This window comes from Salmo salar, chromosome 27 (genome assembly GCF_965601325.2).
Source record: "Salmo salar chromosome 27, fSalSal1, whole genome shotgun sequence".
In the NCBI taxonomy this organism is placed as follows: Eukaryota; Metazoa; Chordata; class Actinopteri; order Salmoniformes; family Salmonidae; genus Salmo; species Salmo salar.
The window spans coordinates 6,728,267-6,800,355 of NC_138317.1; the positions used below are offsets into that span (position 1 = coordinate 6,728,267).

The 72,089-nt window shown below is 42.0% G+C and overlaps 1 long non-coding RNA gene across 1 annotated transcript; it reads right to left on the reverse strand.

Annotated features, from left to right (window-relative positions):
* Window positions 1-9,588: 9,588 nt before the first annotated feature.
* On the reverse strand, window positions 9,589-56,054 carry LOC106588246 (uncharacterized). The gene is made up of 3 exons (XR_001324611.3): window positions 55,203-56,054; window positions 25,867-25,955; window positions 9,589-13,051 (listed from the first exon to the last, which is right to left on the reverse strand). It is a non-coding gene; the product is annotated as an uncharacterized LOC106588246 (long non-coding RNA).
* Between the last annotated feature and the right edge of the window lie 16,035 nt (window positions 56,055-72,089).

The following is a 72,089-nucleotide window of genomic DNA, read 5'->3' on the forward strand; positions in this document are numbered from 1 at the left end:
TGAGCAGTGTATATTTATTTTAAAGATAGGGGTCAAAATTATTGTCATCCCTGTTTTCAATACCTCACCTTGGGAGGATAACGACACTGAGCCTTTTTCTAAAATGTGGTATGAGTTGGAGAACACATCGGGAGGAATCTTAGATCATTCCTCCATTCAGAATCTTTCCAGATCATTGATATCCTCTGTCTGCTCTTATGGACTGCCCTCTTCAATTCAAACCAGAGGTTTTCAATGGGGTTCAACTCCGGAGACTGAGATGGCCAATGCAAAATATTGGTTTTGTGGTCAATTAACCATTTATTTGTAGATTATGATGAGTTCTTGGGGTTAGTGTCTTGCTGGAAGAGCCACTTGCAGCAAAGTTTCAGCCTCCTGGCAGAGGCAACCAGAGCTGGTTCGAATACCCATACTAACAAACGTATACTGTACACTTAATGAGTATATACTACATAGTTCATTTTAGTATACTGTAAACGAACTGTATGCTTTCAGTTGAGCGTACTAGCTCTTCGCTTGTCTACCGTAAGTTGATGCTGTTGCTATGCAACCTCTTGCGAGCTAGTTAGCATAACAAATTACTAGTTAGACATTTTACAACTTCGGGTGTGTTCTTAAATTCAATGTGGAGTGCCAGAGTGCGCTTGTAAATTCAGAACGTAGTCAGATTGTCTGCTTGTAAATTCAGAGCTTTCTGGACACTCCAGCCGAGGCACACTGGACACTCCAGTCGAGGAGTAGGGTTGATTTGAGCTTTCTGACCTTACGGCAGTCTAGCACCCAAGCTAACGTTGGCTAGCTTGCTAGCTACTTCCAGACACAAATGAGACCACTCTGACCATTTTACTCGCCCTAACAGAGCTGGTTAGGCAGTTTTCCAGAGCGCTGGTGACTGTAACTGTGCTGCTGGCAACAATTTAATGATGCTTTTTTGCCGAAGTTTACTGACACCGGCCATATTCAATGGGTGTTGAGCGCTCATAAATTCATTACTCTCAGAGGAGAGTGCTCTGAAATCAGAGTACTGTAGATAGCCAGAGAGAAATTACGAAAGGACCCGAATGTCCATTGAGAATGCACAACGACTATACCATTTAGCTAAGCTAAAAATGACGAGAATAATCAAGTCAATAAACGTTGGGTAGAGTCGGGGAACTCGGCCGACGTCAGTATTACTTATGGCTAGGATGCGGGGCTCGGGCCGATTCCGGTGTGAGTTATCTGGCCCAAATGTATTACTTTGGGCTCGGCAGATTGGGGCTACTCTCTGGCAGATGATTACAAGGGCTGCTTTAAATAATTAACATTTCATTATTTATTTTTCCATATTTTGTAATTGTGTCTGTGATCAAAAAATACAATTAACATTTAAATGAAATTCTTTAAGACTCCTGTGTAGTATTTTAGAATTTTGATACTTTGTGCAAGGCAATTGATAAGCATTAAAAACTTAGTGGATGGAGCCTCCCTGTAACGTCTGCTTCCAACTCACTCTCAAACACATAGATCCCCTGAACGCAGCCCACTTTCCAGATCCCAATCACCTGAATTCTGATCACCTGTTCACACACCTGTATGTCATTATCACACATTATTTAGTTCAGTTCTTTGCATCCCCGTCATTGTGAGGTATTGTTTGTTTTGTGACACACTTCTATTTGGAGCTCTTTTTTCCCCGTAATTTAATCCTCGCGTGTATGATAGTTTCTGCCTGCCTCACTAACGATGCCTATTCCCTGCCTGTACTGTTGCCTTTTTGGACCCCCTGTGTATGACCTTCTGCCTGCCCCTGGAACCAGTTACCTGCCTCCTCCTGTGGTCCTTTACCAATAAACACCTGCTGCGCCCTGCGCTTGAAACCAGCTCTCTGTCTCCCTTTGTGTTCATTACACTCCCGAGTGGCGCAGCAGTCTAAGACACTCCATTGCAGTACAAACTGCGTTGCTACAGATGCTGTCTTGAGTCCCGTGCTTGCCGCGACCTGGAGACCCATGAGGCGATGCACAATTGACCCAGCATTGTCCAAGTTAGTGGAGGTCCTTGTCCCATCGCTCTGTAGCGTCTCCTGTGGCGGGCCAGGTGCATGCACGCTGACACAGTCACCAAATGTATGGTGTTTCCTCAGTTTTTTTGTGGATGGGAATACTTTGTATGTATAATAGTAATATTTAAAATGACTAAATTGGGTAATTTTGTATACATTTATTTAAATTTGCATTTGGCCGCTTCTAGGGAGATTCTGGTAAGATGTCGGCTGAATTCTGGTAGACGGAAACGGCCCGATGTACTTGGGCTGATTCTGGGCAGTCATTCATTTTGATTCCGGACCGAGTACGACACCCGATTCTGGCCCAATTCAATCAGTTCCGGCCCCCCAGAAGAGGGACGCTTCTGGGCCGATTCCTCATTGCTAGCTGGGATTCTGCTGTAACGATATGCTATGTGGTTCGTAATGACAGCGTAGCTAACAAATTGTCAGCCAACATAACGTGTAAGGTAACTTATTTGAAAAGTCATTTTGATTTCATTGTTCAATTTTCTTAACATTTGTCATAATTAGTTAAAACAATGAATTTGTATCCACTCTCGTTGTGCTTCGGCTGCATATTTTCCGCCAATTTCTTCAAATTTGAAAACGATGTGAAGCCACGCCCATTTCTTGAAGAATTGCATTATGGGTCCTAAAGTACAGAAATAGTGTCCTCTGCGTGTGTACTTCATAATTTGGCGAATTTAGTACGACATCCGGAAACTTTTGGCATACCAACTATATGCATACTATGACTAATAAGCGTACTAAATACTCAATTCATGTCACAAATAGTACGGTTAGTGCGGTTAGTATGAGTATTCGAACACAGTTCAGGTTTTCTGCTAAAATGCCCTGGTACTGGGTAAAGTTCGTGATGCCATTGACCTTAACAATGGCCCCAGGACCAGTGGAAACAAAATAACCCCAAAACATCAAAGAGCCTCAACATACAGTGCATTCTGAAAGGTTTCAGACCCCTTCCCTTTATCCACATTTTCTTATGTTACAGCCTTATTCTAAATTGTATTAAATACGTTTTTTCCTCAATCTACACACAACAACCCATAATATCAAAGCGAAAATAGATTTTTGTTCTCCATTTATTAAAAATAAAAACCAGAAATGAAATACCTTATTTACATAACTATTCAAACCCTTTGCTATGAGACTCGAAATTGAGCCCAGGTGCATCCTGTTTCCATTGATCATCCTTGAGATGTTTCTACAGGGTGACACGCTCATGGGGATGGGCGATCGTGCACCTTCCACCTCCGTGTAGAAAAGACAGAGAGGCTGTCTCGCTTCTAGTCCTTAGGAAACTTTGCAGTATTTAGTTTTTTTTTCTTTTTTTTTTCTTACATTGTTAGCCCAGAAAATCTTAAGTGTTATTACATACAGCTGGGAAGAACTATTGGATATCAGAGTAATGTCAACTTACCAGCACAACAACCAGGAATACGACTTCCCGAAGCGGATCCTTTGTCCGCACCACCCAGGGCATTTGAACAAATTCCAGAGGCCAACCCAAAGCAATGCCGCCGGAGAACAGAAAGACGGAGCGGTCTTCTGGTCAGACTTCAGAGGCGCACACACCACCCACTGCTCCCGGATATATTACTCGCTAATGTCCAGTCCCTAGATAACAAGGTCGACAAAATCAGGGCAAGGGTTGCTTTCCAGAGAGACATCAGGGATTGTAACATACTCCGTATCACGGAAACATCATGGACACCAACGTCTTGTTACCAGACAAACTAAACACCTTCTTTGCCCTCTTTGAGGATAATACAGTGCCACCGACGCAGCCCACTGCCAAGGCCTGTGGGCTCTCATTCTCCGTGGTCGACGTGAGTAAGACATTTAAACGTGTTAACCCTGGCAGGCTGCCGGCCCAGACGGCATCCCTAGACGCTTCCTCAGAGCATGGACAGACCAGCTGGCTGGTGTGGTTACGGACATATTCAATCTCTCCCTATCCCAGTCTGCTGTCCCCACATGCTTCAAGATGGCCACCATTGTTGCTGTACCCAAGAATGCAAAGGTAACGGAACTAAATGACTATTGCCCCGTAGCACTCACTTCTGTCATCATGAAGTGCTTTGAAAGACTAGTCAAGGATCATATCACCTCCACCTTACCTGTCACCCTAGACCCACTTCAATTTGCTTACTGCCCCAATAGGTCCACAGACGATGCAATCGCCATCACACTGCACACTGCCCTGTCCCATCTGGACAAAAGGAACACCTATGTAAGAATGCTGTTCATTGACTATAGCTCAGCATTCAACACCATAGTACCCTCAAAGCTCATCATTAAGTTTGAGGCCCTGGGTCTCAACCCCGCCCTGTGCAATTGGATCCTGGACTTTCTGACAGGCCGCCCCCAGGTGGTGAAGGTAGGAAAAAACATCTCCACTTTGCTGATGCTCAACACTGGGGTCCCACAAGGGTGCGTGCTCAGCCCCCTCCTGTACTCCCTGTTCAACCATGACTGCGTGGCCATACACGCCTCCAACTCAATCATCAAGTTTGCAGGCGACACAACAGTAGTAGGCTTGATTACCAAGAACGACGAGACAGCCTACAGGGAGGAGGTGAAGGCTCTCGGAATGTGGTGTCAGGAAAATAACATCTCACACAACGTCAACAACACAAAGGAGAAGATCGTGGACTTCTGGAAACAGCAGAGGGAGCACCCTCTATCCACATCCATGGGACAGTAGTGAAGAAGGTGGAAAGTTAAGTTCCTCGGCGTACACATTACTGACAAACTGAAATTGTCTACCCACACAGACAGTGTGGTGAAGAAGTCGCAACAGTGCCTCTTCAACCTCAGGAGGCTGAAGAAATTTGTCTTGTCACCTAAAAACCTAATCTTTTACAGATGCACAATTGAGAGCATCTTGTTGGGCTGTATCACTCCTTGGTACTGCAACTGCACCGGCCACAACCGCTGGGCTCTCCAGAAGTCTCTGAATGTCCTTGAGTGGCCCAGCCAGAGCCCGGACTTGCACCCCATCGAACATCTCTGGAGAGACCTGAATATAGCTGTGCAGCGACGCTCCCCATCGAACCTGACAGAGCTTGACAGGATCTGCAGAGAAGAATGGGAGAAACTCCCCAAATACAGATGTGCCAAGCTTGTAGCATCCTACCTAGGAAGACTCAAAGCTGTAATCGCTGCTAAAGGTGCTTCAACAAAGTACTGAATAAAGGGTCTGAATACTTATGTGAATGTGATATTTCAGTTTTGTATTTTTTAAATATTTTTTTAGCAAAAAATCAAAAAACATGTTTTTGCTTTGTCATTATGGGGTATTGTGTGTAGATTGATGAGGTAAAAAAACAATTAAATATAGAAAAAGGCTGTGACGTAACAAAATGTGGAAAAAGTAAAGGGGTCTGAGTACTTTCCGAATGCACTGTATGTCACCATATAGCTCAGCATTTGTATTATTTATTTTATAGTATTTTTTCCTTATCTTTATCAAGAGTTCCAATCATTTTGGACCTGACTGTATATCTTTTCAGTTATTGCAGTTATTGTAAAATATATGCATAATGTACATTGATGATTTACATAATTAAGTGACACTGAATATTACAGTTTCCTTTACCAGTAAAATAATTGGAACAACCAAATGAACAGCATTTTATAGATGTTACTTTATTGAAATGAAACATGTTTATAACAACCCATCCCACTGTTTTGTTTTTATTGATTTGCAACACACAATGAACACTAACACAAAATGACTATCAAAGCTCTCTCTGTCTCTAAAATGACTTTTATTATCATGTAAGTCTTCAGCAGCTGGGCGGTTATCTTGAACGTCCCAGGTGAAACATATACGGGGGTCATGACCCTTTACCTTCTTCTCATTGGACCATATTAGTGGTCCGGGCACAAAGCCGGCCAATAGGAAATGTCCCTCCTGTGGTCTCAATGGTAATTGGTTGCTCATGGCATCTAGAAGATGCGAAGATACAAGTCTGACACTGAGATTATGGTTCATGTATAATTTATCCAAGACAATTATTTTTTTAAATCTTTTTTTAAGGAGGTAGATCAGCTTTGAAATTAGCAGATAGAATCAATGTCTATCAAATAACATTACTTACATCATTTCTAATCTCCCTTTATATATATATATATATATATATACACATATATACAGTGCATTCAGAAAGTATTCAGACCCCTTTACTTTTTCCACATTTTGTTACGTTACGGCCTTATTCTAACATTTCCCCCCATAAATCTACACACAATACCCCATAATGACAAGGCATTAACAGGTTTTTGCAATTTCTTAAAATAATTTATATAAAAAAATGTAAAATGTATGTAAGTATTCAGACCCTTTACTAAGTACCTTCTGGAAGCACATTTGGCAGTGATTAAAGCATTGAGTCTTGGGTATGACGCTACAAGCTTGGCACACCTGTATTTGGGGAGTTTCTCCCATTCTTCTCTGCAGATCCTCTCAAGCTCTGTCAGGATGGATGGGGAGCTTTGCTACACAGCTATTTTCAGGTCTCTCCAGAGATGTTCGATCGGGTTCAAGTCTGGGCTCTGGCTGGGCCACTCAAGGACATTCAGAAACTTGTCCCAAAGCCACTCCTGAGTTGTCTTGGCTCTGTGCTTAGGGTCATTGTCCTGTTAGAAGGTGAACCTTCGCCTCAGTATGTGGTCCAGAGCGCTCTGGAGCAGGTTTTCATCAAGAATCTCTCTGTACTTTGCTCCGTTCATCTTTTCCTCAATCCTGATTGGTCTTCCAGTCTCTGCCGCTGAAAAACATCCCCAAAGCATGATGCTGCCACCACCATGCTTCACCGTAGGGATGGTGAAAGGTTTCCTCCAGACGTGACGCTTGGCATTCAGGCACAAGAGTTCAATCTTGGTTTCATCAGACTAGAGAATCTTGTTTCTCATTGTCTGAGAGTCTTTTAGCAAACTCCAAGCAGGCTGTCATGTGCCTTTTACGGAGGAGTGGCTTCCGTCTGGCCACTCTACCATAAAGGCCTAATTGGTGGAGTGCTGCAGAGATGGTTGTCCTTCTGGAATGTTCTCCCATCTCCACAGAGGAACTTTAGAGCTCGATTGCTCAGTTTGGATGAGCGGCCACCTCGAGGAAAAGTCTTGGTGGTTCCAAATGTATTCCATTTCAGAATGATGGAAGCCACTGTGTTCTTGGGGACCTGCAGTTCTGCAGAAATGTTTTGGTACCCTTCACCAGATCATGGCTTGGGTTTTGCTCTGACATGCACTTTCAACTGTGGGACCTTATATAGACAGGTGTGTGCCTTTCCAAATCATGTCCAATCTACTGAATTTACCACAGTTGGACTCCAATAAAGTTGTAGAAACATCTCAAGGATGATCAATGGAAAAAGGATGCAACTGAGCTCAATTCCGAGTCAAATAGCAAAGGGTCTGAATACTTATGTAAATAAGGTGTTTCAGTTTTATTTTGAATACATTTGAAGAAAATTACTAAAAACCTGTTTTTGCTTTGTCATTATGGGGTATTGTGTGTAGATTGCTGAGTTGTAATAAAAAAAAAAAATCAATTTTAGAATAAAGCTGTAACACAACAAAATGTGGAAAAATTCAAGGGGTCTGATTACCTTCCGAAGGCACTGTACATGTATATACAGTACCAGTCAAACGTTTGGACACACCTACTCATTTAAGGGTTTTTCTTTATTTTTTTACAATTTTCTACATTGTAGAATAATAGTGATGATATCAAAACTATGAACTAACACATATGGAATCATGTAGTAAACAAAACAAGTGTTAAACAAATCAAAATATATTTTTGTCACCCTTTGCTTTGATGACAGCTTTGCACACTCTTAGCAACCAGCTTCCCCTGGAATGCATTTCCAACAGTCTTGAAGGCGTTCCCACATATGTTGAGCACTTCTTGGTTGCTTTTCCTTCACTCTGTGGTCCAACTCATCCCAAACCATCCCAATTGGGTTGAGATCGGGTGATTGTGGAGGCCAGGTCATCTGATGCAGCACTCCATCACTCTCCTTCTTGGTCAAATAGCCCTTACACAGCCTGGAGGTGTGATTTGGGTCATTGTTCTGTTGAAAAACAAATGATAGTCCCACTAAGTGCAAAAAAGATGGGATGGCGTATCGCTGCAGAATGCTGTGGTAGCCATGCTGGTTCAGTGTGCCTTGAATTCAAAATAAATCTCCGAAAGTGTCACCAGCAAAGCACCATCACACCTCCTCCTCCATGCTTCACAGTGGGAACCACACATGCGGAGATCATCCGTTCACCTACTCTGCGTCTCACAAAGACACGGCGGTTGGAACCAAAAATCTCAAATTTGGACTCATCAGACCAAAGGACAGATTTCCACTTGTCTCAAGTCTCTTCTTCTTATTGGTGTCCTTTAGTAGTGGTTTCTTTGCAGCAATTCGACCATGAAGGCCTGATTCACACAATCTCCTCTGAACAGTTGATGTTGAGATGTGTCTGTTACTTGAACTGTTACTGTGAAGCATTTATTTGGACTGCAATTTCTGAGGCTGGTAACTCTAATAAACTTATCCTCTGCAGCAGAAGTAACTCTGGGTTTTCCTTTCCTATGACGGTCCTCATGAGAGCCCGTTTCATCATATCGCTTGATGGCTTTTGCGACTGCACTTGAAGAAACTTTCAAAGTTCTTACAATTTTTCGGATTGACTGACCTTTATGTCTTTAAGTAATGATAGACTGTCATTTCTCTGTGCTTATTTGATCTGTTTTTGCCATGATATGGACTTGGTCTTTTACCAAATAGGAGAGCTATCTTCTGTATACGACCCCTACCTTGTCACACAACTGATTGGCTCAAATGCATTAAGAAGGAAAGAAATTCCACAAATGAACTTTTAACAAGGCACACATTTACATTTACATTTACATTTAAGTCATTTAGCAGATGCTCTTATCCAGAGCGACTTACAAATTGGTGCATTCACCTTATGATATCCAGTGGAACAACCACTTTACAATAGTGCATCTAAATCTTTTAAGGGGGGGGGGGGGGTTAGAAGGATTACTTTATCCTATCCTAGGTATTCCTTAAAGAGGTGGGGTTTCAGGTGTCTCCGGAAGGTGGTGATTGACTCCGCTGTCCTGGCGTTGTGAGGGAGCCTGTTCCACCATTGGGGTGCCAGAGCAGCGAACAGTTCTGACTGTTAAATGAAATGCATTCCAGGTGACTACCTCATGAAGCTGGTTGAGAGAATGCCAAGAGTGTTCAAACTGTCATCAAGGCGAAGGGTGACTAAAATATATTTTGATTTGTTTAACATTTGTTTAACACTTTTTACTATGTGTTATTTCATAGTTTTGATGTCTTCACTATTATTCTACAATGTAATTTTTTAAAAAAAAATTAAGAAAAACCCTTGAATGAGTAGGTTTGTCCAAACGTTTGACTGGTACTATATATATATATATATATATATATATATATATATATATATATATATATATATATATATATATATATATATATATATATATACATAAATTACTATGCCCCTACCCCCTTCTCCCCTGTTTAGAAAACTTGGTGGAAAACATTAAAATTGAATATATACTGTACAGTTGAAGTCAGAAGTTTACATACCCCTTAGCCAAATACATTTAAACTCAGTTTTTCACAATTCCTGACGTTTAATCCTCGTAACAATTCCCTGTCTTAGGTCAGTTAGGATCCCCACTTTATTTTAACAATGTGAAATGTCAGAATAATGGTAGAGAGAATGATTTGTTTCAGCTTTTATTTTTTACATCACATTCCCAATGGGTCAGAAGTTTACATACACTCAATTAGTATTTGGTAGCATTGCCTTTAAATTGTTTAACTTGGGTCAAACGTTTCGGGTAGCCTTCCACAACCTTCCCACAATAAGTAGGGTGAATTTTGGCCCATTCCTCCTGACAGAGCTGGTGTAACTGAGTCAGGTTTTGTAGGCCTCCTTGCTCGCACACACTTTCAGCTTGCAAGCTTCCCCCTTTTTCCTCCAAACATAACGATGCTCATTATGGCCAAACAGTTCTATTTTTGTTTCATCAGACTAGAGGACATTTCTCCAAAAAGTACGATCTTTGTCCCCATGTGCAATTGCAAACCGTAGTCTGTCTTTTTTTATGGCGGTTTTGGAGCAGTGGCTTCTTCCTTGCTGAGCAGCCTTTCAGGTTATGTCGATATAGGACTCGTTTTACTGTGGATATAGATACTTTTGTATCTGTTTCCTCCAGCATCTTCACAAGGTCCTTTGCTGTTGTTCTGTGATTGATTTGCACTTTTCACACCAAAGTACATTCATCTCTAGGAGACAGAACGCGTCTCCTTCCTGAGCGGTATTACGTCTGCGTGGTCCCATGGTGTTTATACTTGCGTACTATTGTTTGTACAGATGAACGTGGTACCTTCAGGCATTTGAAAATTGCTCCCAAGGATGAACCAGAATTGTGGAGGTCTACAATTTTTTTTCTGAGGTCTTGGCTGATTTCTTTTGATTTTCCCATGATGCCCTTCACGACTGGACTAATGACGTAATCTGCTCGAGGGGGTACTCAACTGGCCCCTACGTCGCGACGTCCCCTGAATGCCCATTTGCTAGCCTGCTAGCCGCGGCCCGCTAGCTGCTAGCACTGGCCCGCTAGCTGTCTAGAGCATATTGGACTGTTAGCTGAATAGATCTATCGGCCAATTTCTTGGGCCACTATACCTATTTTGCCAATTGGACTTGGACCCCTCTGCTACTCGGAACCCTACTAATCCATCATGACTGGTCTATCGACCTCACCACACGCGGAGGCTAAAACAGACTTTCCTCTGTCGCGACGTCCCTCTAAGTACCTTCTGCTAGCTTGCTAGCCCCGGCCTGCTAGCTGTCTGAATCGCCGTGTCTCAAGCCATCCCAACCACTCACTGGACCCCTATGATCACTCAGCTACGCATGCCCCTCCCTAATATCAATTTGCCTTGTCCATTACTTTCCTGGTTAGTGATTATTGTCTTATTTCACTGTAGAGCCTCTAGCCCTGCTCAATATGCCTTAACCAACCATTTAGTTCCACCTCCCACATATGCGGTGACATCACCTGGTTTAAATGTCTCTAGAGACAATATCTCTCTCATCATTACTCAATGCCTAGGTTTACCTCCAATGTACTCACATCCTACCATACCTTTGTCTGTACATTATGCCTTGAATCTATTCTATCGCGCCCAGAAACCTGCTCCTTTTACTCTCTGTTTTGAACGCACTAGACGACCAGTTCTGATAGCCTTTAGCCGTACCCTTATACTACTCCTCCTCTGATCCTCTGGTGATGTAGAGGTTAATCCATGCCCTGCAATGCCTAGCTCCACTCCTACTCCCCAGGTGCTCTCATTTGTTGACTTCTGTAACCGTAAAAGCCTTGGTTTCATGCATGTTAACATTAGAAGCCTCCTCCCTAAGTTTGTTTTATTCACTGCTTTAGCAGACTCTGCCAACCTGGATGCCCTAGCCGTGTCTGAATCCTGGCTTAGGAAGACCACCAAAACCCCTGAAATTTCCATCCCTAACTATAACATTTTCCGACAAGGTAGAACTGCCAAAGGGGGCGGTGTTGCAATCTACTGCAGAGATAGCCTGCAGAGTTCTGTCTTACTATCCATGTCTGTACCCAAACAATTTGAGCAACTTAATATTAGGAAGGTGTTACTCATGTTTTGTACATTTGTAAATCAGTTCATAAACCCGATGCCATGGTATTGGGAGATTAAAAAATCTGTTCCCAACTATCTAGAATTATATGCGGCGTAGTTATCAAACCTCTCAACCTTAAGTGAAACTGATACATTTTACGATTTATACTAGTCATTTTAAGGCATGCATGGTTTTTCATTGGAGGCAGACAAACCCATTCATTCCTTTCTCTTTTGAGTAATTGCCTCTTCCATTTTCGTGGCCGAGCTGCGATGAGTTCGTTATACTCCATACATGAGTTCGTTATACTCCATACACCTTTGTTAATTGCTTGTGTGACATAATTTTAGTGTCCTTATTTACAATGTCAATGTCATCCGTTATACATTTTTTCCAAGAAAATGTGTATTTCCTTTATCAATACATTGGAGTTTAGCCTTAACATTTGCTAATAATAATAATAATAATATTATTATTCTTTTAAAGACACTTTTGTGAGGGTCCCCTACCAGAATTGTACATGCTAAAAACGTATGAATATACATTCATTTCACAATAATACAATTTATTGTAACACAAATCAAATTGTAACATAAAAAATTATTTCATAAACACCTTAAAGGTTGTTTGGAGTGCCTTTGTAGTTCCAAAACACATTACAAATGCATAGGAAACAGGTAATCAAGTAATTTCACATGAAATGGAACATGTTAGAATTGCAAACAGAATGTGTTTATTTTTTTGTCAAATTTCCAGTAGGGTAACGGATGCTTTAGGTGGTGATATTTCCATATTTTCTTGACAGTTCATCCGATGACATCTTCTTGATCCCGATTACATCATTCTACCTAATAGTTTTTTTTATTCACCCAAATTCTGATGAACTTGCATGCAGCCTTGTTCCCAAGGACCTCACCTGTGATCTTGAAGTAATCACAGGTTAAGGGTCTCAGGGACAACAAAACATGCTTAGATATAAGTCAAGTCTCTAAATATACTGATGTGAATCTATTTGAGGATAAAAGTACAACACAACAAAGACAATAGAGTATATCATATTATCATGTCACAATCAGTCATCATTTGAATGATGGTGGGAGGTGTATAAAGGCTTTTATAGCGAAACGGCGAACAGCACTTAATGGGAAACTTACTTATGACGATCCCTGAAAGAAAGAGTCAATCTGCCACTACTTTGGATACCATATAATTGTGTTGTGTGTTGGGTTGGGTTGGTGAACGGCTCCACCTCATAATGGCTCATCACTAAACCTCCAAACTTGCCAGAGATGTTACCTGAAAGATGAAAAGAAGACAGGGGTAAGAAATCATTGGATGGTATTGATGCGCTGTACTATTCTTGTCTTTACATTTGAATCTTTCAAGACATGAAGATATTGTATATGCATTTCATTCCTCTAGTTACCCCCTAGTGGTAGACAGACAGAGAAAAAGTTACTGTTGAAACAGACTGACATACTATTGTCTAAACCAGGGATGGGCAACTTTGATGGGGAGGGGGCCACAAAACATTTTTACTCATGAGGGGCCGCAGTGGTTTGTGAGTCTGCGTACCCACACACATATTCTAATTTAAATATATATATTGTAGAAATATCATTGATTTACAGACACATTTCTACACTAGTCTATATTAGACAAACAGTGAAACATAACTAAACATATGCTTTCTTGAAAAGTTAAAAAAGGCTTGAAACTACTGAGATACTACCAATGCGCTAAGTTTGCTGCATGCATGTTAAAGACAGATGGGGAAGATGGCCTTCACAAGCAGCAAGAACACATCTCAGAGCTCATGCAACGAAATACATACATGTAATGCAAATAAATCCAACACAACGAAGGTGCATGTAGCATGTACTGTCTTAAATTAGACCCCTTCAATTTCCTCTTGTCCCTCTGGTTTCCCTGTCCCAGATTTACGAGCTCCTCCTTTCTCTCCAAAGCATGAGAGCACAAGAGGAAGGTGGATGAAGAAAACCAGAGAGAGAGGGAGTAGAAACACCACGCAAAATGAAACAGGATGAACGCGAAAAAAGAAATGGAAAGAGAATAACGGCGGCTAGCCGAAGAGGTCAGATAGATAGCTTCTCTCTTTTCGTTTGCCTTTTCGCTCAAGTGTATCCACTCCCCATTTCGGCTTTAGCTGGTGTAGAATTTGTGTTCCTTGTGTAAACACACACTCACACACATGACTGTGTGCACATACATACACACAAATGGATGCACATACTGTACATGCATACACAAGAGCATGCACACACACACATGCAAACATGCACAGTAGCACACACAGACACACACACTCTCGATTAGTTATTGATCTATTACCCCACTGAGAAAAAGGACAATTATTCCATCGGTAAAGGAAATAAAGCACAATAAACCCTATCTTGCTCCTTCTTCACTGTCTTCCTTTTTTTCAGGGCTGTAGCCTAGACAGTAACATGAAAAAGGTGCCCGTTCTACTCCCCCAGCTGTCTCTCTCTCCTTCTCCTATCCCTCTCACAGGCTCTGTCCCTGGCTCTGTTAATGGCTGTCTCCATGTGCCAAGTCAGATCCCTAATTCTCCGGGCGATTAGAGTCCAAGCAGCCATTGTGTGAGACAGGTACACACAGACAATTGCATTGATGCCATTACTGCTGTACTTACAGCCATACTTCCACAACCCCCTTCCACAAACACCAGCCAGCGCCTCCATCTCTGACCTCCTCCCCTCATAAATCTGTGTCACCTATATACATCGCACACACACAAACACACACACAAAACACATATGCAAGCTTACAGTCCATCTTTCTCTCTCGCCTGCTGACATTCTCACCGCTCTGTCCCCGCCTCCCCTGCTCTGTCTCTCACCCCCTTTCCCCTCATCTCCATCTATTCCCTTTTCCGCCTCCCCCCTCTCACTTTCTCTCTCTCTTTCTCGCTCATACTCTCACCCTTGTGTTTTTTTCAGGCGTGACGACTTGTCTCGCCCATCTTGCAGTCTGTGTGCGCGCATGTGTGTCTTTACGTGTGTGTGTCTATCTGTACATATGTGCGTGTGCACACATGCATGTGTGGTGTGTGTGCTCGTACACTGCTGTGCTCGTGCATCTAGGAAAGAGAGTAAATGTGTGTGAGAGCTGGAGGGAGAGAGGGAGTGGGGGAAGGTGGCAGGAGCAGACAGAGAATGAGGCTGTGGTATTCACACAGCATGAGGATCAAAGCCACATCGAGGCCAAAGGTGATTCACCTCACATTCTGTTGGACCGCCACCCTCCTCACTATTATACACTGGGAATCTAAACAACATACATCTATCATCATCTCTACATCTAAACAACACATATGTCCCTAAGAATCTGCCTCTTATAAATATCTCTTAATATAAATATTTTACAGTTAGAATCCCAATTATAATATGCATATAACTGCCATCTCTTCATTGATCATTTCTACTTGGCACAGACACGTTTATCACACATGAACAGATTCACTGTAATTGTCATGTTACGTGATTCACTTATTCCGCGTCACAGTTGTGTAGCACGTTTAAACCAACACAAGTTGTATGTGAATATAACACAATCAAGATAAAGTCATATGAGACAATTGGTTATATCAAGAATGAAACATCAATGGTTGATGGCAGAAAGGAATGTCAGAAAGTCAAAAATAATAAAGTGCCCCCACAAACCTATAAATGGCACAAAATTCCAAAATAGCAGACAATAGTTGGCACTAGTGACATGCTGGGTATATTTATCCTGTTGGAGGAGAGATCAAGGAAGTATTTCTTTGAGTGCTTAAAGAAAAAACAGCGGCAGGCACAGATTAATGATATATGTTATTTTCCCCCCCTTACTCGAGCACTGTAACGCAATGCGGATAGTGACTGTCTGAGCCACTAGCCAGACACACTGGGGGGACTTAGGGGGAGTGGAGGGGGGTTGTAAGGTGAGGAGGAGGAGAGGGGGAAGGCAGTATGGTGGGGGAGCTCAAACACAAGCTCCCATGCTTTCGGACATATTGATACTAATAGCTGTACTTCCTGCAACCACACAGAACAGCAGACTCTTGTGAAGATGGCGAATTTATGAGATCACAGTAGAAACCTGTCACCTGTCCATTTTATTCAAAGGCTATATAATCCAGGGCGTGTGCCAATTTTTTTATTTATTTAACTTTTATTTAGTCAGGGGATACTCTTTGAGACCAGGGTTTCATTTTGAAAGGTGCCCTGAGCACAGCAATACAACAATACAACACTACAAAAATGATCATTCTAACAAAACAAAAAGAAAACTTCATTACAACTTTCAACATTACAACCTAAACAATCTCTAAATTCAATCAAAACAACTGCAACTTTCATTCAACACATCTAATACTAGAATCTTAAAATGCCCTGGCAGCACCAGGGAATGAAGATGCAAGGAGTTCTGCAGGCTAGTCGAAGATTGGGGGCATTAAAACTGAAAGCAGATCTACCTAGATTGGTGCAGACTGGTGGAACCTCAAGAGTTAACTATTCCTGTGAATGGGTTTGGTGTTTTAATACATTAGATCTTTATCAATCCAAACGCACAGATATTTAAAACCTCTTAGGGTTAGGGGGCAGTGTTCGGAAGTTCAGATGAATGACGTGCCCAAAGTAAACTGCCTGTTACTCAGGCCCAGAAGCTAGGATATGCATATAATTGCATTGGATAGAAAACACTCTGAAGTTTCTAAAACTGTTAAAATAATGTCTGTGAGTATAACAGAACTGATATGGCAGGCGAAACCCCGAGGACAAACCATCCGAAAAAAAAGAAAATGCAGCCTACCACTGTTTCCAATGGCTTTCATGTTTATTATGAGGCAAAGTCCTCCCAGATTGCAGTTCCTAGGGCTTCCACTAGATGTCAACAGTCTTTAGAAAGAGTTTCAGGCTGGTTTTTCGAAAAATGAGATAGAAGTTGTAGTTTTTCTAAGTGGTTCCCATTTGGCAGTTTTTGTGGTTCCCATTTTGGCTGTAGTGTTTCCATACGCGTGGATGAAAGCGCGTTCTTTGTTATTTATCTCCGGTAATGAACATACTATTCTCCATCTTAAATTTGATCATTTATTTACTGATTAGGGTACCTGAGGTTTGATTATAAACGTTGTTTGACTTGTTTGGATAAGTTTATTGGTAACGTTTGGGATTCATTTTGTATGCATTTTGAAGGAGGGAAACCGGTGGATTATTGAATGAAGCGCGCCAGCTAAACTGAGTTTTTATGGATATAAAGAAGGACTTTATCGAACCAAAGGACCATTTGTGATGTAACTGGGACCTTTTGGAGTGCCAACAGAAGAAGATCTTCAAAGGTAAGGCATTTATTATATCGCTTTTTCTGACTTTCGTGACGCACTTGCCTGGTTGAAATTTTTTTCATGCTTTTGTATGCGGGGCACTGTCCTCAGATAATCGCATGGTGTGCTTTTGCTGTAAAGCCTTTTTGAAATCTGATACAGCAGCTGGATTAACAAGAAGTTAAGCTTTATTTTGATGTATAATACTTGAATTTTCATGAATGTTAAATATTTATATTTCTGTCATTTGAATTTCGCGCTCTGCAATTTCACCGGATGTTGGCCAGGTGGGACACTACCGTCCCACCTGCCCATAAGAAGTTATACTCTGTCAATTAGGTTAGTATTGTGGAGTAACTACAATGTTGTTGATCCGTTCTCCAGTTTTCTCCTATCACAGCCATTAAACTCTGTAAGTGTTTTATCACCATTAATCTCATGGTGAAATCCCTGAGCGGAAACTGAGTTAGGAAGGACGCCAGTATCTTTGTAGTGACTGGGTGTATTGATACACCATCCAAAGTGTAATTAATAACTTCACCATGCTCAACGGGAAATTCAATGTCTGCTTTTGTGGAAAAAGTAAAGGGGTGTGAATACTTTCTGAAGGCACTGTGTTTAGTCCATCTGAGAATTTTCTTTACGTGAATTAGAGAACAACATATATTTAATTTTGCTCGCATTACTGTAAGTTCAAGTTTTAAATCAACAAGGGAGTTGGTCAGGGATTCTAATATCTTGGCTAGGCAAGATAACTATCGCCCAATATCCGTTATCTAAGTCAGAAGGACCTCCTCCCTTCTGTATGGGGAGGACACGTGCCATTTTCCAGAACTTAGGGATAACACCAGTAGCAATTGTCAAGTAAAAAATACCGGTTAATGATTCAACAATGAGTCGGGCAGAGAGCTGTAGTAAGCCCATGGGGATTTTTTCCCATCGATCTTTAGCAAGGTACTAAATATATCAGACATAAAATACTTGAAATGAAAAAAAAATAAGATTGTCTGTACAGTCTGTTTCAAGTTAAATCAATTCCCTATCGAGAAATTAGAGGAATTCTCAGAAACTATTCTTTCAAAAAGATGGCCAGCTGAGACGAAATGGTTAAAAGCACCACAAATTTCCATTTGCTCTATATTACGGGACAAGAGGCTGTCATAAACTGTAATGGCAATGGGGGAGTGCAACAATAAAAGGGCAATACACTGTGTAATCTGTGACCATGAACAAACCATGATAATGGTGTTTAGGTAATGTTATTGTATGTTATTGAAATTCAAATCAAATTTTCTAAGTCTAAGTAATGTGCCTTAATCGGCCTCTTATGCCCCTTATTCAATCGCACACATAGATTGCATTCCTATGGGCACTGTTCAAATGTACAGCACTATACATAAAATCAAAATCAAATCAAATTTTATTGGTCACACGTGTTTGGCAGATGTTATTGCGGGTGTAACGAAATGCTTGTGTTTCTAGCTCCAACAGTGCAGTAAAATATAACAAGTAATATCTAACAATTTCACAACAGTATACACAATACACACAAATCTAAGTAAGGAATGGGTTAAGAATATATACATATGAGATTATCAATGTCAGAGCGGCATAGACTAAGATAGAGTAGAATATAATATAATACAGTATATCCTGTTAGGGCTAGGGGGCAGTATTGACACGGCTGGATAAAAAACATACCCGATTTAATCTGGTTACCACTCCTACCCAGTAACTAGAATATGCATATACTTATTACATATGGATAGAAAACACCCTAAAGTTTCTAAAACTGTTTGAATGGTGTCTGTGAGTATAACAGAACTCAAATGGCAGGTCAAAACCTGAGAGATTCCTTTACAGGAAGTGGCCTGCCTGACCATTTCTGGAACTTCTTTGCCATCTCTATCGTTTACTAAGGATCTCTGCTCTAACGTGACACTTCCTACGTCGTCCATAGGCGCTCAGAGCCCGGGAAAAACCTGAATGTCGTCATCCCAGCCCCAGGCTGAAACACATTATCGCCTTTCTCAAGTGGCCGATCAAGGGACTCTGGGCTTAGGCGCGTGACCTGACCGCCCCCGCCTTTGTGATTTTTTCCTCTGTTTGCCGAAAAGGAGATTCCCGGTCGGAATATTATCGCTTTTCTATGAGAAAAATGGCATAAAAATTGATTTTAAACAGCGGTTGACATGCTTCGAAGTACGGTAATGGAATATTTAGATTTTTTTTGTCATGAATTGCGCCGTGCGCGCGACACTTCTTTACCATTTCGGATAGTGTCTGGAACGCACGAACAAAACGCCGCTATTCGGATATAATGATGGATTATTTTGGACCAAACCAACATTTGTTATTGAAGTAGCAGTCCTGGGAGTGCATTCTGACGAAGACAACAAAGGTAATCAAACTTTTATAATAGTAAATATGATTATGGTGAGTGCTAAACTTGCCGGGTGTCTAAATAGCTAGCCCGTGATGCCTGGGCTATGTACTTAGAATATTGCAAAATGTGCTTTCACCAAAAAGCTATTTTAAAATCGGACATATCGAGTGCATAGAGGAGGTCTGTATCTATAATTCTTAAAATAATTGTTATGCTTTTTGTGAACGTTTATCGTGAGTAATTTAGTAAAATGTTAGCGAATTCCCCGGAAGTATGCTAGTTCTGAACGTCACATGCTAATGTAAAAAGCTGGTTTTTGATATAAATATGAACTTGATTGAACAAAACATGCATGTATTGTATAACATAATGTCCTAGGGTTGTCATCTGATGAAGATCATCAAAGGTTAGTGCTGCATTTAGCTGTCTTCTGGGTTTTTGTGACATTATATGCTAGCTTGAAAAATGGGTGTCTGATTATTTCTGGCTTGGTACTCTGCTGACATAATCTAATGTTTTGCTTTCGTTGTAAAGCCTTTTTGAAATCGGACAGTGTGGTTAGATTAACGAGAGTCTTGTCTTTAAATAGCTGTAAAATAGTCATATGTTTGAGAAATTGAAGTAATAGGATTTTTAAGGTTTTGAAAATCGCGCCACAGGCTTCAAGTGGCTGTTACGTAGGTGGGACGAATTCGTCCCGCCTAGCCAAGAGAGGATATACATATGAGATGAGTAATGCAAGATATGTAAACATTATTAAAGTGACTAGTGTTCCATTTATTAAAGTGGCCAGTGATTTCAAGGCTATGTATATTGGCGGCAGCCTCTAATGTGCTAGTGATGGCTGTTTAACATTCTGATGGCTTGAGATAGAAGCTGTTTTTCAGTTTCTCGGTCCCAGCTTTGATGCACCTGGACTGACCTCGCCTTCTGGATGGTAGCAGGTTGAACAGGCAGTGGCCCGGATGGTTGTTGTCGTTGGTTATCTTTTTGGCCTTCCTGTGACATCGGGTGCTGTAGGTGTCCTAGAGGGCAGGCAGTTTTCCCCCGGTGATGCGTTGTGTAGACCTCACTACCCTCTGGAGAGCCCTGCAGTTGTGGGCGGTGTAGTTGCCGTACCAGGCAGTGATACAGCCCGACAGGATGCTCTCAATTGTGCATCTGTAAAAGTTTGTGAGGGTTTTAGGTGCCAAGCCAAATTTCTTCAGCCTCCTGAGGTTGAAGAGGCACTGCTGCGCCTTCTTCATCACACTGCCTGTGTGGGTGGACCATTTCAGGTTGTCCGTGATTTGTACACCGAGGATCTTGAAGCTTTCCACCTTCTCTACTGCGGTCCTGTCGATGTGGATAAGAGGGTGCTCCCTCTGCTGTTTCCTGAAGTCCACGATCAGCTACTATGTTTTGTTGATGTTGGGTGAGAGGTTATTTCCTGGCACCACACTCCCAGAGCCCTTACCTCCTCCATGTAGGCTGTCTCGTCATTATTGGTAATCAAGCCTACTACTGTTGTCTCATCTGCAAACTTGATGATTGAGTTGGATGTGAACAGGGAGTACAGGAGGGGGCTGAGCACGCACCCTTGTGGGGCCCAAGTGTTGAGGATCAGCAAAGTGGAGGTGTTGTTTCCTACCTTTATCACCTGGGGGCTGCCATCCAGGACACAGCCCTATTTCACATTTCTTACTCAGTGGTATTACACATTATTATACATTATCCATTATAAATTGACAGAACAATGCATAGTAAAGGTATTTTTAGGGGCGGTTTCCTGGACACAGATTAAACCTAGTCCTGGACTAACAAGCAAGATTAATGGAGCATCGCAGCGTAGAGCTGACACTTTCTAAATGGCCCACTCTGTCTAAATGTCCAGAACTGTTGTGGGGTATTTAGTCGACTCTTCATACTTACCACAGGGGAGTTGAGAGAAGGGGTCCATTGGATGATGTATTGGTGACACCGCAGGGAAAGCTAGAAGGTTGTACAGTTATCTCCAGGCTGTTAATTATGCGAAACAATACAACCAACTACCTCACACTGCAGAGCCCTCTTAGAGCAGGGTCACTACTGGAGTTTCCTGACAGAATGACTGTGCATCTCTCTTTAATGTTCTGTCCTTTCAGTAGTTTTACTCTAAATACAGTATGTTTTTCACCCAATTGATCATATAATTCAATATTGGTTCGAAAGTCATCCTGAATAAAAAAAAAATATATAATTCTAGAAAGGTTTGTTAACTTATATCCTAACATTGTACAGGGTATCATGATGGAATGTACAGATTCCAAAGTGATAAAAAAATGCGTGTGGGTTAAGAAATGCATCCACCCAATGCATTTCTGTGGTATTGTCTCCCTCTTGTGGTACGTGATTGAACCTTCAAGACATCCCCTCCCCATTCAACTCACTTATGGCAAGACCTTGGTTAGAACCCAAATGCCACTTTATTCCCTTTATAGTGCACTACTTTTGACCAGATCTGGCACTATAAAGGGAATAGGGGGCCATTTGGGACGCATTCCTTCACTGTCTCACAGCACAAAGCCAGGCACTCTACCTGCAGTCTGTCTGACGTACTTAAACAATAATGTGGTGCATCCAAAATCTTCACCCCCTTGAATACTGAGAATACTTCATTGTTCTAAAACAGTCTAGAAATGCTGGGTTCAGTCTCATCCTTTTTCTCTCACTTTGTCTTTCTTCTCCCACAAAAAGAACATCAGAATGTAAGTATTGTCTCTCTGTGAATTGATAATCATCACTTTACTCAGGTAAAAAGGTCTGTAGGCTCACTCTTCACTAGACTATCAACTGATGGCAATAAGATTGATCAAGACATAGAGTGTAGTGATTTGGAAATGATGACGCTAGATATCTTCTTTTAGCAGACTCTTTCAATCACCACAACATTAATTATTGTATCAGTAGACATTCTGTCTTAATAATCATATGGGAGTGCCTAAAGCAGGGAGTACATAATATGTACTACTATATTATACTCCCTTCTCTCAATCTGATCAATGAAGCAACACTTGCCCTGATGGTAGATCCAAGTTTTATTTTTTGTTGTAAAATATGAGTAATCATGGGTTACAGATCTACAGCTCAATATTAATTACAACATTTGTGAGCGCCATTAGGTCAATCTATCTCACTGCACAACATAGGGAGCTGATTTTGATAGGCACGTACAGACTTATGACTGCAGAGTGAGGTACAGATCTTTTCCTCTCCGATAAAAGCAGTAAATTGGCTGTTGTTGGAAGTCAATTGTGGTGTTTTGACACTCTTCCTTTGTGCCTGAAGGACTCACTGATTACTTGATAGCTACACAGCTTTGCTAGGCTCCCCATTCAGCTTGGTTAATGCGCCAAAAAAACATCCTTCACTTCTGAGTTGGCTAGCTAAAGCTTTACTGAATTTCTGTTGACCAAAAGGTTGAGGAGTGGGATCAAGGTTTCATGTCAACTGATGCATATTGACTGGGAAATTCATATTGCGACAATTACGTCAGTGGCTTTTTGTCTAGGACTATGTATGAGCATAAATGCCATCACCAGAGCCAGTGCACCAGCTATCTTGCTAAGTGATTCTACCCTTCGTTTGATATATTATACAGATATATCAGGTGGGAAAGACCAACTATTATGCCCTTCAATAGATTTAGTGCCAATTTCAAACAGTATCCTACTATGAAAGTATGATCAGTGGAGACATTACAGATCGTAATCTTTTTTTTTTTTTACTCATGTTGGATGGCATTCAACTGCAAACCCCAATCGCCACTTCTTTCTTTCTTTCTTTCTTCTTTCTTTCTTTCTTTCTTTCTTTCTTTCTTTCTTTCTTTCTTTCTTTCTTTCTTTCTTTCTTTCTTTCTTTCTTTCTTTCTTTCTTTCTTTCTTTCTTTCTTTCTCCTTCAGTCTACCCCACAAAGCCGACCGTCTGTCTACCCTTCATTCGCGCTTTCATTGGCTGGCTTCCCCGGTCTCTAAGTGCCTCTCAGTTGCCCTTCATTGCCAAACATTTGTCTGAGAAATCTTTTCCAGCTCTTTTTGTTTTTGTTGGACAATCTCTCTTTTCATACAGGTCTCTCTTCTTCATCCCCTTGATTCCGCTCCTCCCCTTTCAATCTCTCTCACTGTCTCATCCGTAGTCGAATCACGCGTGTATGCAGCATGGTTGTGCCAATGCCATTTCTCTGCCAGTCTGTTTGTGTGTGTGTTTGTGTGCCAATGTAAGTCTGATGGAAAGCCCTTGTGTTGGATGGCAGTCTATGGTTTATGAACCCCAGTTGGTTTGGGGTTATGTGAAGCTATTGTAGATTACTATTCAAACAACTTGATTGGGAGGGTCGGAGGATCATAGCATAGAGCTCCACCGTCAAGAAAAATATTGATGAAGAATATTTAGATATAATAAAGAATTATAAATTCCTCTCTGTATATTCAAAAAGTGACAGTACATGCACTTATTAGGCTCTGTCTGGGAATCTGTGACTTTGCACCAGACACCAGAGTTGGGCTTGTTAAGGTGAGAGAGGGAAGCACATCCGTCGACAGAATCCAAATTTGGCACTGCACAGTTGACTGATGGATGGTCAAACTTTCCAGCTGTTTCACAGTGGGTGGCTCCCTCCCAGCCCGTCTCTGTAACTAACAGTGTCTACGTCCCAAATGACACCGTTTTCCCAATATAGTGCACTGCCATTGACCAGGGCCGAGAGTAGTGCACTATATAGGGAATAGGGTGCCTTTTGGGACTCAAACAGTGTCCCACTGGATATTCACTGAAGATAGAAGGACATTGGCCCCCCTTCTGAGTAACCAGCAGTTAAAAAAATGTTTTATCCATTAAGGACATAAGGAAGAGAATGAAAAAAAAGTAACCAAAGCTTGTTTGTTTGTTAAAAGAATAAACTTAACATCTGTTCTTGTAGTCAAAAGTTGAGAGATTGACAAAGTCTTAAATTAAATTTGAGGAAGATAATACATTTAAAACACAGTTTGACTTAACAGGGAGGGAACGCAAAACAAAAGCTTTTGAATTTATATGCTTCTGACTTGACTGGATAGAGACACTAGAGCGACGTGACAGCTGCATTGGTATCAAACATGCCTGTCTGATCTTTGTCAATCACTGAGGTAATTCTCTGGATACAAAGCTAAAAATAATGAGCTCAGGTGACAGATACACCTTTGACACACTTAAAAAATGACACATCTTAAGACTTAACGTGTCTCCGCTGTGATTTGAGTGACAGACAACTAAGCCACTGTGTGTGGCAAAACCCAGACAGCCAGAGAGCAGAGTCCATGAAGTCTGCATGGCAACAAATGCATTGTTGAGTGCAGAGTCTTAACTCAATCTATCATTGTCTCCTCTTCTAACTGGAAAAGCAGATTGAGATGGATGGCAAGTCGACGTGACACGCATTACCTCACCAGAGCTGAGGCAGGTGGGAGTATAAACTGTGTATACTGTGTGGATATGTGGTAATTATTTTCACTTTTATTTCCAGAACGTTTATGAGAGTGTGTTTATTTGACCGTTAGACGTTGGGGAGGATGCTGGAATGTGTTATACTCCTCTCCGGAGTCATATTCAGTCCCTTGTCCTCTTTAGAGTTTGGGTCTGGTTCCCTGTATGGGAGAGCAAGGGTCAGACCACCCCGCAGACAAACTTTCCCTCTTCAGCCAGATGACAACTTGATTCAAGGCCAGGGTAAGTATCTGCTACTCCCAGACCATAAATGATTAGCTTTCTCAAGATGATACGAGATGCTGTAGTAGTCCCAACCCCTCTATTCTCTTCCCCCATTTCTCTCTCCCATATTTACAAAGGCAGCATAAGATGTTACCATGGGAACACTGACACTGCCTGGCAACCTCAATGGCTTGGCAAGATGCCCAATAGTTACTATGGCGCAGTTTTCAGTTGCTATGGGTATTGTGCCATTCCTGTGAGTGTGTGTGCACGTGTGGAACATGTGTTTTTGTAGCCTATGTAAGTCAATGTACTTGTACCTAATTCTAATAAAGCCCATTGAAAGAGTTGATATAGCTCGTTATTTTATGTTTTATGTAAATTAGATATTTTACCATCTGTTTGAAATAGCTATTAGTGGGAGTGTTTGTGAGTGGAATGAGATTTGAAGTTGCCAGAACATTCACATATGTGTGTATATGTGCGTGTTTCTGTGTCTCTCTCTCTCTCTCTGTGTGTGTGTGTGTGTGTGTGTGTGTGTGTGTGTGTGTGTGTGTGTCAGAGAGAGAGAGAGAGAGAGAGAGAGAGAGAGAGAGAGAGAGAGAGAGAGAGAGAGAGTGAAAAGAACGGTGAGTGAGAGAGAGAGAGAGAGAGAAAGATTGGAGGCAGCTTTACCTTACTGAGGCTGGATTGAAATTCTTTCCATTGTTCCTCCTTAGTGGGAAGTTTCCACGGACTCAAGACAAGAGTAGACCACAGCATTCCTGAAAGCAACAGAGAATATGCTGTTTATTATTATCTATTAATAAATCAATTCATATGTCCACAGTTCAGACCTGACCTTGTCCAGTGCTATTTCCGATGGAAACATAGAGCATTGGATAATGTAATCTTTGAACAATAAATAACAATAGTAGAGTAAACGCATTGAACCAAAAAGATATTAGCTCATAGTCTTAAAGATACACTATGCAGAAATCATTACAATTCTAATAGTTTGCCTAATTTCAGTTTTTGACAAAACAAGCATTGTGTAGAGAATCATTGTACCATCTAAACTGCTGTGAAATATATATTCCAGAACCAAAATTATTGTATATTTAGCTGTTTGAAGCTGGTGTACAAAACCAAAGAAAAAGAGCAAAAACGAAATTTCAGAACGGGAAGAATAGAAATAGCACACATAGAACATATCTACAGCTTATTAGACTTGCCTTCAATGGGAATGAAAGATCTATAACACAAATTTCTATGCGAATTTGGTCAGGTTGACCAAAAAGTTACATATTGTAGTCAGGAAACAGAGTATATCTGCAATATTATCTGTTTAGATAATGAAAGGGAAAATGGAAGAGTGAAAATATTACAATGATGTTGTGCTATTGACAAAGACTGAATAGAACATGACATACAAAGCCATGAAGAGATGCTTTAAGACAATAGTGATGAATAATACATGAACAATGATGAACAACACAATCCGACATTATAAATTAAATAGTAGTGAGCCAAACAAATGAAATAATTATTACATCTCAACACAGTGTTTGGATGCACTTAAGACCTCTGCATGCTTCGGTTCAGCTGGCACCTAGCTGAACTCGGTGCGGCGAACCGAACGAGTGTCCTTGCTTACCTTCGACCTTCGCTTGAAAACAACTTGGCTTAAAAAAACAAGAACAAAAAGCACCCTTAATACTGTTTTTCAATCTGGAGACGCATAGCCAGAAAACACTTCCTCAAAATAGTCAAGATATGTCATTCACTTTTACATTTTTGCCAAGGAGATCTTAGTCGCACATTTTTATATTTAACTAGGATGTTTGGTGCAGTATTTCTCAAATGAAAAAATGTATATGAAAACGAGTCGTCTATCTTTGAATGACAACAAACTATTCATTGAATAATCCTTACTGTTGACCAATTACCGATGAAGGGGCGTAGACTTCGCCTTCCGAACAGCCCTAAAAAAAACTTGAAGGCCAAAACCAACAAAAACGTCAAAAAATGTAACTTCCGAACTTCGGTTTGCCTCAAACATTTTTGTGTGCACGAACAGCTGAAAAAACTCTTGCCGAAGGACAAAACGAATAACAACGTCACAAAATGTCATCATAATATATGCACAAACTGTTCCAAACTGTTTCAGATGGGAAGCATGCGGACACCTTTAGTAAGAGATCAGTGTTGCCTGCAGTGCATCTTGATCTAACATTACCAGAGGAAGCGTTGCCCCTTCCCCTGCCTCTCCCATCCCTTTGAATTGAAACCATGGCTGGAGATGTCTGATTGAGCACAGCATGCCCTTAAAAGGAGGCTAAACAGTCAGGTGTTACGGCAACTTGATGCCACCAACCAGAGATTTTGAGGGGGGATGGTTTGGGAGGTCAGACAACCTGTCAGGGGGTCATTATCAGAGACACATCATTCTGGCTCTGAATCGGCAAGAAGGAAGTTGAGCCTAAAATATTGATGCTTCTTAAAGTGTATTTTCAAGTGAATCTCGGGTCTGGAGACTCATTGAGTTTTCACTTGTGTCCTTCATACTTCCCCATGCATACTACACTCTTAGAAAAGTGTCCCAAAGGGGTTCTCTGGCTGTCCCCATAGGAGAACCCTTGTGGGTTCCATGTAGAACCCTCTGTGGAAAGGATTCTACATGGAACCCAAGAGTTCTACCTGGAACCAAAATGGTTCTATACAGTATGGAACCAAAACGGGTTCTTCAAAAGGTTCTCTTTTTTTTCTAAGAGTGTAGACATCCTTCTATGAATGAATTGTATGTGTGGTGCCAGTGTCACCAAAAAACAACAATGACAATGCAACACTAAACAAAAATGTAAAGCCCCTTCAAAAACATCAACACTGAAAAATGAATAGCAGCTTTAGCCTAATTGTGTTACCTGCAAGGTCTGACTCTCTGTTTTCAATTCAGCTCTGGAGTGTTGGGTCAATATGGAATCTGGTCTCCATTCTGTGTCATTAGCTTGTCTGATCATTTAGGAGAGACCTTTTTAAGTGTGTCCGCAGGTGTGTGTGGGACAGAGAGAGATAGAGACATACACACATTGACGGGAATAGCGCTGAGTGAGTGCATATTTATGCATGCATAGTGGTATTTCCATTCAATACAATTCAGATACAGACCTGTCTTCACAACGTGCATGCATTGACGCAGTTCACATATGTCCTATGTGAGTGGGTGTGTGTGTGCTTTTCCAGTGTGTGTGTGTGTGTGTGTGTGTGTGTGTGTGTGTGTGTGTGTGTGTGTGTGTGTGTGTGTGTGTGTGTCTTTATGTTTGTTTAATGCGGCAGAGGGTGGAGTGGCGGATCAATAAGAAACAAAGGAATTCAGATCAATATGAAGCCAAGTGAGAGCGTGAAGGAGAGAGAAGGGGAGAGAGAGAAAAAGGGAGGAGGGGGATGAAGAAGTGGGAGGTGGTGAGTTGGAGGGTTGGACGGGGACTGACTGTTAGTGCTAGCACACTGGCTAACTGTACACTGGGGAGAAACCAGTCATCTCTACAGCACAACCTGAGTACTTAAACTCTAGACGTCAGTGACAGTGAAGAAAGAGGGTCAAGGAGGGGAGAGAGAGGAGAGCAGAGAGATACTGGAGACGAATTCAACCTTCCTGCATTGTTATTGACATTCTGTTAAAGCAGTGACTCAGACTTAGAGAGAAGAGAGGGAATTGGATATTATTACAGGCTTTGGTTTTTCCTTTTATGTTTTGAGGTTGGACTTTAGTACGTTAGCACTTAGGATGTACCGATTGGCATCACATCGTTAGTCAGTATGTGTTACACCTGTGCTGTCTTGTTCATCTCATTAGTGGGAAAGTGTTTCATCTGTGCTGGCCCAGGTGCTATTTAAGAGTGGCTGGCCCAGTACTCCAGTTGTCTTGTTAGATGCAGAGCGTTAACACCTTTAGTTGGCTATTCCTATTTTGATGTCTAGACAAACAATACTTTGTCTGAATTTGTTTTGCTCCAAGTTTGGTGGGTGCTCATGGGGCGTGTCTTTTAGGTTCCAGTTATTGTTGCTAGTCAACTTTCAATGGACACCCCCATGAGTGTCTTTCAGAACCCCTCCTAAAACCCATCTGTTTCGTTTTGGTTGTTGTCAGTGACTCTTTGTTAGGTCCCCCTTCTGTTTGAGTGACATTATTTGTTTTTGACCAGTGCACTATATGGAGAATATGGTGCAATTTGGGACAAAGCCACGGTTTGGAGGGTGTCCAGGGTATGGCTGTGTGTCACCTATCCTTGACCTCTGAACCCCAGTCAGTGAAATCTGGCTCTGTATGATAGAGGCAGACACGCTACAGCTGAAGGCCAAGTGGACTCTGACCATCAATCTGTCACCCCACCGTCTAAAGCAAATCTCCATCTTTTGTTTTTAGAAATGCATATATGCAAGTATCATGCACTATACATACCATAAATTCTATCTTTTCCTACTATCGATTTCCTTTTCAGACTGGTATTATTTTTCTATCGTGACAAATATTTCAAATTCTTTCAGCCAATGTCTTCCCACATCTCAAAGTGAAAACAGGATAACTTGGGTTTCTACAACGCCTCATCGCTTGGTGGCGAGATCAAAGCGCAGAAGGCCATTTAGGTGTCTTTAATGGATGAGACTTTTTTTGGTGTGAAGTGGTGAAAACAAACACCTGGCTGCTGAGTGCTATTGAACCTGCTCTCCATCTTGCTCAAGGTTCCTCAGCACTTGAGACACGTTTTAATTAGAAAGGCCAAACTGACCATTTCTTCTGAATGATCTGTGTAGAAATATAGCATAGTGGTGTTAAGTGCTGAGATTCAGCAGGAGGTTCAGGTGCATATGTGTACATTTCTATTAAAAGTAACCACATTTCCATCCACGGTTTTCATACCGTATTGAAAAATCACGACAGCTGTGATGGAAACAGGATGTTTCGGGAAAATGTTATAAATGCCGAAAAATCATTTGTTTGTTCGGTAAAATGTATTATGCGAGAAATGGCTGTGGACGACTTGGGAAACCATACAGTTTATTAGGCTACGGATGAAATCCACAGGGTGGTGAAAGTGCATGGTGATCTTGATGGTCCTTTCCAGTAAATATCGAGGGTCTGATTCTGGTTACATGAGGATCGATGCCTCACTGCTATTTGACCCCCAAAAAATATTCTCGCTGTTATCTGTAATAATATCATCACGTAGACTTGCCTACCTGCACTGTATCTGCGAGTTGTTGACTACAGCACACATGCCATGACTAGAGTCGGCACATTTGTTTTTTATTTTTTGTGTTAAACCTTTATTTAACTAGGAAAGTCAGTTAAGAACATTCTTATTTACAATGACGGCCTAGCAACAGTGAGTTAACTGCCTTGTTCAGGGGCAGAACGACAGATTTTTACCTTATCAGCTCGGGGATTCAATCTAGCAACCTTTCAGTTACTGGCCCAACGCTCTAACCACTAGGCTACTTGTCGCCCCAAAAGCACTGAACCAGTCGTACGTGATGTGATCATGGTTCAAGACTTCTAATACATTTCTGTCATGGTTTCACCTGTCACCAGAGGGCGGCAGAGACCATCCTTGAGACATTAACGACACTCAGGTGTGTCCTATTTACTAATTATGATTTCCCTGTTAAAAGAGGTGTGTTTTCTGTTGTTCTTTTCTGAAGCGTGTGCGTTTGTCTCCTGAGTGAGTTTGAGACTTAGTGTTTGTTGTTTTCCCAGTGTTACTGTGATCCTTCCGTTACCGTTTCTCAGTAAAGTATTATGCTTATCCTTAACAACTGATTCCTCGTCTGGTCTCATCTCTGCACCTGGTCCAACCTCACCATATCACAGCAAGCTTCAGCCTACAACATGGACCCAGCAGAGGTCAGTCAGGTCAAGAATATTGCAACCCACCAAGGAGCACTGCTGGGGCGGCAGCAAGAACAACTCTTCCAGATATCAGAAAACCTCCGGGCAATTACCGACTCCCTCCAACCACAGTTCAACCCCAACCCAGGAGTAGCCAATGCCCAAGTCTCATCACCCAGTGCTACAGGCGTTGCCGTAGTTCCTCCAGGGAACCTGCACCGGGAACCCAAGATCCCAGCCCCTGAGTGGTATGACGGCCACCCTGGAGGATGCAAGGGGTTCCTCACCCAGTGCTCTCTGGTGTTCAAGCTACTGTCCTCCTCGTTCCACACCGATAGCGCCATTATCGCCTATATAATCTCTCTACTCTCTGGCAAGGCCCAGGGGTGGGAAATGGCAGTGTGGGAACAGCAGCCACCATCCTGCAGCTCCATATTAGCCTTCGCTGCGACAAGTCTTCGACCACCCAGTCGGCGGACGAGAAGCGACCAGCCGACCGTTCAACATCCGCCAAAGGGCCAGACCAGTGGCTGACTTCACCATTGAGTTCCGCACCCTCACCGCTGAGAGTGGATAGCTTTTCACCAGGGGTTGTCTAACTCCATTAATTAAGGATGAACTGGCCTCTCGGGAACTGGGAGAGGACTTCAAGTCCCTGATAATGTTGGCAATCAGGATAGCTGGCCGCCTCCGAGAACGCGTGAGACATCGCATTTTTGACACCACCCCAGTACCCTGGTTTTCTGAGCATCCCAAGCCCCCGAACCCAGCATTGAGAAGCCCATGCATAAGAACTTGGTCTCCATTCAAGAAGCCAGGAGGTTGAACGCTTGCCAGGCTAGGTGGGCTCTGTTTTTTAACAGGTTCAACTTCACTAGCTTATCGCCTGGGATCCAAGAATCAGAAAGCAGATGCCTGTCCTGCCAACACGATGTCTCTAACGAGGAGTGGGACACCAAGCTCATCATGCCCAGCTCCCGCATTGTGGCTCCTGTGTTATAGAGTATAGAGATCTCGGTACGACAAGCCCAGACCCGAGATCCTGACCCCGGCGGGGGTCGCACTAACAGACTTTATGTTCCGCGATCAGCCCGTTCTCGAGTGCTAAAATGGGGACCCTCCTCTAAATTAACTGGGCTTCCAGAATTTAATTGGACACTGGAGTTCCTTAGGCGGAAATTCTGGTGGCCCAACATGATTGAGGATGTGTTTCACCTGTGCCCAAAGCAAGTCCTCATGACAGCAACAGGCTGGGTTGCTGCAACCTCTGCCCATCCCCAGCCGGCCCTGGTCCCACCTGTCCATGGACTTTATCACAGGGGTACCTCCATCCCAAGGTCTTAACACTATCCTGGTAGTCGTTGATCGGTTCTCCAAGGCAGCCGATTTCATTGCCTTACTCAAGTTGCCCTCAGCGAAGGAGACCGCTGATCTCATGTTTACCCATGTCTTTCGACTACATGGACTTCCCCAGGACATTGTCTCGGATCGTGGGCCCCAGTTCATTGCACGGTACTGGAAAACCTTCTGACCCTGTTGGGGAAATCGGTGAGTCTCTCCTTGGGGTTCCACCCACAGTTGAATGGGCAAACAAAGCGGGCCAACCAGGAGTTGGGGGAGTTCCTCCACTGTTTCATCTCCACCCAGGCCAGCAACTGAAGCAAGTTCCTTGTCTGGTCGGAGTATGCTCACAACATACTGCCAAACTCGTCCACTGGACTGTCGCCATTCGAGTGTCAGTTCGGGTCCCCCCCCCCCCCCCCGTTTCCTGAACAAGATGCCGAAGCAGTGGTGCCATCAGCCGAGGCGTTCCTTCGACAATGTTGACTCACCTGGATCAGAGCGCGATCCTCCTTACTCTGTTCATCTGCCCGACACCAAAACGAGGCAAACCGGCACTGAAAGCCTCTTCGGCTCCTCCAACCGGGTCAACAAGTGTGGCTGTCCACCTGTGATCTTCCCTTAAAGGTGGACTTGCAGAAGCTCGCTCCATGCTATGTAGGACCATTCAAGATCCTGAGTCGCATCAACCCGGTCACCTATCGTCTCCAGCTTCCCAGGTCTTTAAGGGTCTGTCCATCCTTCCATGTCTCCCGTCTCAAGCTGGTAACGACCAGTCCTTTCTCTTCCCCCACACCTGCCCCTCTGCCCCCTCGACTTGTCAATGGTCGCTCGGCCTACACGGTCCGGCGCCTGTTGGAGGCTCGTCAGGTTCAAGGCACCCTGCAGTACCTGGTGGACTGGGAGGGCTACGGCCCGAGGAGCGGGCGTGGGTGCTTGCCCGGGACATCCTGGATCCAGGACTCATTCGGGACTTCAACCAACTATGTGGTGGTCGCCCTGGCTCTGCGGCTGGGGCCGCACCTAGAAGGGGGGTACTGTCATGGTTCCACCTGTCACCAGGGGGCGGCAGAGACCATCCTAGAGACATTAACGACACTCAGGTGTGTCCTATTTACTCATTATGGTTTCCCTGTGAAAAGAGGTGTGTTTTCTGTTCTTTTCTGAAGCCGTTTGTCTCCTGAGTGAGTTTGAGACTTAGTGTTTGTTGTTTTCCCAGTGTTACTGTGATCCTTCCATTACCATTTCTCAGTAAAGTATTATGCTTATCCTTAACCACTGATTCCTCGTCTGGTCTCTTCTCTGCACTTGGTCCAACCTCACCATGTCACACTTTCTTCCTGAATGGAGAGTTCTATTTATTTGCGGCGTGTGTTAACCATCAGAGTGTTTTGGAGATTCCCTTCCACGTGTTGCAATCTGAGTGTAACAATGACACTGAGTTGAGAAGCAGGTGCAGGTGAAACATTTAATAAAAAAACAAACATGAAAACGAGACAGCGTAACAGTAGCGATATAGCATGAACACAGGAACAATACCGACTGAGCAAGGAACCCAAGGGAGTGACAGATGAAGGGAAGGTAATCATGGAGGTAATGGAGTCCAGGTGAGTATCCTAACAATCTGCAGGTGCGCGTAATGATGGATGCCAGGTGTGCGTATTGATGAATAAAATCAAAACAAATGTTATTTGTCACATGCGCCGAATGCAACAGGTGTAGACCTTACAGTGAAATGGTTACTTACAAGCCCTTAACCAACAATGCAGTTTTAAGAAAATGCTAAAAAAGTATGAGATAAGAATAACAAATAATGAAAAAGCAGCAGTAAAATAACAATAGCGGGACTATATACAGGGGGTACCGGTACAGAGTCAATGTGCAGGTGTTGAGGTAATTAGGTCATAGATAATAACAGAGAGTAGCAGCAGTGTAGAAGGGGGGGGGGGGGGGGGGGGGTCAATGAAAATAGTCTGGGTAGCCATTTGATTAGATGTTCAGGAGTCTTATGGCTTGGGGGTCGAAGTGTTTAGAAGACTCTTGGACCTAGACTTGGCACTCCGGTACCGCTTGCAGTGTGATGGCAGAGAGAACAGTATATGACTAGGGTGGCTGGAGTCTTTAACAATTTTTAGGGCCTTTCTCTGACACTGCCTGGTATAGAGGTCCTGGATGGCAGGAAGCTTGGCCCCGGTGATGTACTAGGCCGTACGTACTACCCTCTGCAGTGCCTTGCGGTCGGAGTCCGAGCAATTGCCATACCAGGCAGCGATGCAACCCGTCAGGATGCTCTTAATGATGCAGCTGTCAAATCTTTTGAGGATCTGATCTTTTCAGTCTCCTGAGGAGGAATAGGTTGTCGTGCCCTCTTCACTACTGTCTTGGTGTGCTTGGACCATGTTTGTTTGTTTGTTGGTGATGTGGATGCCAAGGAACTTGAAGCTCTCAACCTGCTCCACTACAGCCCCGTCAATGACAATGGGGGAGTGCTTGGTCCTCCTTTTCCTGTAGTCCACAATCATCTTTTTTGTCTTGATCACGTTGAGGGAGAGGATTTTGTCCTGGCACCACACGGTCAAGTCTCTGACCTTCTCCCTATAGGCTGTCTTATCGTTGTCAGTGATCAGGCCTACCACTGTTGTGTTATGTGCAATCTTAATGATGGTGTTGGACTCGTGCCTGGCCATGCAGGAAGTACAGGAGGGGACTGAGCATGCACCCCTGAGGGGCCCCCGTGTTGAGGATCAGCGTGGCGGATGTGTTGTTACCTACCCTTACCACCTGGGGGCAGCCTGTCAGGAAGTCCAGGATCCAGTTGCAGAAGGAGGTGTTCAGTCCCAGGGTCCTTAGCTTAGCGATGAGCTTTGAGGGCAATATGGTGTTAAACGCTGAGCTGTAGTCAATGAATAGCACTCTCACATAGATGTTCCTTTTGTCCAGCTGTGAAAGGGCAGTGTGGAGTGCAATAGAGATTGCATCATCTGTGGATCTGTTGGGGTGGTATGCAAATTGGAGTGAGTCTAGGGTTTCTGGGATAATGGTTTTGATGTGAGCCATGACCAGCCTTTCAAAGCATTTCATGGCAACAGACGCGAGTGCTACGGGTCGGAAGTAATTTAGGCAGGTTACTTTAGTGTTCATGGGCACAGGGACTATGGTGCTCTGCTTGAAACATGTGGTATTACACACTCAGACAGGGAGAGATTGAAAATGTCAGTGAAGACACTTGCCAGTTGGTCAGCGCATACTCAGAGTACACATCCTGGTAATCTGTTTGGCCTTGCGGCCTTGTGAATGTTGACCTGTTTACAGGTCTTACTCACATCAGCTGCGGAGAGAGTGATCACACAGTCATCCGGAACAGCTGATGGTCTCATGCATGTTTCAATGTTACTTGCCCCGAAGCGAGCATAGAAGTTTTTTAGCTCGTCTGGTAGGCTCGTGTCACTGGGCAGCTCTCGGCTGTGCTTCCCTTTGTAGTCTGTAATAGTTTGCAAGCCCTGCCATGTCAGACTGAGGGACACCTGAGAGAGGCAAAGCCTGAAACCTTTTGTCGTCTTCACTCCTTTGTGTACCGAGCTCTGGTTGCGAGCTTGGTTTCTTGGTTGGGTAGTCATGCTGTAGCGCCTGACCGTTCTGGAATTCTTCCAAATGGTACCTAAGGGTGGTATTCCTCTGCATGGCAGAGTCCACTTGGGCGCTTAGTGCGACACTCACGTGTCTAGATTAAGTACTCTGTCTCCATTCGGCCTCATACTTGTCTGTCATGGTAGAGGTCTTGAGTGCAGAGTGAGCGATTCAGTGATGAGATTTCCTCCGCTTGCTTAGAAATATATATTTTTTCATCTTTCTCGCCTTGGTTCTCTCTCATCAATAATTTGATCAGCAACTTCAATGAGTTCCTCTGTTTTTTCATCTAACTTGGTCATGGTGTTCATTAATTGAAAGTTTGGTTTGCAGCATTTGGACTAGAACATTACTGCTTTGAGTGTTGTTAATCAAAACTGCATGCATGTTATCAAGTTGTGCGCCCCTGTTTGTAGATAACTCGTCAGATTTATCTAGTTTTGCGTGGAATTCATCGTATTTAGTTTTGGCTAAATTGAGTTGTTCCTGTAGAAGATGAGTTTGTTGAAGAGTTTGTGCTCGTTCGTCGTCATAAGTTTCTGTTATTACTTTTAATTGTTCAGTTTTCAGAAGTAGTTCCACGGCTAGCAGTATTTTCGTCATTAGTTTCCCGGTTCTCTCCACCTGTCCCTTCATGTCAACCGTTTCTTGCTCATGCTTATGCTGTGCACTGCTGTACTCTGCTGGCGGCCATACATCAGGGATAAACTGGAGAGAACCTTTACAAGGCCTGTGCCTGATGATCTATTTTGTAGGGCGTCTGTCGCAATTTCTGCTGTTTTCTTGCTTATGGCATAGTTTGGGTTTATATTGCTGCTGAGGTCAGTGATCAATCTGTCCATGGGTGCAGGTTCACTAATTAGCTTGGGAATGGGGGCCACCCCCTCTGACAGCTTGCACATTATTATAGAAACAATATGTATATTTTGGGGTTTTGAATCATTGGAAGCTGCAAAAACGATTTGAATCTATTTATAGACATTAATGAATTGTCAATACTGGATCAGTAATGTGGGAGTTGGACGTCAATGATTTTGCAAAAGCAAATTTAATTGATTAATCAATGTTAATAATTAATCATACCTTTATAGTCTATCTGAGAATTAACCTTTAATTAACCTGAAAGCGTCACTGTATCTAAGTTAATGTGGAAAAGTGTCAAATGTCTCATTGGTAGGAACAATTTCATTTGGTCCTTATCCAAATGATCAGCCTGGTAAAAGGTTTGTTTGGCTATTTAACTTCCTTCGAATGAGACAATGATTTCCAAAAAGTTGAGATTGGTTGGATATTATTGAAGTGTAACCAGTTGTTACAAATGTGAGAAGACATTGGCCCTCACATTAGAATTTTTTCAAAACAAAATTACTGCCGATTCTTCACCAGAAGGGGTCACTCACCCCTGAAAGCTGAACTCACAAGGGATTCCAGCAGAGGTGGGACTTCCATCACCCAAGGCACAGGGTTCCACCGTGAAAGCGAAAATCATACGGGATTCCTGCAAAGTGCGGAATTCTGATTTGAACAAAGGAAAATGGCTGCTCTCCCTTTGTTAGCTTAGCATCTAATGCAAAGCTAGCCATCCTTGCACAAGAATGTTAACTTCTAAGCAGACCCAGGGTCCCCTTCAATACGGGACCAGGGTTTTACTTACGACATCTCGCGTAAAACCCAATGGGTGTTTTTTCTGGTGATGTTATCGGAACTCGCGATAACATAAATACTCAGTGTATACTCACGCTTCTGAAGCGCGATAGACAGATATAATACTCCGCTTTGGCCAAACAAATATATCGTTAATCCTTAAATCGGCTGGGCCATATGTCCTAGCTCTAGGAATTAATACTCCACCATCTACACTGATCCTTAATCAGTATGCAACACCGGAGGCAATCTTTCTAGTACCTCAAAAGGAATCTCACACACACTCACTCTCAACGGTAATCCTGCCTATAGCTCCAATGTAATCTGCTACACAATTCATAAAGACTGCAAGACCTAATTCTGTTTTAGATGCCTCACACTGGGCACCAATATGTCATGACTTTACTTTCATGAATATGACTGTTATTTATTTAATCCACTAACTATGTTAAACTGTAACCCGATTAAATTAATCATGTAACAATTAACTCATTAGGATTTGGGGCACTACGGAAGAGGTTGTTTAAAGAGTTACCATCTCCCGAATTAAACTCTATAAGGTATATATCTATTTCATCAAAAAACAGTCATCTTATTAATCATGATCTCTTATCATATCATCCTTCTGACCAGTCATTTTGCATTTATTTTATTTCACCTTTATTTAACCAGGTAGGCTAGTTAACCTGTTTGGGATAGGGGGCAGTATTTTCACGGCCGGATAAAAAACGTACCCAATTTAATCTGGTCACTACTCCTGCCCAGAAACTAGAACATGCATGTAATTAGTAGATTTGGATAGAAAACACTCAAGTTTCAAAACTGTTTGAATGGTGTCTGTGAGTATAACAGATCTCATATGGCAGGCCAAAACCTGAGATGATTCTACACAGGAAGTGCCCTGTCTGACAATTTGTTGTCCTTCTGTAGCATCTCTATCGAAAATGCAGCATCTGTGCTGTAACGTGACATTTTCTAAGGCTTCCATTGGCAGTCTCTGGGCGAAGAACAGCAGGATAATTTGTTAGTGGTCAGCCTGGGAACAGTGACACTGGAGATGCGCGTCCACGAGACTACTCCATTTTTTTCTTTCAGCCTTTGAATGAATACAACGTCGCCCGGTTGGAATATTATCGCTATTTTATGAGAAAAATAGCATAAAAATGTATTTTAAACAGCGTTTGACATGCTTCGAAGTACGGTAATGGAATATTTTGAAATGCGCTCTCGCGTCACCCTTCGGATAGTGACCTGAACGCACGAACAAAACGGAGCTATTTGAATATAACTATGGATTATTTGGAACCAAAACAACATTTGTTGTTGAAGTAGAAGTCCTGGGAGTGCATTCTGACGAAGAACAGCAAAGGTAATCCAATTTTTCTTATAGTAATTCTGAGTTTAGTGAGCACCAAACTTGGTGGGTGTCAAATTAGCTAGCCTGTGATGGCCGAGCTATCTACTCAGAATATTGCAAAATGTGCTTTTGCCGAAAAGCTATTTTAAAATCTGACACCGCGATTGCATAAAGGAGTTCTGTATCTATAATTCTTAAAATAATTGTAAACACCATGGGACCCCACGCAGCGGTATGACGGCTGCGTGGGGTCCCATGGTGTTTATACTTGCATACTATTGTTTGTACAGATGAACGTGGTACCTTCAGGCATTTGGAAGTTGCACCCAAGGATGAACCAGATTAGTGGCTGTCTACTATTCTGAGGTCTTGGCTGATTTCTTTAGATTTTCTCATGATGTCAAGAAAAGAGGCACTGAGTTTGAAGGTAAGCCTTGAAATATATCCACAGGTACACCTCCAATTGACTCAAATGATGTCAATTAGCCTATCAGAAGCTTCTAAAGCCATGACATAATTTTCTGGAATTTTCCAAGCTGTTTAAAGGCACAGTCAACTTAGTGTATTTACATTTCTGACCCACTGGAATTGTGATACAGTGAATTATAAGTGAAATAATCTGTTTGTAAACAATTGTTGGAAAAATTACTTGTGTCAGGTACAAAGTAGATGTCCTAACTGACGATAGTTTGTTAACAAGAAATTTGTGGAGTGGTTGAAAAACGAGTTTTAATGACTCCAACCTAAGTGTATGTAAACTTCCGACTTCAACTGTATGTTCATATAAAGGTAGTCAATATAACTTGGAACGTAACATATGTTGAATCCGCTTAAAAAAGATGCCAAGTTCTATGGGGGTAAAATAAGGATGATATTTCATGATAATGTACAGTACCAGTCAAAAGTTTGGACACACTCTTGGCATTCTCTCAACCAGCTTCATAGTCACCTGGAATGCATTTCAATTAACAGGTGTGCTTTGTTAAAAGTTCATTTGTGGAATTTCTTTCCTTCTTAATGCGTTTGAGGTTATCAGTTGTGTTGTGACAAGGTAGGGGTGGTATACAGAAGATAGCCCTATTTGGTAAAAGACAAAGTCCATGTTAGGGCAAGAACAGCTCAAATAAGCAAAGAGAAACAATTTACGACATGAAAGTCAGTCAATCTGAAAAATTTCAAGAACAAGTTTCTTAAAGTGCAGACGCAAAAACCATCAAACTCTATGATGAAACTGGCTCTCATGAGGACCGACACAGGAAATGAAGACCCAGAGTTACCTCTGCTGCAGAAGATACGTTCATTAGAGTTAACTGCACCTCAGACTGCAGCCCAAATAAATGCTTTACAGAGTTCAAGTAACAGACACATCTCAACATCAACTGTATAGAGGAGACTGCATGAATCAGGCCTTCATGGTCAAATTGCTGCAAAGAAACCACTACCGAAGGACACCAATAAGAAGAAAAGACTTGCTTGGGCCAAGAAACACAAGCAATAGACATTAGACCAGTGGAAATCTGTCCTTTGGTCTGATGAGTCTAAATTAGTGATTTGTGAGACGCAGAGTAGGTGTGTGGTTCCCGCATGTGTGGTTCACACTGTGAAGCATAGAGGAGGAGGTGTGGGGGTGCTTTGCTGGTGACACTGTGATTTATTTAGAATTCAAGGCACACTGAACCAGCATGGCTACCACAGCATTCTGCAGCGATACGCCATCCCATCTGGTTTACGCTTAGTGGGACTATCATTTGTTTTTCAACAGGACAATGACCCGACACACCTCCAGACTGTGTAAGGGCTATTTGACCAAGAAGGAGAGTGATGGAGTGCTGCATCAGATGACCTAGCCTCCACAATCACATGACCTCAACCCACTTTAGATGGTTTGGGATGAGTTGGACCATAGAATGAAGGTAAAGCAACCAACAAGTGCTCAACAAATGTGGGAACTGCTTCAAGACTGTTGGAATAGGCATTCCAGGTGAAGCTGGTTGAGAGAATACCAAGAGTGTGCAAAGCTGTCATCAAGGCAGTGGGTTGAAGAATCTAACATATTAAATATATTTTGATATGTTTAATACTTTTTTGGTTACTACATGATTCCATGTGTTATTTCATAGTTTTGATGTCCTCACTATTATTCTACAATGTAGAAAATAGTAAAAATAAAGAAAAACCCTTGAATGAATAGGTGTGTCCAAACTTTTGACTGGTACTTTCTATAGGGGACAAGAATACTTTTGACTGGTACTTTCTATAGGGGACAAGAATACCGCCTTTCGCCAAACACACATATCGCTAAACGATTACTGGTACAGTTTCAACATGATGATCCTCTCCTCATTTCGACCCACATAATGCACATGCATCAATATTATCTAGGAGGCACCTGTTTGAACACTAGTTAGGTTTCCATCCAATCGGTGACAGACTTTCATGCAAATGTAACAAAATATGCATAAAGAAAATATGCACATTTTCCCACCAGTGGTGTGTTTCCACCAAACGGACTTGTTGTGGGTAGAAATCAGTGTGTGATGATGTAGTCCACACAAAATGTAATTATTCGCTTAAGTTTTCATGTATCGAATAAAAATCAAAAGTTCTATTTGTTTCCTTTGCATTTTCAACTTTACCCATAGTTTTATCACAAAAAGTGTTGCGTTAAATAGCAAATGTGGTTCCCATCAGCTCCAGAGTGGCGCAGGAATCTAAGGCACTGCATCTCAGTGCAAGAGGCGTCACTATAGTACCTGTTTCAAATCCAGGCTGTATCACATCCGGTTGTGATTGGGAGTCTCATAGGGCGGCACACAATTGGCCCAGCGTCGTTGGGGTTTGGCCGGAGTAGGCCGTTATTGTAAATAATATATTTTTTCTTAACTGACTTGCCTAGTTAAATAAAGGTTAAATAAAATATAGAGTACTTCTTGGCGACAAACTCCCGTCTCAGACAATCACTGGTACAGCTGATTAGCTGTCCTGGGTTAAATATCTCAAAGTCTTCAAACCATCCCATCTTACTACGAGTCTCAAATCAACGTAGTACACTACACTAATCGCCCCACTGGAGCGAATGGAAGAGTCAACTCTATTTATTTTTTCCAAACGGGCGGTTCGTGTGCAAACTATATCATTGTGAGAATAGTTATAGAATGTGTCCAAGATAAGTAAGTTAGTATCTCTCTCTCTTGGGCATTATGAAAAACAGCCTTCATTGAGAGGAGGGGAGGCTATGCTTGGTTTTTAATCAAATTAAAATAAATGGGGGAAAAATGCACATCTCTTTTGCTCCATGCGCATACAGGCATTGTGCATCACGGCTGGATAGGCTGTGCTTCCAACGTCAAAATCCATGCCATAACCGCTATGACCAGCTTTTGGTTGGTCTTAAATATCCCCACCAGCGCTGCCTGAAATTGGCACGTTGGCACATGTTTTAAAAGACACACCTCAGATATTGCCACCCCTCCCACCTCAGCGCACAAAGTCCTTCGGGTTAGGTTGAGGGTTAGAATTAGGGTTATCGTAAGGGTTTGGTTAGGGTAAAAAGTCCTCACAAGTAAAGTAATACAGAGCTGTGTGTGTATGTTTGTATGTGTGTCTGAGTGAGACAGACCAGGAGACTCTCTCTCTGATTTATTTTTCCCCCTTCCCCCCTCTCTCTCTCCCGCCATCCCTCTGTCTGTCCCCCTGAGCTAAATTCTATTCCCTGCCAATCTGGCATTAAAAGCTTCCTTTGCGTCAGATATGAGATGCCCTACATCTGTGTATGTGAAATGTGCTTTCATTCAAGGAGCATGTGTATGAGGTTTAAAGTATGTCAAATCCCCCATCTGACAGAAGCAAGAACATCAGCGGACCTGAGGGGGCTATCTTTTGAGTCTGTCACTCACAATATGAACCAGTCAGGATTGGGGATAGTTACAGAAAGAGAGAATCACAGCTTTGGGTTACTACAGTCAAATATCCAGATAGCTCATATGTGACTCATTTCAGGAAACTAAGCGTATGTCGTGCGTCACTACTTCACAGCAGAGCCATTTGAACATAAACTTAATTTTTTTAATCAAAATGCGTTTTTGGGCAGAAATGCTTTCTGGAACATGTGAACTTTCATGTGCCTTAATAACAAACTTGCATGCCATTTGTAAATACATTTGCCATCTGGAAATAAAATTGTTAAATTACGAACTGAGTCGAAAAGAGAACACACAGAAGGCTGTTATATAAAACACCTGTCTCCGGATTACCACTTCAAACTAAGGCAACTATGGCATCCGTGACAGAGAGGGAGAAGTGTCTATGTATACGGGTAAGATAGTCTAGCTAGCTACATTTTCAGATGTTACACGTTTGTAATTTTGTCAGAAAGTCATTTTCATTTCAAGTTAAAGTGTACTGTTAGCTATCTAGCTAACGTTAGCTGGCTGGCTCGCTAGCTAATGTTATGAGTATGATCTGTGTGGTAATATTATTAGTATCTCAGAGCCATTTGCATTGCTAGTCAATGTTAGCTAGAACCTGGTGGTTTAGCTACCTGCAGATTCATGCAGGGTAGTAACATAATGAGTTGGGATTATGGCTTGTTGTTTAGCTAGCTAGCTAGCTACATGTCTAAGCAAAAGACTCCACTATGCAAGTAACCATTTTAATAGAATGTTCATGATGTCACTGTGATAACTTTTGATAGTTATTCTGTGTTCTGGCACAGCTACGTCTAACGAATTTATGAACGCTCAACACCCGTTGAATATGGCCAGTGTCAGGAAACGTTTGCAAAAACGCGTAATTAAATTGTTGCAAGCAGCACAGTTGCAGTCACCAACGCTCTGGATAACATAAAAACAGCCTAACCAGCTCTGCTAGGGCGAGTAAAATACTCAGAGTGAGGTGTTCCCTCATTTATGTCTGGAAGTTAAAGTATGTCAACGTTAGCCAGGTAGCTTGGGTGCTTGACTGCAGAACGCTCGGATCAACCCTACTCCTCGACCAGAGCATCCAGTGTGCACTCTGAATGCTCAGAGAGCGAAACGCTCTGAATTTACGAACTGACAATCTGATAACGCTCTGAGTTTACAAACGCCCAGAGTGCATACTCTGGCACTCCAGATTGAATTTACAAACACACACGTAGTTTAAATCTACCTTTAGTCTTGAAATCTTTGGTTGTTTAAGTACATGGCCTCACATGTGAATCCTTAACTTCTTTGGGATGGGGGCAGTATTTTCACGGCCGGATAAAAAACGTACACGATTTAATCTGGTTACTACTCCTGCCCAGAAACTAGAATATGCATATAATTAGTAGATTTGGATAGAAAACACTCTAAAGTTTCTAAAACTGTTTGAATGGTGTCTGTGAGTATAACAGAACTCATATGGCAGTCCAAAACCTGAGAAGATTCCATACAGGAAGTGCCCTGTCTGACAATTTGTTGTCCTTCTGTTGCATCTCTATCGAAATACAGCATCTGTGCTGTAACGTAACATTTTCTAAGGCTTCCATTGGCTCTCTAAAGCCGCCAGAAAGTGGAATGGGGTGTCTGCTGTCTCTGGGCGAAGAACAGCAGCAGAATTTGTGAGTGGTCAGCCTGGGGACAGTGACACTGGAGATGCGCAGTCACGAGACAAATTTTTTTTTCTTTCAGCCTTTGAATGACTACAGCGTTGCCCGGTTGGAATATTATCGCTATTTTACGCGAAAAATAGCATAAAAATTGATTTTAAACAGCGTTTGACATGCTTCTAAGTACGGTAATGGAATATTTTGAAATATTTTTGTCACGAAATGCGCTCGCGCGTTACCCTTCGGATAGTGACCTGAACGCACAAACAAAACAGAGCTATTTGAATATAACTATGGATTATTTGGAACCAAAACAACATTTGTTGTTGAAGTAGAAGTTCTGGGAGTGCATTCTGACGAAGAACAGCAAAGGTAATCCAATTTTTCTTATAGTAATTCTGAGTTTAGGTTGTCCCATACTTGGTGGGTGTCAAATTAGCTGGCCGTGATGGCCGAGCTATGTACTCAGAATATTGCAAAATGTGCTTTCACCGAAAAGCTATTTTAAAATCGGACACCGCGATTGCATAAAGGAGTTCTGTATCTATAATTCTTAAAATAATTGTTATGTTTTTTGTGAACGTTTATCGTAAGTAATTTAGTAAATTCACCGGAAGTGTTTGGTGGGAATGCTAGTTCTGAACGTCACATGCTAATGTAAAAAGCTGTTTTTTGATATAAATATGAACTTGATTGAACAAAACATGCATGTATTGTATAACATAATGTCCTAGGAGTGTCATCTGATGAAGATCATCAAAGGTTAGTGCTGCATTTAGCTGTGGTTTTGTTTTTTGTGACATTATATGCTAGCTTGAAAAATGGGTGTCTGATTATTTCTGGCTGGGTACTCTGCTGACATAATCTAATGTTTTGCTTTCGCTGTAAAGCCTTTTTGAAATCGGACAGTGTGGTTAGATAAAGGAGAGTCTTGTCTTTAAAATGCTGTAAAATAATCATATGTTTGAAAAATTTTGAAATTTGAAATTTTCGGATTTTCGAGGACTTTAATTTCGCGCCACGCCCATCATTGGATATTGGAGCAGCTGTTCCACTAGCGGAACGTCTAGATGTAAGAGGTTTTAAGAGGGTGTGAATGATGCTGAATGGGTGTAGACAAAGAAGAGCTCTCCAGTAGGTGTATCAAAACATCCAAGGGACATTTTTCTCAAAAGTGAGGTTACAAGTGAATCAACTTTCAAAGCAAAATTACTCTCCCATTATTCCTCAACTGGGGTGTATGATATCCCATTTTTGAGCTCTGAATCTCTACTTTTATCCAATGTAAAAAACACAATTTCAAATTTTGTGTCGGACGTATTTGATACCATTCCACTCATTCCACTCCAGCCATTACCACAAGCCCGTGCTCCGCAATTAAGGTGCCACCAACCTCCTGTGTTTGGGAACACATGTTATAAATCATACATTACCAGCAGCACCAGGCACACTATACAGACACTGTACCGCGCTGCATTAATAACAAGTACGCACAGACACACAGTCTGTATCTTTCCCTTTCTCAACCAACCCCCCAGCACCGCAGGTACTGAACTCCATGTGCCGAAAAGAGAGAGAGAGAGAGAGAGAGAGAGAGAGAGAGAGAGAGAGAGAGATCGAGCGAGCATTGGCAATGTTAACATGTTTCCCATGCCAATAAAGCCCTGAAAATTGAATTGAAATTGAATTGAGAGAAGGAGAAAGAGAAAGAGATCAATGAAGGGTAGGTATAGTGCATAAATATAATAGGATACCTAATGTAAGTGGAGGATATGTGAATGTGAATAGAGAGACATGGAGATAAAGAAAAAATGAGACACAATGAACAGGAGTGAGAAGAGAGCAGAAAGTAAGACAGAGAAGCAGGAAGAATGAGTGAGAGGTTGATAGACAGGAATAGCCTACCCGTGAAAGAGAGAGGGGCAGAAAGGGCCTGGGTTAGGGGGGAGAGAGAGAGATAGAGAAAAAGAGCGATAAGAGAGAGAGGGCAGGCGGGAGGGTGTGTGCTAAAATAAGAGGCAGGCTCTTGTCAGCACTGTGACCTACTCATGCAGGACTGAGGAATTCTCCCTGTCGACCAGGACACATTCCTCCGGTCCTCAGACATTAACCCACTCGCTGCCGCCCTGTTGGGGTGGAGCGGGTTACACTGGCAGCCCTCACTGGCACTGGGTTGCACCATTGTACAACGCTCTACAATAGCAACTCATTATTTTTACGTTTTTATTTCTTTCTTTTTTATTGGATAGAGACAATAGCAGCCACAGTAAACGGCTAGACTACCACAGGCCACCACTAGCCACTTCATCAGTACTGTCCTGTGCACACATTCACCAAGCCTAGTTCTGCACACACAATAAATCAGCACATATATTGTATCTGAAAAGCCACTAATATACATATATTGAAGCATGATTAATTGTGATGCCTAAACTGACACGGCACACACTCAAACACAAACACAAACGCTGAAGGGAGCCTATACACATTTCTAAACGAACACAGTAAACAAGAATGGGTTGATCAGGTAAAGTGCATAGAATAACCAACTGAACCATTGAACTGGGTGTAGGTGTGCATATGGTGCTGCAAAAACACATTGTGACAATATCTGGATATGAAGGGCTCTATTGTGTCGCCAGGGCAGAATGTAGCTCTTATTCTGCTGGTGGGAATGGGGGACGGGGGTTTACAAAGACAAAAATGTAATGTGAAGCTTCTCAAAGCCACATGCACTCCTTTATACCCCTCTGCTTCTCCATGATTCCCTAGCAATTCACTACATACACTGCAGGATCAGGACATGACCAACTGGCAACCTCACCACTTGTAACTCAAAAATACAGTATGTCAAAGCTCAAACATGCAACCCGCATAGTACAAAAATCAAATGTGACATGAAATACCCATCACTGTAGAACATTATCATTAGTTTGTTATTTAGCTTCCTTGGTAGAACAACCTTAAAGGGAATCATTATAGGATGACTCAGGGAGTTGTAATTCAATTGTTCTGGTGGTAAATCAATGGGTCGACCGGTTCCGAGCTCGAAATGGCTGACCAAGTGATCCTCCTCACTGCTAGATGTTTGAGGAAAAATATGACCGATAGAGCACTTGATTCTATTCACATTCAGATGACTTCCCTGAAAGGTAAGTGAAGTATGATGGATGATTTGTGTTGGTTAGTTTTGAATTAAAATTAAAAGATCTCCTTACTTTCGGTGGGGGTAAAAACACCCAAACGTCATAGTTGAGTAAAAGTAAAGATACCTTAATAAAAAATTACTCAAGAAAAAGTGAGTCACCCAGTAAAATACTACTTAAGTAAAAGTCTAAAAGTATTTGCTTTTAAATAAGTAAATGTACCAGACAGCCTAATTTTCATGTTTTTTTAATTTACGGATAGCCAGGGACACGCTCCAACACTAAGATATAATTTACAAACAAAGCATGCTTAGTGAATCCGCCAGATTAGAGGAAGTAGGGATGACCAGGGATGTTCTCTTGATTAATATTTGAATTAGACCATTTTCCTGTCCTTCTAAGCATTCAAAATGTAAGAAGTACTTTTGGGTTTCAGGGAAAATGTATGGAGTAAAAAGTACATAATTTTCTTTAGGAATGTAGTAAAGTAAAAGTAGTCAAAAATAGAAATAGTAAAGTAAAGTACAGATACCCCAAAAACCTACTTAAGTAATGCGTTACACCACTGCTTACATTTCAGGTCTTGGGCTACATGGAATGGGAGTGGCAATGTTGGGTGCGTAGGTCAGGTTCTTTTGAAAACTTCCCGTTCTAGTTCTGTATGCTTGACTGCTGCTCCCCCGCTACCCCTGAAGAGAGGTAGCCTCTGTGTTCTCTATATTTGTCTTTCCTTGTCTGTTAGGCTGCCCATTGTTTTTACTGTACATCCACCTGTCTGTTTCCCAGTATGTCTATCTGCATGTCCGCTTACTGTATACAGTTGAAGTCGGAAGTTTACATACACCTTAGCCAATTACATTTAAACTCAGTTTTCACAATTCCTGACATTTAATCCCAGTAAAAATTCCCTGTCTTAGGTCAGTTAGGATCACCACTTTATTTTAAGAATGTGAAATGTCAGAATAATAGTAAAGAGTGATTTATTTCAGCTTTTATTTCTTTCATCACATTCCCAGTGGGTCAGACGTTTACATACACTCAATTAGTATTTGGTAGCATTGCTTTTAAATTGTTTAACTTGGGTCAAATGTTTTGGGTAGCCTTCCACAAGCTTCCCACAGTAAGGGGTGAATTTTGGCCCATTCCTCCTGACAGAGCTGGTGTAACTGAGTCAGGTTTGTAGGCCTCCGTGCTCGCACACGCTTTTTCAGTTCTGCCCACACATTTTCTATAGGATTGAGGTCAGGGCTTTGTGATGGCCACTCCAATACCTTGACTTTGTTGTCCTAAAGCCATTTTGCCACAACTTTGGAAGTATGCTTGTGGTCAATGTCCATTTGGAAGACCCATTTGCGACCAAGCTTTAACTTCCTGACTAATGTCTTGAGATGTTGCCTCAATATATCCACATCATTTTCCTGCCTCATGATGCCATCTATTTTGTGAAGTGCACCAGTCCCTCCTGCAGAAAAGCACCCCCACAACATGATGCTGCCACCTCCGTGCTTCACGGTTGGGATGGTGTTCTTCTGCTTGCAAGCCTCCCCCTTTTTCCTCCAAACATAACGATGGTCATTATGGCCAAACAGTTCTATTTTTGTTTCATCAGACCAGAGGACATTTCTCCAAAAAGTATGATCTTTGTCCCCGTGTGCAGTTGCAAACCATAGTCTGGCTTTTTTATGGCGGTTTTGGAGCAGTGGCTTCTTCCTTGCTGAGCGGCCTTTCAGGTTATGTCGATATAGGACTCGTTTTACTGTGGATATAGATACTTTGCTACCTATGTCCTCCAGCATCTTAACAAGGTCCTTTGCTGTTGTTCTGGGATTGATTTGCACTTTTCACACCAAAGCACGTTCATCTCCTTCCTGAGCGGTATGGCGGCTACGAGGTCCCATGGTGTTTATACTTGCTTACTATTGTTTGTACAGATGAACTTGGTACCTTCTGGCATTTGGAAATTGCTCCCAAGGATGACTTGTGGAGATCTAAAAAAAAAATTCTGAGGTCTTGGCTGCTTTCTTCTGATTTTCCCATGATGTCAAGCAAAGAGGCACTGAGTTTGAAGGTAGGCCTTGAAAACCAAGTTTTCCTCCATAATTTTTCCTGTGCTTAGCTCTATTCCGTTTATTTTACCCTAAAAAACTCCCTAGTCTTTGCTGATGACAAGCATACCCATAATGTGATGCAGCCACCACATTGCTTGAAAATATGAAGAGCGGTACTCGGTGATGTGTTGTTTTGGATTTGCCCCAAACATAACAATTTGTATTCAGGACATAAAGTTAATTTCTTTGCCACATTTTTTGCAGTTTTATTTTAGTGCCTTTTTGCAAACAGGATGCATGTTTTGGAATATTTTTTCTTTTGTACAGGCTTCCTTTTTTTTAACACTGTCATTTAGGTTAGTATTGCAGAGTAACTACAGAGCTCTCTGAAATTAGGTGTCCCCCTTGGTCAGTTCAGAGTAATGATCTCTATGTTGATACATTTATTTTTTCCTTAATATTTTTTGTAATTTTGTACATTGTATATGTTCGATGTATTTATGCAGGGCTCATCTGTAAAAGAGACCCTATTTATGACTTCCCTGTCAAAAAAAGGTTAAATAAAAAAATAAAAACTGTTAACCTATTCTCAGTTTTCTATCACAGCCATAAACTCTGTAACTGTTTTAAAGTCACTATTGGCCTCATGGTGAAATCCCTGAGTGGTTTCCTTCCTCTCCGGCAACTGAGTTAGGAAGGACGCCTGTATCTTTGTAGTGACTGGGTGTATTAATACACCATCCAAAGTGTAATTAATAACTTCACCATCCTCAAAGGGATATTCAGTGTCTGAATTGTCTTGAGTCAATAAGTATTCAAACCCCTTTGTTATGACAAGCCAAAATAGAGTAAAAATGTGCTTAAGTTTCATGGACACACTGTGTGCAATAGTGTTTAACATGATTTTTAATGACTACCTCATCTCTGTACCTCACACGTATATTTATCCCCCAGTCAAGCTGTCAATTTCAAACACAGATTCAACCACAAGTGTAATTAAAACTTCACCATCCTCAAAGGGATATTCAGTGTCTGCTTTAGGTGCCCTTCTTTGAGAGGCATTTGAAAACCTCACAGGTTTTTGTGGTTGAATCTGTTTTCGAAATTCACAGCTTGACTGAGGAACCTACAGATAATTGTATGTGTAGGGTACGGAGATGAGGTATCATTAAAAAATCATGTTCAACACTATTATTGTTAAACTAACTTATTTAGGCTTGCCATAACAAAGGGGTTGAATACTTATAGACTCAAGACATTTCAGCTTTTCATTTTTAATTCATTTGTAAACATTTCTAAAAACATAATTCCACTTTGACATTATGGGGTATTGTGTAGGCCAGTGACACAAAATCTCAATTTAAACCATTTTAAAGTCTGCCTGTAACACAACAAAATGTAGAAAAAGTCAAAGGGTGTGAATACTTTCTGAAGGCACTGTATCTCAATGAGTCAACCCCATCTACACACACACACACACACACACACACACACACACACACACACACACACACACACACACACACACACACACACACACACACACACACACACACACACACACACACACACACACACACACACACACACACACACACACACAGAGCCAGCCTGCAGAGGAAATCCTTAGGTCTGATCCAGTTAATGTATGATGCTGCGGTTGAATATCATCTCTTAAGTATGAGCAACACAACAGATTCACATACAGAAGTATGGAACTGATAGTGAGAGGAACATTGGGATGCTAAAACAATGGTACACATCGATGGTACATGTATTCCCTATATAGTGCACAACTTTTGACCAGAGCCCCCATACAGCTCTGGTCAAAAGTTGTGCACTACAAAGGGTATATGGTGCTATTTGAGACCTGACCTAAGAGAGCAAGATGTAGACAGATCAGAGCTATGGGCTTGTACAGTATGTATTTCTATTACATGTTTGGAATATCACATGAGCTGCTGGAGGGTGACGTTGTTCATATATTTGTTAAAATGTTCTATATGAGCCTAATGTGATGATGAATGATTTCCACATTTCTGAAATGGATGGATCTAGTAGATTTGATATCTGGTACAACTAAATATTATGATAATAATGTACTCTGTGGTATTTAGATGTGATGTCAACCTCCCTCTGAGACATACAGTATTCTTGTCATTTACAACCTGTCTCTTCCACTTCAAGCACAGGTATGTATTGTACTATAGGTGCTAGGATGGGGCCATCGAGTCCATGCCAGGGGTAGACCCATATAGTTCACTACCACTGATCATGAGCCTGCACCCCCATCCAGCCACTGTCACGTAAAGATTACATAACACCTAGGTCCCAATACAGTACACTGGCATTACCATCAACTACCTACAGGACTGAAATCAAAGGCGGTTTGTTGAGGTTGAGGAACATTCAGAGACATTGACTGTCTGACCAGGTGGATTTGAATCAAACCGGTGTACTGCTGGAGCATGGGATCCCCCCCTGACTGATGCTGCTGCAAACCCAGACGTTTGCCTCATGTGAACTTTGACATCAAAGACTTTTCCCCCCTCTTTCTTTAAAAGGCACAGGGAGGTCGTGGTGGTGCCAGGGCTGGAACGCCACTAAACAAAGGGACGTCCCACGTAGACTATTGAGATGATGTCTTCATTAATCAAATCAAGACATGTGAATTCATCCTGTAACTATGCATGAAACATGCGTAGAAATTAGGCCGCGTATTGTAGTCATACTGGTTCGACTTAAGCACATACTGTATATAAATCAACCACAGAGTAGGGAGGCAGGTAACACAGGGGAGGGAAGAGAGAAAGGGAAAGATACACTATATGACCAAAAGTATGTGGACACCTGCTCGTCAAACATCTCATTCCAAAATTATGGGCATTAATACGGAGTTGGTCCCCCTTTGCTGCTATAACAGCTTCCACTCTTCTGGGAAGGCTTCCCACCAGATGTTGGAACATTGCTGTGGGGACTTGCTTCCATTCAGCCACAAGAGCATTAGTTTGGTCGGGAACTCCTGTTTAGCGATTAGGCTTGGCTCGCAGTCGGTGTTCCATTTCATACCAAAGGTGTTCGATGGGGTTGAGGTTAGGGCTCTGTGCAGGCCAGTCAAGTTCTTCGACACCAATCTCGTCAAACCATTTCTGTATGAACCTCACTTTGTGCACGGGGGCATTGTCATTCTGAAACTGGAAAGGGCCTTCCCCAAACTGTTGCCACAAAGTTGAAACCACAGAATGGACTAGAATGTCATTGTATGCTGTAGCGTTAAGATTTCCCTTCACTGGAACTAAGGGGCCTAGCCCGAACCATGAAAACAGCCCAGACCATTACTCCTCCTCCACCAAACTTTATAGTTGGCACTGCAGGTAGCATTCTCCTGGCATCCGCCAAACCCAGATTTGTCTGTCAGACTGCCAGATGGTGAGGTGTGATTCATCACTCCAGAGAACGTGTGTCCACTGCTCCAGAGTCCAATGGCGGCGAGCTTTACACCACTCTAGCCGACGCACGGTATTGCACATGGTGATCTTAGGCTTGTGTGCGGCTGCTCGGCCATGGAAACCCATTTCATGAAGCTCCCGACGAACAGTTATTGTGCTGACGTTGCTTCCAGAGGCAGTTTGGAACTCAGTAGTGAGAGTTGCAACCGAGGACAGAGAATTTTTATGCGCTACGCTCTTCAGCAGTCTGCGGTCCCGTTCTTTAAGCTTGTGTGGTCTACCACTTTGCGCTAAGCAGTTGTTGCTCGTCCACGTTTCCACTTCACAATAACAGTACTTACAGTTGACCAGAGCAGCTCGAGCAGGGCAGAAATTTGACGAACTGACTTGTTGGAAAGGTGCGACTTTGAAAGTCACTGAGCTCTTCAGCAAGGCCATTCTACTGCCAATGTTTGTCTATGGAGATTACATGGCTGTGTAATCACAAAAACAGGTGTGATTGAAATAGCCGAATCTACTAATTTGAATGGGTGTCCACAGACTTTTGTGTATGTAGTGTATATCAGGCTGATGATGGAGAGGAGAAGGTGGGATTACATACTGGTACTGGACATACAATACATACGGATGGATTAGCAGCTGGGTAGAGCATATTTGGGTCTTTTTCTAACCAACAATCACATATCAATAACATATGTAGTGTGAATCGCCATTGCCTCACATGTCATTACATTAATATGACATGTGACGCAAAGTAATGAATGACCATGATATCTTTAAATTAACACAAGATACTGCAATTGCTATTGCTCTGTGTCGAAATTGTATGTACATACCAAGTCTCTCTCTTTACCAGTAAATATCACCACATCAAACAAGTTATCCCCAAAAATGCAGGAAAGATAATCAAACAAACTTTTTGAAACCGTTTAAGTGTTTCGGAACCAGTAGTTAATTTACCCCGATCTATTGATGACACCAGACCACATCTTGATTTGTGAATATTGTCTTTCAATACAGGAAGACAGACAGATTGAGGGGTACCCGGATGGAAGACGGGACAGAAAAGGGGAAAAGGATGGGAGGAGCATATAACAAAAAGAGAGAAGGGGCAACCCTATATTTCTATTCCCAATTCCCAATACCCATATTGTAATACTAAAATAATCAAACTTGGCTCTCATCAGCCAAGTTGACATGCCCTTCATGCCTCCTTTAACGCTTCATTATAACAAACAACATCCTTTCGATATATAACATGAAACGTGATTGGCACAACCCCACGAATGCGTAGGGAGTCACAGAAGAGTGATCCGCCATAAGAGTGATCCGCCAGGCACCTCTCACTCCAACCCCCCAGACCCAGTCTCCCTCTCTCTCTTTCTCCTCTGTGTGGACCCCCAAAACTGGATGCTCTAAATGCAGCCCCATCCAAAATCCCCATCTAAATGCGACCAAGGGTAATCCTACAGGGAGGCACTTAAGATAGCATATGTTAGAGAACAGCAGAGGGGAGAGAGTAAGAGAGAGAGGGAGATAGGGAAGAGAGAGAAGGAGAGAGAGAAGGGATAGGATGGGGGATTAGGATCCTAGGGAACACATTTTTCAAACAAAAATAAAATAGTTGAAAAATGGAGCAAGGCATGAGGAGGGCGGGAGAAAGGAGAATCTGAGAGAAAGAAAGCGATAAATGTATGAAGAGGAAAAAAGGATATGAACAGACACACAGAGGTGAGAGGGACATTGAAGGAATTAGAAAAAATGAGGAAAAGTGAGGGGGCAAAAAACACAAAAGCGATATAGAAAGTACCAGCACACGTTTAGGAGATAAGTCTTGTTCCTTCTCTTTTTTCGTTTTCTCTTTTTTTTCGTCCTTTTCCCTTGATTTTGACCCCTACTGGTCCCCCCTTCTCTTCTCTCCCTCTAATGTTTCTTGGTAGTGCCGGTACTCTCTCTCCTACCTCTCTTGCTCTCCCACAGAACATGCTCTCCATTTTCTCACTCTTTTTTTCTGCTGTCCCCTTTCATCTGTCCATTCCGTGAGCGTTTTCTTCTTTTCTTCGTCCTCTCTTCCAGAATGGGTATGTGAAGAAATTACTCAAAATGAACCGAATTTTACATTAAAGGTAGAGAGCAATTTTTTTTATAAAGAGCTAAAATAATAGGGAGGAGTAGATGCACAAATCAATTGGTAGCATGCAGTCTGATGCAGGGACAATCCAGGGCCTATGTTTTCAGGGGCGCTCTCTATGCAGAGGAGGGGTGAAATGGGACTCGTCTCACTGTACAAGAGGGAAAGACCCAAAGCAAGCAAAGCAAATAAAAAATAAAATAAAAAACTGAGCCCTGTGCTGGCTGCGGTCTCAGGCGAAAGTGGATAGTAGGCGTGTGAGGGAAGGAGTCAGTCCGGGTGTGTGTGAGTGTTCGTGTGTGTGCCTGTGTGTAAAGAGGTGGGAGGGGAGAAAAGGGAGAGCTAGCTAGAGCGAGACTGGGATTTCATGGTGAAATATCCAGGAGGGAGGGATAGAAGAGGAGGAGTGTGTTGTTGGGGAGAGAGGGAAGAGGAGGGGGCTGCTGGAATTAATTTTTTTCTCTCTCCCAGTATTCATTTTTTGTACTTCCATTTCTTCCCTCATTCCTGGGTTAATACATTTTCTCTCAGAAAGAGAGAGTAAGAGCACTGCTCTCTCCACTTTGTGTCCTGCCTCTTTTTGCCTCCCTTCCTCCTTGCTTACTTTCCGCTCAGTCTCCCTTTTATTCAGGCAGTTTTCTACACGTGCACTTGAACTCTAAATCCTGTCTGACATACCCTCCCCTTACCCTCTTTCTCTCGCGCGCACTTGCTCTCTCTGTCTCTGCCTGTCTCTCTCTCTCTCTCTCTCTCTCTCTCTCTCTCTCTCTCTCTCTCTCTCTCCTAGACAGAGGATTGAAATAGTGCTTGCAGGCTAAACACAAGAGAGAAATGGAGAGGGCGAGGGGGACAAAAAAGGGGAGAGAGATGTAAATAGAGGGAGGGGAAGAGGCTTAGAAGGGCTGATTCAGAGCTGAGGGTGGCTCTGTGTGTGTGTGTGTGTGTGTGTGTGTGTGTGTGTGTGTGTGTGTGTGTGTGTGTGTGTGTGTGTGTGTGTGTGTGTGTGTGTGTGTGTGTGTGTGTGTGTGTGCGCGTGTCTTATCATTGTTGCTTAATACTTTCGGTCTTAAAATTTGATTTAATGTGTGGTACACTGGTAAGCCTGAGGCAATGACAAATATAGAAGAAACTACTATGAGGGAGGAAATCATCAAAACATAAAAAACCACAGCAGCAAACTTCAGGGACCTCAACACTGTTTCATGAAAAGCTGCAATAACCAAACACCACGAACTACACACATTCAAGAGTTCCCATAACAGCACAAACAGTGACGATGACTTGTCTTATATCTTTTAGTTTAGGATAGTTTTTTTTCCTGCATTATATTTACCATGCATTGTGCCTTCTTGTATTGTTAGCCCCTCTATTAAATACGGTGCGTACTACTCTGAGACAATCATATATTTACACAAAAATGTAGGAGTATCTGGGTAAAATAATGTATTCATGGTGAGTACCTATAACTTATTATCATACTATTACTATGTTAGTAGCACTTTCTGCTGTGCTACCCATCTAACAATGTGCATTGTCCTATTGCAAAACCATTTCCATGACCTACAAAATCCAAGCCAGTTTATGCCATACTGACAAAGGCTTTTCCATTTCATCAGGAAATCCCCAGGCATCAGTGCAGGTATGAGGGGAAAAGTAAGGTGGCGGTGCAGTGACATGTGGGTGGAAATGGAGGAGCGAGAGAGTGGGGAGAGGGGGGGGTCATAACAGTTCAAGGAAGGCGTATGCTGAATTCCCTGTTACCTTGGTTAAGGAGTCTGTCCCTACTACCAAAGCCAAAGGGCATTTCCACCAGGAGTGAGCGATTCTATTAAAAACACTTCACGGCTAATACAGATAAAGTATTTCCCTTATCCAAGGACAATATGAACCTAAACTCAGCAAAAAAAGAATGTCCTCTCACTGTCAACTGCGTTTATTTTCAGCAAACTTAACATGTGTAAATATTTCTATGAACATAACAAGATTCAACAACTGAGACATAAACTGAACAAGTTCCACAGACATGTGACTAACAGAAATTGAATAATTGAGATCCGAGCTCTTCGCTGGCCATGGCAGAACACTGACATTCCTGTCTTGCAGGAAATCACGCACAGAACGAGCAGTATGGCTGGTGGCATTGTCATGCTGGAGGGTCATGTCAGGATGAGCCTGTAGGAAGGGTACCACATGAGGGAGAAGGATGTCTTCCCTGTAACGCACAGCATTGAGATCGCCTGCAATGACAACAAGCTCAGTCCGATGATGCTGTGACACATCGCCCCAGACCATGACGGACCCTCCACCTCCAAATCGATCCCGTCCTCATGCCTCCTGGCAGCATGCCTAAGCCACGTTCAAGCAGATGAGCAGGGTACCTGGGCATCTTTCTTTTGGTGTATTTCAGAGTCAGTAGAAAGGCCTCTTTAGTGTCCTAAGTTTTCATAACTATGACCTTAATTGCGTACCGTCTGTAAGCTGTGCGTGTCTTAACGACTGTTCCACAGGTGTATGTTCATGAATTGTTTATGGTTCATTGAACAAGCGTGGGAAACAGTGTTTAAACCCTTTACAATGAAGATCTGTGAAGTTATTTTGGTTTTTACGAATGATCTTTGAAAGACAGGGTCCTGAAAAAGGGACATTTCTTTTTTTGCTGAGTTTACAAGCAGGAACATAAAATAGCCACTATGACATATGCATGAGCACAGGAGAGGATACTGTAGGCGGCTTTGATTCATATGTCATTAAGGTTGAAAAAGTCATTTCACCCCCCCTGTCTGCATCCCAAATGGCACCATATTCCTATAGTGCACTACTTTTGACTAGGGCTTTGGTCAATAGTAGTGCACTATATCAACTATAGGGAATAGGGTGTCATTTGGCACGCAGCTCTGTCTTGTCACTGCACCAGTTAAGTTGCCTGGAAGCATTGATCTAAGGTCAGTTTGTTCATATAGGGTACCTTTGTAGGTGGTCGGTGAACTTGCTAATGGTGTAGGTTATCTTCTCTCTGAGGCCACTGCACCAATCTTCATGTATTGGAATGGTGGCTTGGGAAAGAAACACATGGACATTAAATGAACAAGCCTGCCCTCTGCTGGTATAGCTTAGTAGGCTATTATCCCTTACATCCATTCCTCATCCTCTGAAGAAGCAAAGGCATGCATTTAAATTGTACTCATAGCTATCTCTTGCAATATCGCTTTGGAACTGTCTAAATACACCTAACTCCTAATTACATGGTCACAAGGTTGCTTGGTAGGCTACAAGCCAAGTTGCAGGGTAGGACTATATCAAAATGATGAGAATACATCTACTCTAACTGAAGGCAGTAACCCTACCCAGCAGCGAGATCAAGTGGGTTTTTATATAAGACATTCAACAGACATTCGCTGTTAAATCTCTTGTCTGCAATAACTTTTGCATTGATTGTATCAGAACTCAGGATAAGACCCAGATGCAGACAGCTAGAGTGACAGATGTTTATTAACCCTAACAGGGGGCAGGCAAAAGACAGGTCAAGGGCAGGCAGAGGTCTGTAATCCAGAGCAGAGTCAATAAGGTACAGAACAGTAGGCAGGCTTGGGGTCGAGGACAGGCAGAGTTTCGTAATTGGGTCAGAGTCAGGCAGGTACAGAACGGCAGGCAGACTCGGGGTCAAGGCAGGCAGAATGGTCAGAACCGGGGAAACTAGGAAACTGGCAATAGACAAACAGAGAACACAGGTTTAAATGCACAACTTTTGCATTGATTGTCAGAGAAAAATAAAAACAAGTGCTACTTATTCTAAAACGGTCTGGCCTACTTTTACAACCTTAGATTTGCATAAAAAGTAAAGTGTTGATTTGATACAAATAATCAAATCATATACAGTTGAAGTCAGAAGTTTAGAAGTTTAGAAAACACCCTAAAGTTTCTAAAACTGTTTGAATGGTGTCTGTGAGTATAACAGAACTCATATGGCAGGCCAAAACCTGAGAAGATTCCATGCAGGAAGTGGCCTGTCTGACAAGTTGTTGTTCGTCTTGGCTCTTTTTATTGGAGACTGAGGATCTTTGCTATAACGTGACACTTCCTATGGCTCCCATAGGCTCTCAGAGCCCGGGAAAAAGCTGAACGATATCGAGGCAGCCTCTGGCTGAAACACATTATCGCGTTTGGCAAGTGGCCGATCAGAGTACTATGGGCTTAGGCGCGTGCCCGAGTCGACCCCATGCTTTATTTTCTTTCGTCTGTTTACCTAAACGCAAATTCCCGGTCGGAATATTATCGCTTTTTTATGAGAAAAATGGCATAAAAATTGATTTTAAACAGCGGTTGACATGCTTCGAAGTACGGTAATGGAAAATTTTGAATTGCGCCATGCTCGTCACCCTTATTTACCCTTTCGGATAGTGTCTTGAACGCACGAACAAAACGCCGCTATTTGGATATAACAATGGATTATTTGGGACCAAACCAACATTTGTTATTGAAGTAGAAGTCCTGGGAGTGCATTCTGACGAAGACAGCAAAGGTAATAACATTTTTCTTATAGTAAATCTGACTTTGGTGAGTGCTAAACTTGCTGGGTGTCTAAATAGCTAGCCCTGTGATGCCGGGCTATCTACTGAGAATATTGCAAAATGTGCTTTCACCGAAAAGCTATTTTAAAATCGGACATATCGAGTGCATAGAGGAGTACTGTATCTATAATTCTTAAAAATAATTGTTATGCTTTTTGTGAACGTTTATCGTGAGTAATTTAGTAAATTCACCGGCAGTGTTCGGTGGGAATGCTAGTCACATGCTAGTCACATGCTAATGTAAAAAGCTGTTTTTTGATATAAATATGAAGTTGATTGAACAAAACATGCATGTATTGTATAACATAATGTCCTAGGGTTGTCATCTGATGAAGATCATCAAAGGTTAGTGCTGCATTTAGCTGTGGTTTGGGTTTATGTGACATTATATGCTAGCTTGAAAAATGGGTGTCTGATTATTTCTGGCTGGGTACTCTGCTGACATAATCTAATGTTTTGCTTTCGTTGTAAAGCCTTTTTGAAATCGGACAGTGTGGTTAGATTAACGAGAGTCTTGTCTTTAAAATGGTGTAAAATAGTCATATGTTTGAAAAATTGAAGTTTTTGCATTTTTGAGGTATTTGAATAACGCGCCACGGGATTACACTGGCTGCAAGCGTCCCACCTAGCCCATAGAGGTTAAGATGTCAGCTGCTAATTTTCTGATTTACACGACATAAACACTCAGCCATTTTCATTGGACTTTCAAGCCCCTGCTGCTGCCAAGTCATGATTTCCCTGGGGGGTGGCATTGCAATAACCAAGTGGTGAGACACATAGCCCTCTATATTTAAATGTTTCAGGTACACTCAGATAGGTGTCTGCGTCACATACAGTCAGTAATCACTCACAAAGGCACACCCAACTTGCATTTCTATAACCACGGACCCACCTCAGTGTTCACTATTCATGGAGGAAGACCACAGGATGACAGAGATTAGGTTCCTCCCCCCCACAAAAACCTTTTCTTTCTCTCTGTTAGAGTGGAACGCTTATGGAGAGATGTTTGGAGTGCTGTGATATGTCAGTACTACAACTTGCTGCACAGTTTGTAGGAAGAAGGCTACCTTGACCTGTCGAATTCTATCCACCTCTTCTGTGTGGGATATGTGTTCCTACCTTGTCTGCCGCAGATCTGCAGCATTTCACAGAGAGTTGGAATAATCACCCTTTAAGAACAGAGGCGAACGTGACACCTCACCAGCTGTTGCCTTAGCACTACACAATGGATTCGAATGGTCAAGTCATCAACACGCTTCAAGTGGTTTTTATGTATTCATTTGTGATCTGGTAATGTAAAAGTCTAATAACATGATCTTCTATTGTTTGTCCTCATGTGTCTGTTTTTCAGCATAAAGTACTCTGTAGCCACTTATTGTGGATACCTGGTGAGACGACACACACACAGTTATATTAGCTGTGTGAGTGAACCTTTCCGCATCTGAACTGGCTGACACAGAGGGCACAGCATGATCATAGGTGAGAGGTCACTTGGTCGGGTCAAAAGGAAGTATTATTAAAGAGATGCTTTACAATGAAATACAGATAGAGATGTAGTAGTCCCAGAGTTAATGATCCAAGGTCAGTTTATACAGGAAGTATTATTAAAGAGATGCTTTACATTGAAATACAGACAGAGATGGTGTAGTCCCAGAGTTAATGATCCAAGGTCAGTTTATATTATACAGGAAGTATTATTAAAGAGATGCTTTACATTGAAATACAGACAGAGATGTAGTAGTCCCAGAGTTAATGATCCAAGGTCAGTTTTGCATTTCACCTCCTGATGATGATTATGATGACTGACCGTGTTAGAATAAAAAAACAAGGCTTAATTATGCTCTCTCTCTATCCATCTGTCACTCGTCTGCAGGTAGGTTTTGATGTGAGAGAGGAAGCCAGTCCCGTCATCGCCACCTCACCCACTCTTAAGATAACCTTTGGGCCGACTGGGGGCCCAAGGCTGGTTAGGAGACACCGCTAGAGACACTATGTAATTGTGATGAACTGAGAGAATAATAGGGTAGCATTGTAATTCATTAATCATATGCTGTCTTTCCTGCTCCTCTGTTTTACTTCTTTCCTTTTCTGTCTTCTACACCACTCTCCCCACCTCCTTTTTGTTCCTCTTTTTTTATAATGCACACCATATGTGCATTGAAGTACAGCTTTAACTTGTATTTATAATATAATATTACAATTCTAATATTTATAATGCATGTATTATGTATTTATAACACCTGGATAATGAACTTTGAATAAAGCGTTTCACATTTCAACTGGTAGAAATGAAGTATCTCATTGGAATACTATACCTATCCTGTGTCCTCAGATTAATGTAGATGAAGGGAGTTAGATATGCATAGGAAGTGTAGTGTACTGTTTTCTTCTGTATATATGAATTGAAAATCAGCCTTTACTTAAATCATGTTTCTAGTCTATTGCATAGTTACAATGTGTAATCATTGATATCCCAGGAGCAGGAGTGGTAAACACTGTTGAAGTGTATAATTGTAATACATACATGCAGACACAGCATCATTCAAAGAATGGAGTTTGAACCACCTAGTATTGGATATGACTGAAAAATAATGTCTCAGAGATTCATACCTGAACAGGCACCTTTATTTACCAAGGAAGAGTACATGACCAGTGGATATATTCAATGTACAGGCTACAAGGTGGGGGATCTCATGCGTGGTAATAACTACAGTAGTTGCAATATACAGGACTTGCATCCTTGGCACAATAAAGTTATTATATTCTACTCAATCCATAGGCTTCATTAATGCCATTCAGACTTGAAGTCGATACAACAACTATGATAGCAGAAGTTCATAGGTTCTGAACTAATGTTCATACCAAATGTTTTAGGGTCCATACACAGATTGGATACATACCGTAGCTAGCTACACATCCATAGGCATACAGTTATTTTAGTTACTACGCAATAAGCAGATAAATAATTAGCTAGCTATGTTACTTCAGCTGCATTGCATGTCAAATATAAGCAAGGCAAGCTAACACAATTGTACATTCAATTTGCAGTAAATGCTTTAGCTAGCTAGATTCTTTACATCCACTGTTTCACAAGACGACAGCCTGGTTTGCTGGTTTTCTCAGGAGTCTCTAAAACATTAAACAACACAAATGAACAATTTCATACTCATGTCAACACTAGCTAGCTAGCTGGCTAATGTTAGCTAGTCAGCTAACTTGCTAAATAGCGATTTTCATAAATTAACTTTATGACAAAAGAATATGCACAATCGATGGTCTCTACATTAACTAACATATTCCTCTCAATTGTACATTTTTTGCTTGACTTGTTATGCCATTATAATTTCTTTAATTTGCTTCCATTTGCCCGTAATTGATTTAAGCTTATCCAAAATGGTTTATTTGGGGTATCAGGTTGATTGTGGAGGTCTGCACACTGCGGAATAAATAGTAATTCAGACTAAGACTGCATTGAGATACCAATCTGTCATTACCACAAATTATGAGAAAAGTTCATGCTAGAAAAACAATGTCAATGTAAATGTTCATTCTGCCAGGAACGGTGTGTGCTAAGTTGAGGGTCTTAAATTAAAGTGATAGAACCAACGTGAAGCACTAAGAACTGTCCTTCTAAATAGTAAAAATAATGAAAAACCCTTGAATGAGACTGGTACTGTACATCAATAATTTCACACCATTGTGCTCAGTAATTACAAACCATTTGAAAGAGTGTGACCTGGCTCTCCGTATTTTGCTGGTCTGTGACCCTCTAGCACCGCCCCCGGTCAGAGGAGATGGGGAATGATTCAACCTCAGAGTTACACACAGGGATAATTTATTGACATACATAGGCAGACATGGAAAGTAGAATGGTAGTGGTCTGTAACAAGAGAAAATAGAGGCAATGAATGTTCACATACCAAATGAATACACCAGGGCAAAAATGCACAGACACATAAAGATACATAACCTTACAGGATAGAGCAGAAACAAATGGCAAAGAACTGTATTAAACTAAAAGCTAATATTGTACAGTACTGAACAACCATTAGTGATTTACACAAATACAATGTCACTCCCTCTACTTACTTTATACACACACACCATCCCACATGTCAAGATATGTGATTGAGTTCAGTTGCAGGGAAGAGGTGTAGGAGCTTGATGGTCACTTTGCAACTGCTTGAAGAAGACTGCGAGGGGGCTGCAGAAATTGGGGATCTGGAACCCAAGATGACTGCTGTGATTGGCTCACCCCACGGTGAGATAAGGCACCTGGCAACCTGGTCCCTATCAACCAATCGGTTCAGTTAGGGCCAGGGATGGGAAGGGCCAGTTACATATTTGTCTCAGAGAGGGCTGTGAGATGGTGTGGTAATTCTGTAAGACCGTTTGTTCCATTGAGTGTCTGGTTTGAATAATTTGAATGAAAAGCGTGCCCAGAGTAAACTGCCTGTTACTCAGGCCCAGAAGCTAGAATATGCATATAATTAGTAGATTTGGATAGAAAACACCCTAAAGTTTCCAAAACTGTTAAAATAATGTTTGCGAGTATAACAGAACTCATATGGCAGGCGAAAACCTGAGAAAAATTCAACCAGGAAGTGTGAATTCTGAGGTTTGTAGTTTTCAAGTAAATGCCTATCGAATATCCAGTGTCTGTGGGGTCAGATTGCACTTCCTAAGGCTTCCACTAGATGTCAACAGTCTTTAGAATGTTGTTTCAGGCTTCTATTGTAAAAGGGGAGCAAATAAGAGCTGTTGGAACCAGTGGTCTGGCTGAAAGCCTTTAGTTTAGTCATGCGCGCGGCTGTGAGCACGGGCTCCGTTCCCTTTCATTTCTAAAGACAAAAGAATTGTCCGGTTGGAATATTATTGAAGATTTATGATAAAAACATCCTAAAGATTGATTCTATACATTGTTTGACATGTTTCTACAAACTGTAATGGAACTTTTTTGACTTTTCGTCTGGACTTAGTGCCCGCGCCTTGTGCATTTGGAATAGTGAAATAAACACGCAAACAAAAATAAGGTATTTGGACATAAAGATTAACTTTATCGAACAAAACGAACATTTATTGTCTAACATGGAGACCTGGGAGTGCCATCAGATGAAGATCATCAAAGGTAAGTGATTAATTTTAATGCTATTTCTGACTTTTGCGACACCTCTCCTTGGTTGGAAAATGGCTGTATGGTTTTTGTGGCTAGGCACTGAGCTAACATAATCGCATGGTGTGCTTTAGCCGTAAAGCCTTTTTGAAATCAGACACAGTGGCAGGATTAACAAGAAGTGTATCTTGAATCGTATGTATAACACTTGTATCTTAAGGACACTTTTGCCAGCAATAAAGCTTCCACAGCCTGTTTCTCGGACAGTGAACAGTGATCTAGCAATATCTATATTTTCGACCTCTTGATCAGCTCGCACTCTGAAAGTTAAGAAAATAGCTTGTTTTTTGTAGATATGAAAACAATAACTGAGATATGACCGTTCAATCTAAAGCAGCAGATGTAATTTTCAGGATACATCAATACAGCACAGAAAGCTTAACACCAGACTGGTATTGTGGTTGTTCATTAGGTGATGGGAAATATACAGTGCCTGCACTAGGCAAGTCAGTTAAGACCAAATGCTTATTTACAAGGACAGCCTACTCCTTCCTCCCCGTCGGGGAATTGAACCACGGTCTGCCCGCATGCCCTGCCCACACAACATAGGGATTCTTTAGCTAGCTAGCCCAGTACTGTACTGCCGACCATCACGTTGTACACCGCTATATTTTCCGTTCCATCCTAACGGAAACCCAGAGGGTTTTTCATTTTTCTTGGAATAGAAACACCATAATATTAATCAAATTAATTAAGCAAGTACCAGTCAAAAGTTTGGACAGACATACTCATTCCAGGAGTTTTCTTTATTTTGACTATTTTCTACATTGTAGTATAATAGTGAAGCCATCACAACTATGAAATAACACATATGGAACCAGTTAAGAGCAAATTCTTATTTACAAGGACAGCCTACTCCTTCCTTCCCATCGGGGAGTTGAACCCCAGTCTCCCGCTCTCCCTTATGTAAGGAATTAGGCACTTTCCCATGGTTACTACAGTATGTATTGGACGCTATGTTTACTTGTCAGACTGCACAGTAGCCTAATAAACAAATGCAGGTGGCTTATATCTTCAAAATGCTTTAAATACTTTATTATCCAAATGTAAAAGCATATACTGTACATTACTGTATTTCTTCATCAGCATCGTTATGCTTTTGTTAATAAAATAATGATAAAAATACTCTTTCAAAATGCAGATGTTGATTTAGTTATGGATCCATAACGAATTACTATGGGAATAAATATCACTGATTTACAGAAATATTGGAACAAAGTTGTCAAATGAAGGCAAACAATTTAGAATCCTCCAATCCTCTTATGCTGTAGCCTCCTCCCTGTCACGACTGTCACGTTGTACAGCGCCATATTTTCCATTCCATCCTAACAGAAACCCTGGGGGTTTCGTTTTTTTCCCAGAATAGAAACACCATAATATTAATCAAATAAATTAAACCAAATTTCTTAAAATCAATCCCATATACTATGTTATTACAACAACAAAAAATCTATTCTCTGGTAATGCCAATATGGAAGACTCAAATGACTCTCAAATATACCCTCTGGTGGTCAAACTAGCACTAACTTGTATTAACAGAACAAATGGCTGTAAATTAGATAACCTGCCACAGAATGCTGCAACAGCCCGCAAGGTGTGCTGCAGTATGACACAACTTTTAAAGGAGCAACAACTGTAGGACTATTGATAAATTATAAACTTCTTGATTGTTTGTTTTTACATAGCCCCCCCCCCCCCAAAAAAAAAAACAATGTCTCCTGTCTTCCTAGTAAGGGTGATCAGGCCTCACCAGGAAGTCAGAAAAGAAGTCAGAGATCAGTCAGCCCTATTAAGTGAGTGTTTGTTTTCCTGTACCTTAGACATTATTTAACCTCTCTGGGCTAGGTGGGATGAAATCGTCCCACCTACTCAACAGCCAGTGGAATCCCGTGGCGCGTTATTCAAATACCTTAGAAATTCTATTACTTCAATTTCTCAAACATATGACTATTTTACACCATTTTAAAGACAAGACTCTCGTTAATCTAACCACACTGTCCGATTTCAAAAAGGCTTTACAACGAAAGCGAAACATTAGATTATGTCAGCAGAGTACCCAGCCAGAAATAATCAGACACCCATTTTTCAAGCTAGCATACAATGTCACATAAACCCAAACCACAGCTAAATGCAGCACTAACCTTTGATGATCTTCATCAGATGACAATCCTAGGACATTATGTTATACAATACATGCATGTTTTGTTCAATCAAGTTCATATTTATATCAAAAACCAGCTTTTACATTAGCATGTGACGTTCAGAACTAGCATACCCACCGCAAACTTCCGGTGAATTTACTAAATTACTCACGATAAACGTTCACAAAAAACATAACAATTATTTTAAGAATTATAGATACAGAACTCCTTTATGCAATCAAGGTGTCCGATTTTAAAATAGCTTTTCGGTGAAAGCACATTTTGCAATATTCTGAGTAGATAGCTCGCCATCACGGGCTGCACCAACGTTACAGATCCCTTATTGATGTCACTTGTTAAATCCACTTCATTCAGAGTAGATGGAGGGGAGGATAAAAGTTAAAGAAGGATTTTTAAGCGTTGAAATAATTTGTTTGTGTCAGGCGCATTTGCTTGTGTCAAGAATTGAGACGCTGCTGGGTTTTTCACACTCAACAGTTTCCCGTGTGTATAAAGAATGGTCCACAACCCAAAGGACATCCAGCCAACTTGACACAACTGTGGGAAGCATTGAAGTTAACGTGGGCCAGCATCCTTGTGGAACGCTTTCAACAGCTTGTAGAGTCCATGCCCCAACAAATTAATGCTGTTCTGAGGGCAAATGTTTGGTATACTCCGTGTATATGTTAGAAGTTACAAACGTTATCATCATTAGCATAGTGTCATATCTCTCCTAATCTTTTCTATTAGCCACGTGGGGACTGTCATTCACCCATTTACCTCAACCTATGAGCACAATAACGCATATTCCTCTCACATACGGTTTCACTCTTGCAATTATCACCTTTCTGTGGTCATAAATCTTGGGATGTATTTACATGTCAAACTTACCCATGTTCTCTTTCTTGCTGTGATACAGCAAAAGTTACCGACAAACCTCCACCTCCAACTATAATAACCATAAGGCCTGTCATTGGAACTTCTTTCTCCCAGCGGCCCGGCATAGGGCTACCTTCCATCACATCCTCTGGCTCCGAGGATCTTCCTTTGGAGACGAAGCCATTCCCCAAACGATTTAATAAAATGTTATATTGCATCCCGTCTCTGTTGTTCATTTAGTTAAGCCTGTACTAGATTGAATTGCATGTTGAATAGGCTCATGAATAGCCTCTTAGTGACACTTTAACGCAACTGGTTGATGTTATCATGTTTGTTGTTTGTTCTTTCTTGCAGGGGGTGAAGGCCCATTCCTCAGGGCCAAAGAGAGCTAGATAGAATTGCTGGTCAGGTGGGTCATAACCTAACTGTCACGGGTGTCGTAGGATGAAGCGGACCAAAGTGCAGCGTGATTATCGTTCCACATATTTATTGAACTGTGAAACTATGCAATACATACAAAATAAATTGCATAAACAAAAACAACAAACCGTGACGAAGAGTAAACATACACATACTCAAAATCAATCTCCCATAAACCCAGGTGGGAAAAACACCTACTTAAGTATGATCTCCAATTAGAGACAACGATGACCAGCTGCCTCTAATTGGAGATCATCCCAAACAAAAACTAGAACATAACATAGAAAATCTAAACTAGAAAAAAAACTGCCACACCCTGACCTACTCTACCATAGAAAATAACAGATTTCTATGGTCAGGACGTGACACTAACGTAGCAGGCATAAAATAAATGTCTGAGCGGCGATTCTCTTTCTGGGGAGGTTCTCTTCTGCACTATTGAACCAATCCAGTAAATATGGAAGAGTTGTTAAGATGGAGGTTAGAAGGCTGTACCATACTGATCAACTTAAAGATTTCTCTCTATTTACAGCTTGCTTCTGTAATTATCACTGTTTGTTCTTAGAATAGAGGATAAGGAGAGACTTCGTTCAGAACAGAGATACCTCAAGCTTGCTCAGTTTGATCAGCATGATGTCGTTGTCCAGGGTGTAACTGTCGTAGTTGGGGTGCTTGATTAGCTTGGCGGAGTCGATCCACTGCTCAGTGACCTCGTTCTGCTCAATGTTGTGCTCACCCAGACGCACCTGGATACGACTGAGGATCAGGAGAGGGTTTTAGGAAATCCATCATTTTGGAGTAAACGAAAAGTACATATCTAAGATTGTGTGAAGTCCCGCGGTAGGCCAGCCATACGAAAATGTATGCACATGCTACTTGTAAGTCGCTTTTGGAAAAAGCGACTGTGAAATGGCATATATTGTCACGTTCTGAATCTTCAAATTCCCTGTCATAAAGGAGCCAAGGTGCAGCGTGCCGATAATTCCACATCTTTATTGAAGGAAACTGAAACAATAAACAGGTACGCAGCAAGAAACGTAACGCACTGTGCCATACACACATTGAAATAACAATAACCCACAAACACAGGTGGGGAACAGGCTGCCTAAGTATGATTCCTAATCAGAGACAACGATAGACAGCTGCCTCTGATTAGGAACCATACTCGGCCCAAAACAAAGAAATGCAAAAACAACATAGACATACAACACATAGAATGCCCACCCCATGTCACACCCTGACCTAACCAAACAGAGAAAAACGACTCTCTCAGGTCAGGGCATGACATATATTGTTAGCGTTAGCTAGCTACATAGCTACATAGTTGTCTCTGTATCAAAGATAAAAGATAAAGGTAAATGCAGCCACTGCTAGCTAGCCAACTCTACCAGCTAGCAGTACTGTATCATTTTTAGTCAATAAGATTTTTGCAACGTAAGCTTAACTTTCTGAACTTTCGAGTTGTGTAGTCCACTTGTGTAGCTAGCAGGACTGACTTTGTGTTAGCTAGCCAACGTTTAATTACTTCTGCGTTATGAAAGGAACTAGACACGGACACGAATGATCCATTGGTAGTTTATTGTAACCAAGTATTGGTGCTAACCGTGTGTTATTGGATGCTAGCATGCTAGTTAGCTACGGCGTCATAGGATACGGTGCACTGGGTGGGTTTCACGGAAGAATACTGTACCAAGTTATCTATCTGAATAAACTAAGTTTGAGCCTATTCCTGGCAACTTTGAACCACTGTAGTTTACATCAATTATAATTTCTAAAGTGGAAGTTGGAAAAGTTATATTTGAGTGTTTCAGTGAATGGTTAGTGAGGGAGGCCCTGCTGTCTCGCTTCCCCAGTTGTTTAGTTAATTTTCTTTCCAATGTCATTTGCATTAGCGTAGCCTCTCCTGTAGCCTGTCAACTATGTGTCTGTCTATCCCTGTTCTCTCCTCTCTGCACAGGCCACACAAACGCTTCACACCGCGTGGCCGCTGCCACTCTAACGTGGTGGTCCCAGCACGCACAACCCACGTGGAGTTCCAGGTCTCCGGCAGCCTCTGGAACTGCCGGTCTGCGGCCAACAAGGCAGAGTTCACCTCAGCCTATGCTACCCTCCAGTCCCTTGACTTCTTGGCGCTGACGGAAACATGGATTACCACAGAAAACACTGCTACTCCTACTGCTCTCTCCTGGTCTGACCACGTGTTCTCGCATACCCCGAGGGCACTGGAATCCTCATCTCTCCCAAGTGGACATTCTCTCTTTCTCCCCTGACCCATCTGTCTATCTCCTCCTCTGAATTCCATGCTGTCACAGTCACTAGCCCATTCAAGCTTAACATCCTTATCATTTATCGCCCTCTAGGTTCCCTTGGAGAGTTCATCAATGAGCTTGACGCCTTGATAAGTTGCCAAAAAGCTATTTTAAAATCTGACACCGCGATTGCATAAAGGAGTTCTGTATCTATAATTCTTAAAATAATTGTTATGTATTTTGTAAACGTTTATCAAGAGTAATTTAGTAAATTCACCGGAAGTTTTTGGTGTGTATGCTAGTTCTGAACGTCACATGCTAATGTAAAAAGCTGGTTTTTGATATAAATATGAACTTGATTGAACAAAACATGCATGTATTGTATAACATAATGTCCTAGGAGTGTCATCTGATGAAGATCATCAAAGGTTAGTGCTGCATTTAGCTGTGGTTTTGGTTTTTGTGACATATATGCTAGCTTGAAAAATGGCTGTGTGATTATTTCTGGCTGGGTACTCTCCTAACATAATCTAATGTTTTGCTTTCGCTGTAAAGCCTTTTTGAAATTGGACAATGTGGTTAGATTAACGAGAGTCTTGTCTTTAAAATGGTGTAAAATAGTCATATGTTTGAGAAATTGAAGTTATAGCATTTTTAAGGTTTTTGTATTTCGCGCCACTCGATTCCACTGGCTGTTGACTAGGTGGGACGATTTCGTCCCACATACCCGAGAGAGGTTAACCTCCCTACTTTGTACATCTACCTTTGACTCATTTCTCTCTGCCTCCTTCTTTCCACTCCTCTCCTCTTTTGACCTCACCCTCTCACCGTCCCCCCTACTCACAAGGCAGGCAATACGCTTGACCTCATCTTTACTAGATGCTGTTCTTCTACTAATCTCACTGCAACTCCCCTCCAAGTCTCCGACCACCACCTTGTATCCTTTTCCCTCTCGCTCTCCTCCAACACTACTCACTCTGCCCCTACTCAGATAGTATTGTGCCATCGCAACCTTCGCTCTCTCTCTCCTGCTACTCTCTCCTCTTCCATCCTATCATCTCTTCCCTCTGCTCAATCCTTCTCCAACCAATCTCCTGATTCTGCTTCCTCAACCCTCCTCTCCTCCCATTCTGCATCCTTTGACTCTCTATGTCCCCTAACCTCCCGGACGGCTCGGTCCTTCCCTCCTGCTCCCTGGCTTGACGACTGATTGCGAGCTCACAGAACAGGGCTCCGGGCAGCTGAAAATGGAGGAAAACTAGCCTCCCTGCGGACCTGGCATCTTTT